We start from the raw sequence: 72,089 nt of genomic DNA, 5'->3' as shown, positions 1-72,089 counted from the left end.
GTTGGCCTTGGGCGTGCGTGCAGCCGAGAGGCAGCGCGATAACTACGCGCGCGGGGTCTGGCGACTGCAGGAGCAAATAGAGGAGCAGGAGACCGCCGCCAGGATTCTGGCGTCGGAGCTGCAGCGGTTGCTCAAGGAGCGTGATTGGCTGGTCTGGCAGTGCAGTCGGGCTCAGGAAGACCTGCAACGGACGCTAGACCAGCGCGAAGCCACGCGACGGCAGCTTCTTCTGGCTGGGAAACGGAGTCAGCAGGTCGTACCCAAGCCTCTAGCGCAACGGCTCTGGTTTGATAGGCAGCCTTTGAATGTAGGGGAGCGGAGCCAGGTGCTAGCCAAAATGAGGCAGCGTAGTTTGGGTGCTGATTCCCAGAGGGAGATGGTCTCGACAAAAGGTGTGCTTTACGTGCCAGGCCCCCCAGGCCTCCAGAAGCCTACTGGGGTGATCCACCCACCTGGCAAGTACCCTGCAGTTGGGTCCAAGAAGAAGAAAGCCCTGCAGTGTGACGAGGAGAGCCAAGGCCAAAAGAAGGGTCCTGTGAAGTCCCACTTCATAAACCCCTCAGGGCCCAGCTGGAGCAGAGATCGAACCTCAGAGAAGCAGCAACCTCAGGGACAGGTGCCCAGTCTACTAAAAGGTAAGAAAGTCTTTGAATCCCAGCAAGAGGAGAAACCCAGACCTCAGGGGTAGGTATTGGGACTGTCTGTGGTATAGAGTGTGAATAATTTTTCCAGACACTTTGCTTGAGATAAATGTGCTAGAATCTAGATATTAAGTGAGGTGGTAAGCCTTGGCACAAAACAAGCTCCTCACTGAGTTCAGGGATGTAGAAAAAGAATGGACACATACTCGAAAGAGAAAGCAATTTCTAGACGCTCCCTTCTGAAAATAAAAACCAAACTTTTATTTACATCATAGAAAATTTTAAAACGTAGCAAACAAAAATTGTCATTATCCTACCATTAAGCAATAACCATTTTAACATTAATATATCTATTTCCACATGTTGATCTCTTTCCCCCAATTCCATATTATACATGTATGTATATATGTGTATATAGTGTGTATGGTTTTAAAGAAAGATGAGATTCTATTGAATATGTTCATTAATCATTTTTTACTTTACTTTTATTATTGACTAGAGGCCCAGTGCATGATTGAATCATGCACGTGTAGGGTTCCCTACAGGCTTTCACTTTCGATCACGGGGACCTGGGTGCCTGTCCGCTGGTGCAACAGGCCTTTCAGAAGCCTCCAGTGCGGCGGAGGCTTCTGAAAGGCCTGGTGCCTGAGCGGACAGGCACCCAGCTCCCCCACTTTTGATGGTCCATGGTGGGATGTGAGCTCACTGCTCCAGAGGCCCCTTCTGTGCCACAGCACAGCACAGCCATGGCGCAGACGCTGAGCTCGAGCCGCTGCTGGCGACGGGAGCTCAGCGTCCCACCGGCCCAATCAGTCACCCCAGCCCCCCCGAGTCCCGCCCCCCCGTGCCTCCTGGCCAATCGTGGGCATAGCGAAGGTATGGTCAATTTGCATATTTGTCTATTATTAGGTAGGATACTATTATAGATGTCCCCATTTCCTCTCCTTTGCTCACCTCTACCCAGCCCCCAGCCCCCCTTTCCTCTGGCCACACTGTTGTCTGTGTCTATGGGTTATGCCTATATGTTCTTTGATTAATCATTTACCTTCTTTCATCCAGTCCCCACACCGCCTCTTTTCTGACAGCTGTCAGTCTGTTCCATGTATCCATGCCTCTGTTTCCATTTTTTTTAATTAGATTATTTTAAAAAATATTTTTATTGATTTTTAGAGAGAGAGGAAGGGAGAGGGAAAGAGAAACATCGATTAGGGAGTGGAACATCAATTGGATGCCTCCTGTACGTCCCCCACTGGGGATTGAGAGAGAAACTGGGGCATATGCCCTGACCAGGAATTGAACCAGCAACCCTTTTGTGCACAGGACAATGCCCAACCAACTGAGTCACACTGGCCAGGGATCTGTTTCTATTTTGTTTGTCAGCTTATTTTGTTCATTAGATTCCACATATAAGTGAGATCATATGGTATTTGTCTTTCTCTGACTAGCTTATTTCATTTAGCACAATCATCTCCAGGCCCATCCATGCTGTTGCAAAAGGTAAGATTTCCTTTTTTACAGCTGCATAGTATTCCATTGCATAAATGTACCACAGCTTTTTTATTCACTCATCTACTGATGGGTATTGAGGCTGTTTCCAGATCTTGGCTATTGTAAGTAATGCTGCTATGAACATAGGTGTGCATATATTCATTCGAATTGGTGTTTTGGGGATTCTTAGGTTTATATTCCCAGAAGTGGGATTGCTGGATCAAAAGGCAGTTCCATTTGTAATTTTTTGAGGAATATTTATTAATATTTTAAAGGAAAATTTCTCCAATTGCATTTAAGTTCACAGGTGTTGGATTCTAGATGGCTGCTACCAATTGGTTGACACCCTGTGGAGGCTGACATGATGAAACATTCTCTTTTTCTCCTTTCTGTATTCTCCGTAACCTCCTCTTTCCCATAATACCAGGTATTTGGCTGAGAATAGTGATGCTTTTAGAAAATAAGATACAGTATATTCCAGGAACAATGCTTTTCCTTGAAAATGTGATTATTACACTGTAAACTGCAACAGCATTCATATTTGTTTCTTGATTTGGTTTTTATAACATCCATAGGTGAGGGCCTGTTCTTTGTGTCTCTAAGCTCCAGGAAATTGTGTGAAGCTGAAGAAGCTCTGGCTCCCAGTGCGTGAACCCTCACGAAGTAACCCTTCTGCCTCTCAGCAAGCAGCCTTCACCTCAGTGACACCTCAGCTGGCTGGAGATAAAAAGAATGTGAAGGGATCAGGGAATAGGAGATATTCTGGCACACATCTTAGAACAAAGGAGAGCAGATAGATTTTGTTAGAACTTAATCCTTCTGTTGGTGAAAATGGATTAACAGCACAGTTCAAAGAGGATTGGGAGAGTAGTATTAAATTTTAGAGATTATAGCAATTTTATTGAGTTTTATTCATTAATTCATTGAACAAATAGTTGTCTAATATTTGTAAGAAACTACAATTATATGTTATGTGATATACACATTATTTCCCAGTTGGATGAGTTTGATTAGATGATAGGAGAGAGCCTAATTTGAGATACAGTATAGACCAGAGGTGTCTTCTTTGTCTAGCATGTACTGTGGCTTTTGGGTGAATCCAACTGAAATAATGTCAAGATCCATCTCTACGATTTTGGGGACAAAGTCAGAGACTTTCATAGAAGGACTTGAATGACTGAACCACTCATCACGTTAATCCCAATGGAGATGAATGGGCAGTGGCAAAGATCAGAAAAATGGCCTCACAAGAATGTAAGCGGGACTTTTCTAGTATTCTTCTGATTTCCTCCCTTGAGAGGGACAGCTGTCCTGGTTGCTTGAATGGCCACTGGGTGACTGTCTTAAAGAAGGGCAGTGCTTCAGGAGTGTTAGCTATACACTCAAGCCCTGAACCTCGGCCACTTTCATCGTAAGTCCCCTTCCAGTCAAGAGTGGATGAAGAGCAAAAGGAATTCTAAGGACAGACATTGCACTTCTCTTGGGAAGGCTAACTGGATTAAAAATAGACTGGACTGGGTGGGACAGGCACTCTTGAGAATGCTCCTTCCACTTGGTGTATTCTGGACAGGCTCTCCACTCCTGAGGCAGCTGCTGCAAGGGGGCAGCCAAGGTGGAGCCGGTGGGGGCAGGGAGGAGGAGTTAGATCTGCCTGTTTGAACAAAAGGTGTCTTAGAGTTTCCCCCTTGAGATCTGCCCAGTTCACCAAGCTCACCCTTTGTCGAGGTTTCTCTGATTCTAACTAGAAATAAAGCGTGTGTACTTTCCTGCTGTGTCTCCTGGGTAGTGTGCATCTCAGGGCAGGTTTGCTCCAAGGCTGCAGCTTAAATCTGCATCTTCCCTCCATCCCACTGAAGTGAAAGGTCAATCTCATTCATTAATGAAGGGCCACTCCTCTTCCTGAGAGTTACTCAAGAATGGGAGGGGGAGACTGTGGGGCCTTCAATCATTTACTTACAGTCTCTGTTCTCCTTGCTGTCCAAGTCCACATAGTCCCTCGAAGGTGGGCATCTCTGCTGCTCCTGGGCCCGTGGGGCATAAGAGGTGAAGTGGGGAGGGGGCTTCTGCCTAGGCTAGGAGACCTAATGATGTCCAGCCTTGATGTCCTACATTTCTGATGTCCAGCCTCCCTATGTGTACCATTTCCCTGAGGCTCTGTCCCTCTCGGTAGAAATTTTTCTCCTGCATTTCTGTTTTCCAAGGCACTGTCCCCTCCTTCCTGTGCACAAACCCATCAAGGTGCTCAGGATTCTGGAAAACAGCCAGGCTTAGATAGTCTGCTAACAAGAAATTTTCTCTGAGGCAAATGGGGGTGTATGGCTATCTGCTGGGTACAAGGGCAGCAATGGGGCAGAGCACAGAAGCGATCCTGCCCCAATAAAACTGATTATAATTGAAGGATTCTGAATCATAGAGGCAGTAGGGGAGAGGAAAGTGGGTGGAGATGGCAAAAGAGTCAGGCAGGCTTGGTCGCTGTGGAGTGTTGGTGCTCAAAAAGAAGATCTTGGAAGAAGATTATTGTGGACAAAGTTCCTAGAGATGTCAGCCTGGTGAAGCCAGCAGAGATAGAGATGCAGGAAACAGAGCAGCATGTGGTGGCTGGTAGGTTCCTCACTCCACCTCCACAGAGCCCCTTGCGATCAACACTTCCACTCCTGTTTATCTCAAATGTTAACTAGTGGTTCCAATCCTGACCTTTCTTATGGGGACCTCTGCAGGAGCATGTGCAAAAGTGTAGGGATGGGGAGAAGCATCTCTCAGGTGTCACAGGAAGCAACAACAGACCAGTGATAAGTGTGCCTCTGCATCCCTTTGAGAGTCAGAGAGCTATGCATGATGCATGGTAAAGGCAAGGTGACTGGACTAATGAGCAATGTAAAGTAATTTTTCTTTATAAAAACATGTTTCAAATGAAGGGAAAGCCCTCACATCCGGTAGGAATGGAGGCTTTGTCCTCTCTCAGAGCCAGCTGTCCTTTATGAGTAGAATGCAAGAGAGAACTAGGAGATTCAAAACCCACTCTCTTGGGAAATCATTTTCCTATGGCCCTTTCTGATTATCAAAGTAAACTGGATTTACCAAAACAGAAATATAAAAAACAAAATCATCTATGATCTCCAAACCTGGAGATGACTGCTGTTTATATTTTACTGTACTTACATTATATATATACACACATGTACATATATACGTATACACCAAGACAGGATGTAGTACATACTTTTTTTATAGCCTCCCAGACTGTAGTAGTGGCTCCAATGTGGACCCTTCCTACAGTGGAGTCTTTACCTAGCATGGGGGAAGGGTAGGAACAAGAAGAAGCACCTCTTGGGTGGCAGATTATATATACATATATATATATATATCCTATCTAATAATAGAGCAATATGCAAATTAACCATCACTCCATGACAAAATGGCGGCCCCCATAGCCACAAGATGGCAACGCCCAGTCACCTCAGCCCTGCTGCTGGAGTGTCTGGCCTGTCTGACCAACAAACAGAGGCCGGAGAGCAGGACATGGCGGCAGCAGGGAAGCCCCAGGCCCTGCAGACAGAGCCCGGAAAGCAGGGCATGGCGGCAGTGGGGAAGCCCCAGGCCCTGCAGACACAGCCTGGAGAGCAGGGCATGGCGGCTTCCTCAGCGTGGGAACAGGGAAGCCCCAGGCCCTGCAGACACAGCCCTAACAGCAGGGCATGGCAGCTTCCTCAGCGCAGCAGAGGGGAAGCCCTAGGCCCTGCAGACACAGCCTGGAGAGCAGGGCATGGCAGCTTCCTCAGCATGGGAACAGGGAAGCCCCAGGCCCTGCAGACACAGCCTGGAGAGCAGGGCATGGCGGCTTCCTCAGCATGGGAACAGGGAAGCCCCAGGCCCTGCAGACACAGCCCTAACAGCAGGGCATGGCAGCTTCCTCAGCGCAGCAGAGGGGAAGCCCCAGGCCCTGCAGACACAGCCCGGAGAGCAGGGCATGGCAGCTTCCTCAGTGTGGGAACAGGGAAGCCCCAGGCCCTGCAGACACAGCCCGGAGAGCAGGGCATGGCAGCTTCCTCAGTGTGGGAACAGGGAAGCCCCAGGCCCTGCAGACAGAGCCTGGAGAGCAGGGCATGGCAGCTTCCTCAGCGCAGCAGCGGGGAAGCCCCAGGCCCTGCAGACAGAGCCCGGACAGCAGGGCATGGCGGCTTCCTCAGCGTGGGAACAGAGAAGCCCCAGGCCCTGCAGACACAGCCCAGAGAGCAGGGCATGGCGGCTTCCTCAGCGTGGGAACAGGGAAGCCCCAGGCCCTGCAGACACAGCCTGGAGAGCAGGGCATGGAGGCTTCCTCAGCATGGGAACAGGGAAGCCCCAGGCCCTGCAGACACAGCCCGGAGAGCAGGGCATGGAGGCTTCCTCAGCATGGGAACAGGGAAGCCCCAGGCCCTGCAGACACAGCCCGGAGAGCAGGGCATGGCAGCTTCCTCAGTGTGGGAACAGGGAAGCCCCAGGCCCTGCAGACACAGCCCGGAGAGCAGGGCATGGCGGCTTCCTCAGCGTGGGAACAGGGAAGCCCCAGGCCCTGCAGACACAGCCCTAACAGCAGGGCCTGGGGGCTTCCTTAGAGCAGAGGCAGTGGGAACACCCCCAGGCCCAGCAGACAGAGCCTGGACAGCAGGGCCTGGGGGCTTCCTTAGTGTGGCAGTGGCAGCGAAGTTCCCAGACATGGCAGATAGAGCCCAGACAGCAGGGCTTGGGGGCTTCCTTAGCAAGGTAGCGGTGGGAACACCCCCAGACCCCGCAGACAGAGCCCGGACAACAGGGCATGGGGGCTTCCTTAGTATGTCCCTGTCGGCGAAGCCCCCAGGCCTGGCAGACAGAGCACACTGCAGGGCATTGGGCTTCCTTCGCATGGCACATGGCAGCAGCAGGCAGAGAGCAGACAGCACGGCATGGGGGCTTCATCTCCAAGGCTGCAGGGAAACCTCCAGCCCCTGCAGAGAGCAGAGAACCATGGGGAGTGGGCCTGAGCCATCAGTAGGACACCCTCTGAGAGCTCCTGGGTTGTAGAGGGTGCAGGTTGGGCTGAGGGACCCCTGTGCACAAATTTCATGCACCAGGCCTCTAATATATAGATAGATACACACACACACACACACACACACACACACACACACACACATACACATACTAGTATATATATGCCAAAACAGAATAATGGTACATTTTCTTTCCAACATTTTTAACAGTAAGACACAAACATAGTCTCATATTTGTATTATTTGAGAAAGTGATTTTAAATGGCTATGTAACATTCTGTCATGTAAATGTTTCAATTTGCTTAATTAGTTCTATTTTATTGGGCATTTAGATTGTTTTCCAATTTTTATTTTCACTCTCAACATTATGTTAGCGTACAGTTTTCTTTACTGTGGCCAAGAGTAAATATCATCATTAAAAGGACCTTATCTAGTTTGAAGGATATCTCATTTTAATTTATATTTCTTTGCTTACTAGGAAGATGGAACATTTTTTCAACTTACTTTTGTTGTTGTTGTTAATCCTCACCCAAGGATATTTTTTCTATTGATTTTTTTTTTTTACAGGGGATGGAAGGGATCATCCCTGGGCATGAGGAAGGAAGAAAGAGAGAGAGAGAGAGAGAGAGAGAGAGAGAGAGAGAGAGAGAGAGAGAGAGAGAGAGAGAAACACTTACCAGTTGCCTCCTGAATGTGCCCAACCAGGGCTGGGGATCAAACCCAAAACTCAGATATGTGCCCTTGACAGGGAATCAAACCTGCAACCCTTCGGTGCTCCAACTGATACTCTACCCATGTAGCAACACTGGCCAGGGCTCAACCTATTCATTTGTGTTTCTTCTGTCATGATTTAGCTATTCATGTCCTTATTCAAGTTTACTCATGGAATATTCATTGTATCTTGTTTTGTATTTGATTGTAAGGATGTTAACCTAATCCTTTGTCATACTTAAGATTGCAAGTATTTTCCCTTGTTTATAGTTTAAATTGGTATCTGGTGGCATTTTGATGGTTAGAAGTACTAAACTTTTATATATTGAGATCTTTTTTTTCTACTGTCATTTCATTATATTCTTAGGAAGACCTTTATTTTAAGACTAGTGGCCCAGTGCATGAAATTTGTGCACATTAAAAGGGAATTAATTAGAAGAAATATTTTAATATTGCTATTTGCCCTTTCTCTATAATAGAAGTGTCAGAGATGAAAGAAAATTAGTAAAATGTATATGAAAATCTCCCTCCTGTCAGAATCTGGGGCATACCATGGGACCCAGAGTCAAGTCCCTGCCCACCCGTGTGCACCTCGAAATTGCGTGAGACCCAGACCTGGCCGGCCTCACCCCCATCAAGCCCTGCAGGGTGGGGGGCGCAGCCTCAGGTCCCCCAGCCCAGTGCCAGGTGGGGAGCACAGCCTCAGGTCCCCGTCAAGCCCCACTGGGTGGGGGGCACAGCCTCAGGTCCCCCGTCAAGCCCCACCAGGCAGGGTGCGCAGCCTCAGGTCCCCTGGCCTGGTGCTGGGCGGGGGGCATGGCCTCAGGTCCCCAGGTCCTGGTGCCAGAGTGGGGGGCATGGCCTCAGGTCCCCAGGTCCTGGTGCCAGAGTGGGGGGCATGGCCTCAGGTCCCCAGGCCCCAGTGCCAGGGCAGGGGGCACAGCCTCAGGTCCCCCAGGCCCGGTGCAAGGATGCAAGGGCACGAAGGCCATATTAGCTCTTTATTATATAGGACTGGAGGCCTGGTGCATGAAATTCGTGCACTGGAGAGGTGTCCCTCAGCCCAGCCTGCACCCTCTCTAATATGGAACCCCTCACAATCCGGGACTGCTGGCTCCTAACCACTTGCCTGCCTGCCTGATTGCCCCTAACTGCTTCTGCCTGCCAGCCTGATCGCCCCCTAACCACTCCCCTGCTGGCCTGATTGATGCCTAACTGCTCCCCTGCTGGCCTGATCGCCCCCAACTGCCCTCCCTTGCAGGCCTGATTGCCCACAACTGCCCTCCCCTGCTGGCCATCTTGTGGTGGCCACATTGTGACGATGTGGGGTGCGGCCATCTTGTGGTGGCCATATTGTGACAAAATGGGGGTGGCCATCTTGTGACGATGTGGGGGCAGCCATCTTGAGATGACGCAAGGGTGCGAAGGCCACCGAGGCTTTTATTAGTATAGATAAGATATACAACCATCTACATTTGATTCTATGTCTTTTTTAGTTTAAAAAAATTCGAACTCTTTAATCATCCTTGAGTTTATTTTGGTATTTATTGTGAGGGTGGTGTTTAAATGTATTTTCCTAAAGAATAATTAACCTTGTATCTCGGTATTATTTTTCAATGTTCCATTCTTTCCCCATTGATGTGAAAAGAACATCTTTATCAAATGCCAAATACCTAGCAGTGTGTGTGTATGTGTGTGTGTGACTTTGTGTTGTCTGTTAAACTTGGTGTATTCTTATATTCATCTAACATTTAATTACGGCTTTATAACATTTTAATAAATGCAGTACAAGTTGTCATCACTCATTATTCATCTTTTTCTAAACTTTCCTGGTAGTCATCACCTGTTTATTCTCTCAGTTGAAGCTTTATAATTTAACTCTCTATCCCTTAGAGCCTCGGGTCTACTTCCTTCAATTGGATACTGTGAGACTTACCATAGAAGTTTATAATTCTTTCCTTTGTAAAACCTAGTTTGAGTGGATTTCTGTTCCTTGGGGTTTTATCTCAACCCTATTTTTGTTTCTTCACTTCCTCCTTTTGTGATCTTGTCTAAACATTTTACATCTACTGTCTTTAGGAAAAATATCCTGATCTATATCATTAAAAACAGCTCACAGTTATTACTTACTACCATGTACTTGTTAGCATTATGTTATTTAATTCTCCTTAAAACTCTACGGGATGAGAAGTAGTATCATCTCCATTTTACAGATGGAGAAACCTAAGCTTAGAGAGGTTAATAACTGTCCAAGTTCACACAGCTACGGTGTAGTAAAAGCCAGGATTCAAGTTCTATTCTGATATACTTGTCAAACTATACTATCTAGCACTTCAAAGAAGGATGAAGGAATAGTACATATTGTCTGCTTTAAAGTTGAAAATTATACCAACCACAGATACAGAATTCTGTTTTTGGAATTGAAACTAACACAAGAACCAGAATGTCATACTAAAGGGAGGCTGGAATCTTAGAGTGCTTAAAGACTTCACCTCCGACAGCTTGGCTCTGAATCCCAGCTGCATTAAATGGAATAAATGGTAGATGATATAATCCATAGACAGCAATCTCCACAGTGCCTGGCACACATCAACTCTAAGATGTACATTTTTTCACATTTTAACAGGGTTGAAACCAGTAGGCCTCTCATAACCACAGTTTAATTGGCAATATTTATGTTACAATTAATGGCATCTTAGATTTGATGAAATAAGGTATTTAGTGCTTAATAAATGTTTAGTTATTACACAAGATAACTGGTCATCCATTCAGCAAATATTTATTCAGTGTGAATTACGTGCCAGGCACTGTTCTAGGGACTTGGACAGAGTAGTAAACACAGAAAAATTCCTTCTCTCATGAAGTTTACCTTCTAGTGGGAAACATACATGGAACACAGATTAAGTAAAATATATAGTGTATCAGATGGTGATAGGTGATAAGAAATGAAATAGTAAGGGGAATGGACAGTCCTGGGAGCAAGGAGTGCTATTTTAAATAGGGTGGTGAGGGAATGCCTCACTGACTGGGTGACATTTGAAAAAAGTATTGAATGGAATAAGAGGGTAAGCATGATAGCTACAGGATCTTTCCAAGTAGAAGGCAGGCCAAGTACAAGGGCCTTGAAGTGAGAGCATCCTTAGGATTTGTGAGGAGTAGCAATAGGGCCAGTATGGCTGGAGTGGAGTGAGTACAGGAGAGCAGTAGATGAGGTGGGGAGGGTAGCACTGCAGAGTAGGGTTGGAAACTTTAAGTATGTGGGTAAGGATTCCTTGAAATCTTTTCCAAAAGGCTATAGATCTAAGTGTAGAAACTGCATATTGAGACTCAGAACCACCCAGCAAGGATAGCTGTCATGGCTATACTGCACTTAAAGCCACAGGATGACTTGGGGTAGGGGTGTATTAATTTAGGGAAAGTGAGGAGAGAAATAGTTCCATTTAGTCTCTTAAACATACTAATGCACCGTCAAAATGACTCATGGTGCAGGACAGTTTGAGGGCAGAATCATAATGGTACGTGATCAGAATAACTAGATGAGGCTACTCTGAGAAAAGTGACATTCAGGGCTTAAGCATTACTGATGAGGCACAGCACAAACTGGCCTTGGTTTGTTCTTTCAAAAGGCATGCTGCCGAAACATCCGTCTGCCCCTCCAGTGGGCTGAACAAAACTCAAGTTATTTTAAGAATACTGAAGAACATTTATGGGTGACTACATCATACAGGACAGAAGAGTACAAAAGTCCGATTTCTATAACCATTTAATATAAGGCATAAATTTTTAAAAAAATTGATTGTTTCTTAGAAACCAGGATGCAGAGTGGTTAAGAGCATGGTTTTTGAAGGCAGGCAGAGCTGGGCTCAAATGGCAGTGTTGTCATTTAGTCCCTGTGCAACTTTGGTTAAGTAACCCAACTCAAGCCTCAGTTACTTTATCTGTAAACTTGGAATGATACTGCCCAACCTCAGAGTTGCTGTGAGGATTAAGTGAAATAATATGTGTAAAGTGCACAGCACTGTAACTGCTCAGTAAAACTATAGCTGCTTTTTCCTACTAAAAATGCATTGCTTACCAAGATTTCTTCTGTTCATTATGCATAGGTCTTAAAACATATGGACTGAAATTGACACTGTCATTAAAATACAAATAGTAAAAGCAAAGAACCCTGGCCTGGTGGCTCAGTTGGTTGAAATGTCATCAGGTACACCAAAAGGTTGCGGGTTCGATGCCCGGTTGGAATGAATATAGGAGACAACCAATCAATGTTTCTCACATCTATGTTTCTCTCCTCTCTCTCCCTTCCTCTCTGATTAAAATCAATAAAACACATATCCTCAGGTAAGGATTAAAAAAAATACAGATAGTAAAAGTAAAGAGAAAGTAGAACATTTCTCTAGAGTTTTAAAGGTAGTTCTAACATTCAGAGTGTACGCATTGAACTTAAGACAAACCACCAAATTGACTTTTCAGATACATGGTAACCCTCACAGCAATATACAGGGTGGGGGCAAAAGTATGTAAGTACATAAAACACAAGAGTTTATTCTTGTATTATTATTTATTATTTTCCATACAAACAACTGTAATCCCACTTTTGACCCACCGAACCACTCTTCTTGCTATCAGTAATCTTAAAGTGGTTCTTTCAGAGGACCTGAGAGATGCATGGACTTGTGAAGTATATTTAGTTAATTAGCTGAGACAATAAAGACAAGTTCTATTGAGATCCTCCTCCCCAGTCCCACAAAGCAAGGTAAGGCCATTATTTTTTTTCTTAATTAAAAGCCAGTAGGTGTCTAACAATCAGAATACAAAACCCTATTACTCAGAAACTATAGAGAGAGCCAATGTTTAATTCTTTTTGCCACCAAAAGTGTCCCTTATTTAAAATGGAGTGTGTTGCCATTTAATCCCATTATATAACACTTGAGCATTAGACTATGTTGTAAGGAATTTGAAGACATTTTCAGAAAATGAACAGCTCTTCCTCTGCCTGGCCACATCACTGAGGTCTACCAGTATCTTACTCAGGATGGCATGAACTTCAACAATGCGTACAGTTCATCAATGCAGATAGATACCCGCTAAAAGTACATTTATATAGAAGCTGTTACATTTGTCAGACCCAGATTTGATTCAGAATGTTTTCTAGGAATATTCATGATCAGACAGGCCCTCATACTTGAGGTATCTGAACTAAAGGTTCTAATGCCTTCTTAATGATGGCACTTAGTTAATTTGCAGACCTATGAGATCATATGATTCCTATTGACAATTCAAGAGACTAGAATTTGAGGAACTTAGATCACACAAATCAATACAAGCTCTTACGGCCAAGTATATGAATAAAAATGAAGTTATCCACAGTGATATGGATTGTATGATCTTTATTATTTTATAATCCATTGATTATAAAAATCACACATATCAGATCAAACAGGAGTACCACAGTATGCTTTATTTTGCAGGTATTAATTAGTTCCTTAAAGTGATATATCCAAAACTTTAGTTAGCTGCAAGCATCAGTTCTTCCAAAGAAGCTTAGGTGAAAAACAATTCTTTTTATTCATGAGCTCAAAGTCCTACTGTCTGATGTACTATTGTACTGATATAAAAATGAACTCAATAAGCAAAGCTAATTAAACACTCATATCATAGATTTGGGGCTTCCTGTATTTTATTGGAGTTGAAGCAGTGTTTGCTTTAATCCTCTATTGATATTTTGTATTTTAAACTTAATTCTCAAACAAGATTAAACACACATTTGGTAATTATCTAAAATAAAGCCATGAAACTTAATGAAGAAATAGTGATATTAGTTCCCTACCCAAAAAGTAAAACACTTTTAAACAAACCTATAATTTTGAATGTATTTGAATTTCCAATTCCTATACTTACCAAGGTCACTTCTAGATAATTATCTCAAAAATGTTTTATTGAAATGAAGATACTGTTCTTTATGGTGCCATCATTTTGGCCAAATAACAAACAAGCAATTGTTTTTACAGAACATTTGAAAAGAGAACATTCTTTTTTGTTAATCCTCACCCGAGGATATTTTTCCATTGATTTTTAGGGAGAGTGGAAGAGAGAGGGAAAGACAGAGAGAAACCTCGATGTGAGAGAAACGCATTGATTGGTTGCCTCCTGTACCAGGGCCCGGGCCGGGGGGGGGGGGGGGGGGGGAGCCTGCAACCAAGGTGCATGCCCTTGACTGGAATCGAACCCGGGACCCTCTGGTCTGCAGGCTGACGCTCTATCCACTGAGCCAAACTGGCTAGGGCAAGAAAACATTCTTGATATACTTAGCAAATAGGGGAGAGCTTGACTCTGCAAGTCAGAACTAGAGTGTTCGAAGGGAGAAGTGATTGAGCAATCTGACGTTCTACTCCAGTTTGGAAATATGCTTTTGAGATGCACATATAGGTAAAATAGTAAAGAAAGATGTTGATGAATTTTCTTTTTAAAAAAATGTTATAGTTCCAGTTTTTGGCAGAGTTCTGGCATCAGTTAATGGCAACAATACAGTGGCGAGCATCTGCATTGCGCTGAGCGTAGATGGGGAGTTGATCCTTGGTTTTAATAACAAACTAACTTGAGGTTTAAGCTTAATTATTCCATGGAACATTTTTGAAGTGAAGGCAGATCTTTGGAAACCTTTGTTTTTAGTTATATAGAGAAAAAAAATAGCTTGATAAAATAAACATCTGCCTTATACTAGTCACAGGTGTGCAAAGCAGCTACTTGGGCTCTAGAGAAATACAACACAGTGCTTGTAAATCAAAGGGCAGTTCAACAGCCTTGCCAATCAAACAGATACTGGGATGAGTAGTCTCTAGAATCTTACCCCAAAAGCTAGAGGTCTCTTCCAGGATATAAATCTATATCAAGATAAAAAAATATACAGAATAATCCCAGTCCAGCTTTGGCTAGGCAGCCATCTAACTGATGACACGTCAGGGCGCACTAGCCTCTAGAGTTAGCACTTGCTGCTTTGAGAAGAAAGAAAGAAATACATTAAAAATACCCATTAGAACTTATTCACACAGGGAATTGGGAGAGTATAAGAGGCACACAAAGTACAGACGTTTGTTTTTATCGAAGGATGGATTAACTTTCTGAACAAGTTAAGGCTCTAAAGGAAAAAAAACATTCTAAATCATAACCCTAAAAAAAACCATAACCCACTCTATATCAACACCTTTAAAAAAAAAGCCGAAGATCTTACTTCATCCTTTGGCATAAATGTCAAGTCTGTATAATCAGTATAGTCTAAACTCCAAAGGAAAAGGAAAAAAAAAAGGCATCCTCATTAAAATATAGTAGCCACTAACAGTGAAGAAAAGAGCCAGGCTTTTGCTATTGAACACAGGTTTGTGAAGCCATTTCTTTCCTTCCTTTATTAACTAGCAGAAAAACACAGATTTAAATAATCCTGATCAGGTTGGGAAAGGAAGTCTTATTATGAACCAAATTTTATGTTTGCCTCCCACGAAAACGAATTTATTATTTTCTTGAATTTATTTCCTGAAGCAAGTTAAATTCTCTAACAGCTTTGATTCTGCAAATAATGTCAAAGTAGCAAAATACAAGTAACTGCAACATATAAAATTATAGTTCAGTAGACATGCTTTCATAATTAGATCCAGAGGCTTAAAATTATTTCTTACTAAAAAAACATATTCTAAGCCACAATTTTTCTTTCAATTATACTTTAACAAAGGAAGGAAAAATAGAAAAACAAATAAAATTGGTCTTAAAACTTTTTTTTTCTTAAATAAGTGCTACTCATGCCCAAGTTAGCTAGCAATTCACTGAGGTTAGTCTGCATATCTCAAACAATCAATTGCACAAAATTTAATTGGCTACACAGACTGATATCCAGTACGACTTTTCCTTCTTCCAATCATATAAGAGATAAAGACAACAATTATAAGGAAGCCCAAGGCCACACCCACTGCAACAGGAATAAGAAAGTTGAGGTCAGAGTCCGCAGAACATTCTTCAGCTGTTAGAAAAGGACAGAAAGCAAGAAACAGAAATTAGTAAGGAATGCAATTAAGCAGAAACAAGCAAATAAGAAGCATTTTGAAAGTGTATGTAGGTTAGTCTTTTAGAGCATTACCCTGATTCTCTTATTTTCCCTATATCCACCCAAAGATTTATAAGCAGCTGATCCCCTTATATCTCTCATCAGTTCATCTCAGATCACACCAAATGTTTCAGTACACAAAGGAGAAGTTAAGAAAAGAAGGGGGAAAGGTCCAAAACACAGAATTGTGTTTTCCTAACATGGGGAGACTTGATGTTTAATTGCGCAATGCACTGGGTTAAAGAACTATCATCTACACTTAAGACCACTGCCTGAGTACTTCCCCACTCCTTTTCTCCCTTGCCACAACTATCGTCCTATATAATAAAAGCCTAATACGCAAATTGTCCCCTCGACCGGGAGTTTGACCGCTCGCTATGACGTGCACTGACCACCAGGGGGCCGCACGGAACATGGCAGGCATCAGCGACACAGTGCTGGCAGTGGGCAGCAGTGGAGGCGCTGCTGGCCTGATGGGCTCCCGATGAGAGCCGGACCCTGGTAGGATGGTGGAGCAGGTGAGTGGGTGGCGCCAGGCCAAGGCAGGTGTGAGCCGGGGCCCCACCACCCCCAATCACCTCACAGATGGTGATCAGTGGTGGGGGGAAGGGGGGACCCAGCCCAGATCGATGGCCCTGCAGATGGCGAGATGCGGGGTGTCTGCTGAGCTTGCTCCCACTCCCCCTGCTACCCTCCCCTGGGATGCCAGGGCTTGTGCACTGGGGAAGCTCCATGCTCAGGTGCTAGGGCACCTGTAAGGAGCCTGCCCCCCACACCCACATGGCCTCTTCCGGGTGAGCCAGGCTGCAGCCACCGGGACTGCACAGGCCAGTTGGGCTCCCCATGGGTTGGCACAGGAAATGGTCTGCGAGGGCGGCCAGGAGAGAGCACGCTTGCCCGCCTGGCTTCTGTGAAGCACCACTGGGCAGCCCAGAGGCCTACGCTGTGCCCCAGCCCACAGCATCGGACCATGCTCACCGCATCTCCGGGTGGGGGTTCAGGCGCTGTGACTCAGGTGGAGGGGGGCACACGAGGGCCCGGGAACCCAGGTGCTGCCCAGGGCCCAGAGGTCAGCTGGGACCTGCCCTTCCATGACAGATGCTCGCACTTCGGTCGCTGGCCAGGCCTAGGGACCGAATTTCATGCACTGGGCCTCTAGTCCTATACAATAAAAACCTAATATGCTAAATGTCCGACCATTTGACCGTTCGACCGGTCGCTATGACACGCACTGACCACCAAAGGGCAGACACTCTGACCAGTAGGTTAGCTTGCTGCTGGGGTCCGACCAATCAGGACTGGGTGAGACGGGCCAGACATGGTCCTTCCCCAGCCCTGATTGTGCACCTGTGGGGTCCCTTGGCCTGGCTTGCACTCTCTTGCAATCTGGGACCTCTTGGGGGATGTCAGAGAGCCAGTTTTAGCCCAATCCCCACAGGCCAGGCTGAGTGACCCACTGGTGCATGAATCTGTGCACCAGGCCTCTAGTTGAAATATAAATAAGAACTCTGTATGAATAATAAAATTTAAATTGAAAAGGACTTAGGATTAAAAAAAATGCAGTATAAACTTTTTCACACAGGCAATAGGTAATTACAGGATTATATACAGTTATTTTTAGCTGAGCAGTGGCCTGGAAGAATAACAGAAGAATCCTATACATTTCAGTTCATTCCACTGGACCACCCAGAAGGCAGTGTGTGCCACATAGATTTTGAGCTCTGGATTCAGACAGAACTGAGTTTGAACCTTGACTCCATCAATTACTAAATAAAGGACCTTAGTCAAGTTTTTTAAACTTGGCCTCACTTTTCTCATCTGTAAAAGGGGGATAATAAAACCTATTATAAGGTATTTGAGGATTAAATATAATTGCATTTCTAAAGCATCTGATATACATCAGGTGATCAACAAATGTTCTTCCCCTTCTGTTTTCCTCCCATGTTTGAGATCCCGTCCAAGGAGGTTTAGGTTTTGAAGTAGCAAATAGAGATCAAAATAGGAGTGTTCCAATATATTATTATTATTGAAAAAGCAAATATTCACTGCTTTAAAAATACTTAAAAGAAGTTGAGATCCTGTGTTATTTATTGAAAGTAGTACAGAAGTTCAAAGTGCCCCATTCTGATCATATAATTTCAAGTTTAAACTAGTTTTACTGTTCAGTGACTACATTTTACTGGGACAATTTTTATCAAAATCCTAATAAAGGTTTTGTTGACCACTAGATATGTAACTTCATTGAAGTTACTTCCCTTTCTGTAAAATTATAGGGTTAGAGTAAATAATCTTTAAGGTCCTTTCCAGTATAAGTCTAATGCAATTAATAAAATGTGATATTTGGTATGATTTATGATTAAATAACTTGCATTTTCCTCTAAGTTTATCTTTTCCTCCTCTTGTACTTTTGTCATTCATAAAAAAAGAAAAATAGTTGCTAAGGTTCTGAATATATGAGTTTTAAGTAATTACGGTAGCCTTTGTTGAAAGGATTTCCTGTATGTTACGTAATGAAAGCCTTCAGAGACTGATAGCTGGGCACCAAAATACTGTAATCAGTGAGTTACAGAAATTCTGAACAAACCAATATACACATAGGATGAATAAAATAGTAATTTCAACGTGACAGTCTTCTCAAGTCTATTGATTAAGAGTCCTTCTTGTTTTTACATTCAATATCTGTGCTGCACTTGTAACAAGGAATATGCTTCAATAGGGGCGGATTATCTAGCCCCTATTGAAGCATTTTAATAATGCCAACAGTTTCTCTCTACCCTCCATCTATGTTCTGTGCCCCAGGGGCAATCATGAAGAAGCAAGAGCCTAGTTGCTATGCTTCACTGCATCCCTTCTAAGATTGCTGTTAGCTTACATTTCATAAGTACCAGTCTGATGACAACACTAAATAGATTTTAATGCTCTAGAGATCAACAAAATGAGGTACAGAAACACAACACAATCTGTCCCAATTAGTTCATAGAATATTTCTATCTTTCAATGCTAATCAGGCATCCAAAGACAAGAATAACAAGAAAAAAAAGGCAAGTGATTAAATATGCTTGAATCTTTTCAGTGTCTATTGAGGAAAAGGAAACATTAAAAAAAAAACTAATTCTCAGGCCAGGTTAAGTTCTGTTGTGACCTTTTGGTTCTATTATTTACCTAGAAGGTAAAAGTCACAAGCCTGAGAAACTGACTTCATCTGTAACTTGGACTCAAAGAAATCAACAAAAAGTCACATAACCTAAAAAATGCTGATGGCCCTGAGGACATTCAACTGAAAAGCAAGTTTGAGTATATCTGATGGACATTCATGCCACATCAATATTTAATGAACTGTATGCAAGGACACTGTGATGACTTTAAATCAGTATAGTTCTTATACACTGAAACAGAATACTAGTAGTGAAATAGTACTTATTAATTCTATTAACAGACAGCTACATATTTTATTCTTATAATGACCATGTTAACAAGTTTAAGGCATTTTAGGATCAAAATTTGGCCAAAGCTTAAGACAGATCTTAAAACATTGCACACCAATGTTCTTTTTAACAAGTTTACATTCAGGACCAGCAAAAACATTTTTTATTTCAAGCTGATCAAACATAACAGTTTTTTATTTATAAAGATTTATCTCAAAATGCTAGCACTGATTTAATAATTAATTTTAAGGAGCAAACTGTTTCAAAATTAAGAGGCAAGAAAATCTTATGTGCATGTATTTTTATATAATCAATCAGATTGCAGGTTCTAAAACTGCTCATATCCAGTGTGATGGTGCTTGAGACCAATTAAGTAAATCAGCAACATTAGAATAAGTACTCCTGCCAATGCTGCTCCCACTGCTATGGGCACAAGGAAGTTGTCTTCATCTGTACTGCAGTCTTGAGCTAGATGTGGAGAAAGGAAATTGAGACAGAAAGTGACAGAACTTCAAATCTGTAAATTTTAAGTTAAAATGACAGCACTTCTCAACACATATTTGTTTACACCAAAGTAACAAGTCATTGGCATTCATTACCAGCAAATAAGATGTCCCACAAAAGTGATTTTCCAAATAACAAAATCACACATTTTTAAGCACCCCCAAAATGCAGTCATTCTGGATGAAAGTTATATAAAACGATCACATACTTCCCAGATTTCTTAAACAGAAGATAATGGATAAACATAATTAGCCTTTCCTTGATGTTCATGCTGTGAGCCTTTAGAGGCAAGCTGTTATGATGTTGAAGCACAGTGGAACACTGCAGGTTGTGAAGTATTAATGAAATGAACCAAGTGAACAACTATACTATGCAGACCCAAGAACTCACTGCATAGCAATCTGGAGTCATTTAGTAGTGGGAAAAAATGCAAACTAGCCCTGGTGGTATAACTGTCTGTCTCAAGATGATCAGTCCAGTGTGAGAATCAGACAAAAAAAATCAGTGATTGTAATTTAAAAATGGGCTGTAATAGAGGCAGGCAACACACAAAGTGTCATGGAAGTGTTCCAAAGCACGCTCAACTCAGCCTTGTTACACAAGACATACTTTAAAAAGAAGTAACACTGGAGCTGTTTTTAAATAAGCTGATGGACAAAATAGATCCAGAGACATAGAAGTATGGAACAGGCTGATGAGTCTCAGATGGAAGGCAGGGGTGGGTGGGGAGAGATTACCCAAAGAACTTGTATGCATAACCCATGGACACAGACAATAGGGGAGTGAAGGTCTGGGGCAGGGGATGGGTAGAGGGGATCAATGGGGGGCGGGAAAGAGGGACATCTGTAATACTTTCAACAATAAAGATAAATTTTAAAAAGAAGAGTAGGAATTAACTCTGCAGGTAATGAGGAAAAGGCACTCCAGATACAGGGAACAGCACAGACAAAAATAAGGAAGGTATGAAAACATGGCACTTCAGGAGAAACGCAAAAAGGTTGGCATAGCTAGAACATCATATCAAGAGGTACTCTTGGCTGGAAAAGCAGCAGGAAAGGGGTACTAGGACCAGCTCACAAAGGCATTGTATGCTCTAGTCATTTGGGCTTTATCTGACAGCCAAAAAAAAGTGCAGCAGGATTTTAGTCAGGAAGTTATGGCAGATGGAAGATTGGTACTATTAAGTTAGAAAGCACCTCTATTGCTAGAGTTCAGATGTCCAATAATATGGTCCTAAACTGGGTTAACGAAGTGGAAATGCATAAGGGACAGGCTAGAGATCCGATTAGAAGACAGAACTGACCAAATGGATGTCAGAGATGTGATAGGAGGAGATAATTTGAATGGATTCCAATTCCACACAGCTTGAGTGACTATGTAGATGCCGTTGCTAGTTCATGATGATAGGGAATACAGGAGGAATATATGCATTTCAGTTTTGTTTGTAGTTATTTTTGTGTGGGGGTTGTTTAATTTTTTAAATTTTGTGTATGGGGGAGGGTAGAGAGGGATATATGCAAGATGGGGATGTTCAGTGTTAGATCTGCTGAGTTTAAAATACCTGTGTCTGAGTCAAGTGGTTGATGAACCTAAGTGGTAGTTAAACCACAAAGATATTTTTCAGTGACAGAAAGTAGTAAAAAGAGGACCAGAGGCAAAGCCCTTGGGAATACCACTATTTGAGGGATCAAGGAGCAGGAAAAAAAAGTAGAAAAGGCAGGTAGAAAATAGTGTCACAGAAGTCAATGAAGGAAACAGTTTCGGGTAGTGTGGGAGAATAGTGTGAAATATTCGAGAAGTCTGAGAAATTGCAATTGGATCTAGCAATATGGAAGGTGAGGGCTGTAAGTCAAATTGCTGCAGGTTTAAGAGTGAACAAGGAATGACTGGTAGAAGATCAAGAACTTGGGATGGGGAACACACAATACTCCTTTCAAGAAGTTTAGAATAATAGAAAGGACAGTGGGGAGGTAATTATAAGGGGGATACAAGGTCAAGAAAGATTATCTTCAAGGTGTTTATAGGATGAGGGAAAGGGCCATTAGTATCTGACAGGTTGGAGATGCTGAATAGTACAAGGTTTCCTAAGAGGTAGAAGAAATGGGATTCCAGAAGCATTGACCAGGAAAAGAAAACTTACTGAGACTGGAGAAGAGGAAGGAACAAGTGGTTCAGATAGAGATACGTTTGCAAAAAGGGAAGAAGGCTAGGATGTTGAATCACCACTTCTTACTATTTTTCCATTTCCTTGACTCTTAATGCCCTAGATCTCCTCCTAGCTGGCAATCTACCAAGGATGTACAAATCAGCTAATTAAACTTATTAGAATTTGTGTCAAAAATAAGAATGAACAGGCTGCAAGGCAATTCTGATTGTGCTTGTATTTAAGAAATGTGCCACGCTAGCCTCTGGGGCAATAACTGGGAACAAGATGCAGTCCTGGAGTTTATGGACTTTATTACATCAACTGTGGCTACCAGCTCAATGATCTTTTTTACCTGCTTCTTGGTCCTGTTAAAAATCCAGATAGCTGAGGTTGCTAGATGTGACTTGTAAATACATGGTGTTTGTTAAGAGCACCCAGTTAGCTCCTCCCCTTCAATTTCCCAAATTATCACCCAGCAAATAAACTATTAGGTAACATACACCTTATAGTATTATGCCTTGAATTTAATATAACTTGGGTTTTTAAAAAATTCATTAGTAGATTAATTTCTAATTCTGGCAATTGATTCATAGTCATCTTTCCCAAATTGGGTATTTGACCTACTACTGAAACAGTTTTCATAAATAGTGCTAATAAAGCTTTCATGTAAGACATATTCCCAAAGTAGATCAAAAAGGCAATTCCACTCTTACAAAGATCTTTCTAGATGTTGTTACTTATTTAAAATGCTCTCAATTAGCATGTGAAGTATTAATTTATAATAAATAATGATTTTGTGCATCCAACCTTTAAGGATTCTTTAAGTAATGGGAAGATATTTTGGTAAAACAGGAATTTTAATAGGATCACATCCTGAAGAAAAGAAAATCTCATTTTATAAGTCATTTTGTTCCAATTTTAATATATGTGCTGCCGAAGCGAGCACTCTATAAATCATTTTGAACTGATCTATTTGCCTAATGTACACTTGAGACGGTACTGAAAATATTTTGGGGAAAAGGAAAAGTGTATTTTTGGAAGAGTTTAATAGTCAGAGAAGCAGTGAAGATTTTTAAAGATAAACTATTCATGGGCATTGAAATTTCAACAAAGTTTCTTGTAGATTAAAAAAACCTGTTATCTTCAAATTTCTGTTCAGAAATCTTTCAAAAATAATATTCAGTGTGAGTTGGAAATCTAAGATACACATTTTTTGAGATATACATTTATTTTAAAATATAAAACAAAAACTCCTCTTAAAATCAATTGTGTCAAATTTCTCTTTGTAAAAGTCAGTGTTAGGAATTACATTCTCATGTGACATCTTTTTTTATTACCTATCTTTTAGACGTATAACCAAACTGAACTATATCACATGAATCTGAAAAGAGACCTCAAACTATTGAGTATCACCCAAATATGTCTATACTACTTTCAAAAACAAAATATGGCAATTTTGATGCAGAAAGTTAGCTACCAAGGTAATAGATAAGGAAGCGGGTGGGAGAGAGATGAGCCCAAGCCAATTTAACATTATCTACCTAAACAGAGATGAAATGCTATAATCTTAAAAAATATGTGTGTCTTATAAGAATTCCTCCTAAAAAAGAAACAAGAAGGTGAATTTTGCCGAAACCGGTTTGGCTCAGTGGATAGAGCGTCGGTCTGCGGACTGAAGGGTCCCAGGTTCGATTCCGGTCAAGGGCATGTACCTTGGTTGCGGGCACATCCCCAATAGGGGGTGTGCAAGAGGCAGCTAATCAATGTTTCTCTCTCATCGATGTTTCTAACTCTCTATCCCTCTCTCTTCCTCTCTGTAAAAAATCAATAAAATATATTTTTAAAAAATTTTAAAAGAAGGTGAATTTTACACTGTATGTAAAGTTATGTTCTTGATACATAATAAGGAGCTTCTTATCAGATTCCTTCTACTGGTAAATATACTCAAATCTTCACTGAAATGGAAAACTACCACTCAAAAGAAATAGAGAAATAAAGCCCTCAGCTTTAAGAGACCCCAGAAGTTAAACAGCTTGGCCAAAGTGACATGGAAGCTAATAGCAAAGGTGGGAGCTGTGATGATTAACTGGCAGTCACATGGCTTAACTGGGTAATCCAGAGGAAAGTTATGAGCCAGATTGCTAAATTTTTTTGTGTGTGATATACTAAGGTTCAAATATTTTAGAGTGAGAGATTGCACACAATCCTATTTTGGTTCAGATCAATAGTTGGGATTATATGGCTGCAATGCATAGCTGCTATGTATAGGTATGAAATATCAGCCTCGTTTTAGGAGTTGAGAAAAATGCACAAGATACTCTGATGCTTTTCACTATTAAATAAATATTCTTTTGTTGTTGTTGTTAATCCTCACTCGAGGATATTTTTTCCATTGATTTTTAGAGAGAGTGGAAGGAAGGGGGAAAGACAGAGAGAATAATCGATGTGAAAGAGACACATCAATTGGTTGCCTCCCGCACACACCCTGACCAGGGCTGGGGAATCAAGCCTGTAACCAAGGTACATGCCCTTGACCAGAATCGAGCCTGGAACCCTTCAGTCTGCAGGCCAACGCTCTATCCACTGTGCCAAACCAGCTATGGCTTAAATGAATATTCTTGATTGCTGGTTCCACAACAGGCTACACACCAGGTCTGGCTGAGGAGCTTACACACGCACGCACACCTTATCCCAGACCTGCTAAATTAAATATTAAATACTCTAGGAATGGTGCCTGGAACTTGAATTTTTATAACAAGTTTCCCAGGTGATTCTTATACTGTAGCCAGCCCAGCATCAGTACAGACCCATGTATTGGACCACTCTTCCAGATAGTAATAACACAACAGAACATTTTGGAAACAATTTAGTTCTATTTCTAAGCATTTGTAAAGTTTTTCCTTTTGGAGGAAATTGCCATTATGTGATATACAAAATCTTGACTTCAACCAATGGGAAATAATGTGAGCAAATTTCCTTAAGAAATAAAATAACCTTTATTGTTTGTTTTAGAAGCAATATGTTGAGCAAATGGACAAGCAAATATCTAGAGAAATACCATACATCAACTAGTGGCTTAAACATTTGAAAGAAAAACATGAGAAGTATTTACATGGACCAGTTTCTTTATATAAATGCTAACACATGAAAAACACTCAGAACCATCTAGAGTGTTAGACCATCAAGGTGTAAACCCAGTAAAGCAAATGAAACTACAAAAGGTACAAAGAGCATGTGGCTGTAGGAAATAAACCATATATAAACTGGCCCACGTAAGATACAAAAATATTCAATGAAGTCAGATTTTCTAGAAAACAGTGTTAATGAGAGATTTTCATATGAACCAGATATATAATTAAATGTAGAAACTTTTAGAAACATTAACAGCATTAAGCCAGTGCCACCCACTTACGCTTTAATCTCTTTTTTAAAAAAAGCTGCTTTGTTTTGACTCATTAGAAACATCTAAGACCTCTGTTCTTATAAGCATTATCCATTCTTTTAAGGTTAACAATCTTACACTAACATACTATTTAAATAAAAAATATTTTTAAAAATCAGATCTATATTTTGTCTTTTATAAGTGCCTTAAGCTGACAATGCAGCTCATTGTAGCTTTAAGAGAGGGGTTGAACAGGAATCTGATTCTAAGCCAGTAAGAATTTCAGGCTACTCTAAACAGAGAGCAAATTTAATTGGGAAAAAATATTCAGCACTCCAATATAACTCGAAAGATAGTTATAGATATATACATGCTAACAGGCAATTGCTTGTGTGTGTTTGTGCATGTGTTTTTAGTTATACTACCAAATTAATTCAACATCAATAATACTTCGGAACCCAGATATCTCATTTTCCAGTGAACAGGGGTATACAATCTCCTACCCCCCCCCCCAAAAAAAAACCTCAGGCACCTTTGGTATATGGCTGTATATTAACAATTTCTAAGTATTTGCTCAGCCATTCCAATAAAAAACACCTAGAAACAGCAAGAAAGACTTGATATGTTAACTATGAAGCTGAAATGTTTTGCTTTCTCATATAAACATTAGGTGGTTCATGGCAGATGGACAACTGGTGCATCTCCCCAGAGGATAAAACTGAACACAAAATACATGAATTAATAATGATTCTACCATAATGAACAATAATAATGTAAGTTTTGATTATCATATAACCATTTAAATAGGAAAGCCAAATTAGTAAATGTTGTAGCAATCACTGTAAACTGGAAACAAAGAACAACTCTTTAAAAACAACAACAACATTTTAATGGAGAGGACCGAGACTTTTGGGTTAGGTGCAAGTTACTTTATAGGTGTAAGTGTCCTTCTTTATCTAGGTTCTAGGACATTCTGGCATTTCTTCTTTAAGGAAAAGAAAAGATAAAAATGGAATAAAAGATATTACTACCATCAAGGATACTGGAAGTCTAAAGAGAAGTCTACATTAACTTTAGCTCTGCAGGTAGAGACCAATTTACAGGTAAAATGGCAAAGGCCCGAAATTGGCACTGCCTAGCAATTATCTCTAAAGCACCTAGAAAATTAAAATGCCCAGCGGGAATAGTCTTGTATCTTGCAATTTAAAAGATTGAAATATTCAGGGTTTTTTTTTTTTTTCAGAAGGGATTAAACAATAAACTTAACACCTATTCTAAAATTTCAAAAGCTTTGCATCTTTTGTCATTACAGCCACATTAAATACAAATGTATTCAAAAAGCATTAGGAAAGCAGTCATTGCTAAGAACATAATATTAGACTGTTAAATCTACTGGCATATCTATTAGGTCAAATGCAGCTAAGTTAACCTGCAAACAAAATCACAGAAAAAAATGCAAAAGGAGCAAGTACAAATCCACTGTAGAATGTACTGTCTCAATTCAATCACATGCAAGAAAACAAATCTCTTTTAAAACCTGTTTTTCCTAAACTGTATATTTCTAGTCAGAATGACTAAAGTAAAAACACTGAAACACTAATTGAAGCCAATAAAATAGAACCTATAATCCAGGTGATTTTGCACATGCCTTTGGCTGTAGAAACAACAGATTTAATGCCTTGGTTAGGAAAACCAAATTCACATGACCAATTTGTAGTTTATAGTTTGGGGGTGTTTATATTTATTTAAGTACAAAACCCCCCATACCACTGGTTCTAAGATCAGAACTAAAGTAAATATACCTTAAATTGAATAGTATTGCATGTTGGAACTTGTACTTGCTTTATTACTTTGGAACAGAGATCACATATGCATTAGTGTTACAGAGTCTGATATCCAGCATAACTTTTTCTTCTGCCAATTAGGTAAGCAATCACTATAACGATAATCAAGCCTGAAAGACCAGCACCAACTATAATTGGTATTAGAATGGTGTCATCATCCAGCGAACACTCCTGGGCTGTAGGTGAGAAAAAGTGTGTAACAAATAATGAGTATAATAAAAAAAAAGAATGTCCAAAAGTAAAAGATGTTGATTCAAAAGTCAGAAGTGCTCTTACAAGTTCAACTTTAAGTAATTAAGACAGGAATATTTTAAAGATAAAGCTACAGAATATTATAGATTGCTCTAGAATTAAAATCCTAAAACTCATTTGTTCTTTCATTCGTATGTTTGTACATATATTAATATATATGAATACATATATATTCGAATTTATGAGTAAATGCATACATGAGTACATGTTTCTTTATTTATATGCAAAATCCTTTCCAAAACAGGAGTATTACTTTATTTTAAATGAAGCAAGCTAATCTAGCCCATTTTACATGGCCAGATGAGCCTCTTGGTGGTAGAGTGAATATCTTTTGGGAGACTGGGACCAGATCAGGATGGTTTAATCATGGGATTAGGATGGCCAGACTAGCTCTGGAATCCTTTAGACAGAGAACGGCAAACTAGGCCATGGGCCCAATTTGGCCCAAGAGCTAAAAATGGCTTTTAAACATTTTTAAATAGTTTAAAAGAAACAAAAAAGAATATTTTGAGACATGAGAATTACATGAAATTCAAATTTCAGTATCCACAAATAAAGTTTTATTGGAATACAGGCACACTCATTTGGTTATTGCCTGTGGCTGTTCTCATGCTACAATAGCAGAGCTGCCTAGTTGTGAGAAAGACCATATGGCCTTCAAAACTTAAACATTTACTGTCTGGGCCTTTATAGAAAAGTATACAGATCCCTGACTTAGAGTACATGATTTTAGTGGCTGCAAAAGTCAAGAAACTGGGACCTTTTACTACTTTGAGTGTGTCTGTTACGCTTATCATACATTTATCAATCTGGTCAGGATTGGCAGTCCATAGAATATTTTTTCTATTCCTAGGGAGTAGTCTGATCCAGTAAAATCCAATCAACACTCTTTTACCTTACTACAAGTCTATTTCTTTCTCCTATATAGTCAAGTATTACCAGTGCATTGTATTTATAGGCACCCACAGTCAAAAGCATAGCCCAACAAATTGGTGATGTATTTATTATCAACACAGGAATTGGCAAAATCAGATTAAAGTTGTTCATATGGAAAAATACAAAATAATAATACAAGAATAAACTGTTTCGTGTACTCATAGTATAGACCTATTTTGCCTACCCTTATATTAAATGTTGTATACTCCTTTGGGTGACATTTTAAATTCTATGTACATAAAAAGCAAAGTTTCAAATTAGAGAATTTATAGAGCTCATCTCTATTACAGCTGACTAGATATACAGGCTTGAGCTGATATTATACTGCAAATAATTTTAAATTCTAACACAAATCTGGACCTAAAATTAAGGTAATAATGTAGAGGAGCTAGATAAAGACTCAAGAAGAAAATTATTAAAGGATCAAAATAATTGAAGTAAAAAAGAAAAACAAACAAAAGGGAAAATAAATGTTTTTAAAAATTTTAAAGTGTGATTAACCTCTCTTGTCACAAGAATGGTAGTAGGGTGAAGAACCCAATTTACTGTGACCTAACCAAGTCAGGCTAGGTATTCAGCACTACTGCAAAAGTAGCTGAATGGCTCAAAGCATATTGATTTTTAAACACAGCTTCTACATTTCTTTCTAAACCAGGGGTGGGGAACCTTTTTTCTGCCAAGGGCCAGATGGATATTTATAACATCCGTGGGCCATACAAAATTATCAACTTAAAAATGAGCCTACTATATTTGGTAAAACATTTATTTAATTCACCCTAATGCCTTGGCAGGGCCAGACCAAATGATTTAGTGGGCCTTATACGGCCCACGGGCTGAATGTTCCCCACTCCTGTTCTAAACCATGGAATTAATTGTTAAAAATGCTGTGAGTGACTGGATAGCTGTGCTCAGCAGAGCTGAAATCCACAAACCAACAATTTTAAGTAAATGGTTTAAAAGGTCAAGTCAATTAAGGAATTTTATGTACTTTTTCCTTCATGCAAATTTTAATCTTGTAATGCCAAATGCATCTTTCATACTCATATAAACACTGTAATGAGCCGCTTACAAAGGTTTCATTAAAAATCTGATAAACACTATCATAAGGACTGAGAAGATCTTCAAAAAGGCTCATTCACACTGGCACATGCTTTTTAAATTCTCCAGATCATTCTGGCTGGCCAAAGCATAGTTCCTGATATTTGAGGCTTTGCTACCACAATCTTTTGTCTCAACAAAATCTGACCAAACTGCTTTTATTCAAGTATGAAAATGTTTCCAGCTAGTAGATGGCCCCAAGGCAGATGCCAGATGCTCAAAGCTGCTGCCAAGTGCCATCCTTCTCACAAACTAAAACCTGGGGGAAGCGTCCCCACCTTAAGTAAAGCTCATGTGAAGCTTTTAGCTTTAAGAAGTTGGTTGCAAATGGTTTTCAGATCACACGAAAATCTACGTTGAGCAAAATGATGAGCCAAATATAGAGTGATACAACTTACTCAAGGCTTTGAGAACTCTACAATGGAGTCGAGAGGGGAGTTTATATTTCTCTAGTTCAATGCTTAAGTTTCCATGACTCAAAGGAAAAATCAACATAAGACTATCAATTATTAATAAAACTGGTTTGACTCTTACCTGTAGAATACTTTCCTTCTATCACATTGAAAGGCTGAACCCTTAGATAAAAGGTATTTATCTGAAATGCTCCAGACACTGAAACCGTCTGCTCTTTGTTGCACATATAAGAACTTCCCAGGGGGGCATCCCAGTAGCTAAGATTGTTATTTGCAATGCTGAAAACTTTAAAGAAAAAAAATGTTAGTAACTTCTTATGCTATTAACATAAAAAGTGAGACTGTCCTCAGGATTTTTCAGTGAAGTATAAGAGCTTGGGATACAAGGTCTACCTAAAAAAAGCAATTCTTCCCATCACTAGGTTCCCTATCTCCCCTTTTTTCTAAATTTAAGTATAGTTGGTATACAATATTATATTAGTTTCATGTGTACAATACAATGATTCAACGTTTTGTACCTTACAATATAATCAACTCACTAATTCTAGTCATTATCTGTCACTGTTCCCTGCTTTTTCTATAGATGTTTCTATAGTCTAAAAATCAGTTACATCCTTAACTATTACCCACCATGATTTGAAAATATGGTATACTGCAAAAGATAGACTACTATAGTGCTAAGTTACTGATTTTAAGTTGTAGTCAAAGTATGATTTTTCACACAAAATCTGTCCCACTGGATAAGGCACTATTTGGTAACAAGACAATTATGGTTTCTATTCCTTCAGTGTCACACACACTCTTTACCCCGAGGCCAATATTTTGCTTACCAGAGCCATTAACCAAATACATGCTGACATTCACTTCCTTCAGATAGAATCGGTTTTCATTTTTCTATTTAAAAAAATGAGTTTGCAGTTAATCAACACATTATAAGGACTGTTTCATATCAGAGAATTTACAGAGCTCATCTCTATTACAGCTGACTATATATACAGGCTGGAACTAATATTACACTGCAAATAATTTTACAGGTAGTTACTTTCTACAGAATAAAAGCAATCTAATACCATTACCCAAAAGATAAAACTATGAATTAGACCTTTATTCAACAGAAAGTATTCTACAGGTCTAATTGCTGTGCTCAGCAGAGCTGTAATCCCCTGGGGGTCTTGGAATGTTTCAGTGGGTATTGGAATTTAATATTAGAATAAATTGTAACTAAGTAGAGAATACAAAACAGGACAGAAACCCTTTCCCTCTGCATTTTGTTTCCAATTTTTGGACCAGAGATATAGTATATGGTTCTCAGACACTCCACAATTAATTTCCTCCATTTTATTCCTCCTGTCACTTGCTAAGCCCTCCCCACCTCTAGCTTGGATCATAATTGCCTCTAACTGAGCTCTCTGCCTTTCAGCCTCTCAAGCTCAAGCTTTCCTTCTCTGCTATTATTTTTCTGAAGCACTCATCTGATTAGTCAGTCATTCCAATTATGTCAGTGCTTAGTATGTACAAGGTAACATATTGAAGTGCTCCAGGGAGCTAGCAAAATGAACCAGATTTGAATCCTGTGCCCTCCAACCCCCGTTTGCAATCTGCCAGGGAAGATAAATACAGTAGTCCCCCATTATCCAGAATTGCTTTCTGCAGTTTCACTTTCCATGATTTTAGTTGTTCATGGTCAACCACAGTACACAAATCTTAATTGGAAAATTCCAGATATTTGTAGAGAGAGAAACCAAATTCACATAACTTGTATTACAGTATATTGTTCTAATTGTTCTATTTTATTATTTATTGTTACTCTCTTACTGTGGCAAATTTATAAATTAAATTTATCATCAGTATGCATGCATAGTAGAAAACACAGTATATACAGGGTGTGGTACTATCTGTGGTTTTAAACATCCCCTGGGGGTCTTGGAATGTTTCAGTGAGTCTTGGAATTTAATTTATATTCACTGGTCATATATGTACTATAACAGAGGAATGATTTGAATATTAGAAAAGGAAATATTTTTTTTGTAAACCTTTCTAAAACATAATTAGACTAGAGGCCTGGTGCATGAAATTCATGCATGGGGCTAGGGGGTGTCCCTCAGCCCAGCCTGCACCCTCTCCAATCTGGGACCCCTTGAGGGATCCCGATCGGGCCTAAACGGGAAGTTGGACATCCCTCTCACAATCTGGGACTGCTGGCTCCCAACCACTCGCCTGCCTGCCTGATTGTCCCTAACCACTTAAGCCTGCCAGCCTGATCACCCCTTAATCACTCCCCTGCCAGCCTGATTGACACCTAACTGCTCCCCTGCTGGCCCGATTGCCCATAACTGCCCTCCCCAGCTGGCCTGGTCACCCCTAATTGCCCTCCCCTGCCAGCCTGGGTGCCCCCAACTGCCCTCTCCTGCTGGCCTGGTAACCCCTAACTGCCCTCCCTTGCCATCCTAGTCACCCCTAACTGCCCTCCCCTGCCAGCCTGGTCGGCCCCAACTGCCTTCCCCTGATCCCCCCCAGCTGTCCTCCTCTGCTGGCCTGGTCACCCCCAACATCCCTCCCCTGCTGGCCTGGTCACCCCCAACTGCCCTCCCCTGCAGACCTGATCCTCCCCAACTGCCCTCCCCTACAGGCCTGGTCGCCTCCAACTGCCCTCCTCTGCTGGCCTGGTCACCCCTAACTGCCCTCCCCTACAGGCCATCTTGTGGCAGCCATCTTGTGTCCACATGGGGGCGACCATTTTGTGTGTTGGAGTGACGGTCAATTTGCATATTACTTTTTTATTAGATAGGATATAACCCTCAATTATTCAGCATATATTCCATAGAGAAAAAAGGTTTTAGGTTCAAGAAACCAAGTTCAGATATTAAACAATTAACAGACCTAAATTCATATATATACTGTATATAAATGAGCATATTACAAAAAGAAAGTGATTAAGTTATGAAAATAAAAAGGAGAAAAATTACTTCCAACTAAGGGAGGAGCAAAAGTAATGCAAGCTTAGGGATGGGCCATTTGAATTGGGTAGGATTCAATTAGAAAAGAAACAGAAAAGGGTATTCAAGAAGGCAACAACATGAGTAAAGGTAGAAAATAAGTGCAATCATGCCCTAGCTGGTGTGGCTCAGTGGATAGAGCGTCAGTCTGGGGACTGAAGGGTCCCGGGTTTGACTTTGGTCAACAGCACATGCTCAGGTTGTGGGCTCAGTCCCCAGTGAGGGGCATGCAGGAGGCAGCCGATCAGTGATTCTGTCTCATCATTGATGTTTCTATCTCTCCCTCTCCCTTCCTCTTTGAAATCAATAAAAATATATTTAAAAAAAATAAGTGTAAACACAAGTATACTAGCATCTGAGAACTTACTAAGTGCCAAGCACTGTTCTTAAAACTTTACATATGAAGCTTCATTGAATAATTACACCACCTCATTTTGAGATGGGATAATCAAAGTGAAGAGATGTTAAGTAACTTTCCCAGAGGCTATATGGTTAGTAGTCAGTGTGCTGGGATTTGAATCCAGGAAGTCTGGCTGCAGAGCCTATGTGCGGATTACTACCTATCTCCTACCTCACTGGATTGTGTACAGAAAACAAGGTGAGGAAAGCATGAGATTCATGAAGAGGGAATGAAGGAAACAAAGCTGGATTGCAGGTTACATTGCACAGTTTTGGGGAGGGAGGCTAGAACTATCTTGCCAGGAATTTAGATGTTATCTTACTGGCAAAACAGAACCACTGAAGGTTTCTGAGGAAGAGATGTACTTCAAGAAGATTAGCTGATGCAGAACATTGAGGGAGGGGAGGAAAAAGAGGGATTAATTAAGGAGACTGAATAGTCCAGGTATGAAGTAATGGAAACTGGAATCAGGGCAAAAGCAGTAGGGAATGAAAACAAGGGGACAGACTCAGAAATTTCAGAAGGAAGCATAAAGGAATACTTGACGACCTCCTTACATCTCTCCTCTGCTTAGGCTATGTCCTGGCTCAGCATTCAAGGCTCACCACAATTTGTCCCAACGACTCTTCCATATTTATCTTTTACTAAACATGCTACATGCCCTTGACTGGGTTACTTTATCCAGAGATAACCTGTACTTTTGTACTCACTCCCCTTGTGTACAAATATGACCCATCCTTGAAGGTCCAGCTCAAATGTCATCTATTCCATTAAGCTTTCCTGACTCACCAACAGCCAGAATTAACCACTCTAGCCTCTGTACTCCCATAGCACCTTGTCTTTTCGTCTGGTCTAACACTCATCTCACTTTGTATGTACCTTCTACAGTACTCTATTGCCCACAGAACCAAGTTCAAAAGTCTCAGCATGGCATTCAAGGCCTCCCACGAAACAATAATTATTTGTCCATTTCTATCTTTACCACTAAATTGTGGGCACCTTAAGAATATATGCCTTCTTTGTATCCCACCATAGCATCCTGCAAATAATACACTGGAATTCAATAAATTCTCCTTTGAAAGCGTCTATCATGAAGGTGAGATGGGCCCCACTGAACTTTAGTGACATTACAGGTGTTTCCTGAATTTTCAAGGTGCCTGTAGCATGGTTAAAATACAACTATTCTGGATTGCACTTTAAAATAGTCTGCTAGGCAAATTAAATATTGTAATTATTAAATATTTTCCCATGAGAGTCAGAAGAAACCATGGTCCTTTTACCATATATAGGACCTTACCATATATAGAAAGATCAAACTCAATCACTCAAAAGGGAATAAACCTAAAATATGAATTTCCTCATTCTTAGTGACTATAGTATAATCACCATGCAACTTTAAAAGATAATGTGTCACCTGGCTGGTGTGGCTCAGTGGCTGAGTGTAGACCCATGAACCAGGAGGTCATGGTTTGATTCCAGATCAGGGTACATGCCTGAGTTTCAGGCTCGATCCCCAGTGTGGGGCATGCAGGAGGCAGCCAATCAACAATTCTCTCTCATCATTGATGTTTCTATCTCTATCTCTCTCTCCCTCTCCCTTCCTCACTCTGAAATCAATAGAAATATATTTATAAAATTAAAAGAGGATGTGTCTAGGGAGGCCTGCTCTTACCACACTGAAAAGGACAAGTGTAACTAAATGGTTTCAATAGTAATTCACTGATCACATATGTAGTATAACAGAGGAATAATTTGAATGTTAGAAAAGGGAAGATTTTTGTAAACCTTTCTAAATTGTAATTGTCTAATATAATCCTAAATTTCTTGGCATTATATTCCATAGAGAAAAAAAGGTTTTAGATTCAATAAACCAAGTTCAGATATAAAACAAATAGTAACAGACTAATTTTTTCTATATCAGACGTCGAGGCTATTTTCCCATCCCTTAGATACACACACCCCCCTCCAAAAATTGTGGGGATAATAATTGCTTCGGAAAAGGTGAAAATAAAGGTTCCTGATGATTCATTTATGCTAGCAAGAAGTAGAGAATGTGTGTAACTTGGAACTTTCTGTTTAAGGTTCAGCCCTTGATACAAATATGAACAAAAACCTGAATGCTGCCATTATAAACTGTCTTGATTTAATGAATTAATGCATGTAAAGTACTTATACAGAGCCTTATAGATATCAATTACTCAATAAATGTAGCTGTTATTACTGGTACTATTACAAACAGTATAGCTTCCAAAATGCCTAAAATATTATAGTACACAAACATGAGAGTTTTCTAACCAATTATAAAGTAGTATGGATATTACTTTATCATATATATATATATATACATATATATATATACACATACACATACACACACACACACACACACACACACACACACACTAGCGGCCCAGTGCATGAATTTGTGCATGGGTGGGGTCCCTCAGTCTGCCTGGCGATCAGGGCCAATCAGGGCCATCTCGCCCAGTCCTGATCAGGCCGATCGGGCCACCGGCCAGGGGGAGGGACCACAGGAGGTTGGCCAGCCATGGGAGGTTGGCTGTGGGAGCACACTGACCACCAGGGGGCAGCTCCTGCATTGAGCATCTGCCCCCTGGTGGTCAGTGCAAATCATTGCTACCAGCCGGTCGTTTGGTCGTCTGTCCTAAGGGTACTTAGGCTTTTATATACATAGATAATTATAAGTATACATGTACATATATATATATATACACACACATACACATACATATGTATATATACTTTTTATATATGGCGAGATTAGACAGTTGTTTTTTTAAATATATTTTTATTGATTTCAGAGAGGAAGAGAGATAGAAACATTAATTATGAGAGAGAATCATTGATCAGCTACCTCCTGCATGCCCCCTATTGTGATCAAGCCCACAACCTGGGCATATGTCCTGACCAGGAATCGAACCAGTGACCTCCTGGTTCATAGGTCGATACTCAAACACTGAGCCACACTGGCTGGGCTAGACAATTTTTCTGATGTGGGTTAATTCATGCTCCTACCCTAAGATCTATATAAATGCAGAATAGCCACAATTGGTGAACAATGTAAGAGTCCAGCCACAGACCATTGAGGTGACCCTGAGGGATTAACAGGAATCAATGGACTACACTCTATAATTAAGTAGTGTTGAAATGGAAAATAGAGCTAAATATCTCCCCCACACACACACATACACACATACACACACACACACACACACACACACACACACACCTATTTATACTTTCAGATGTCTTTCTGAGAGAATAAGTCTAATTTTAGAAAAATCTATTACTCACCACAGCAAAGACAAAGTCAAGATAGTTAATGTTGCTGCCGTTCAGCCTAAGTAGAGCAGTTTGAGAATGGCAGCTGCCAGTGAAGTCAGTTGTATTGGGTTTGATGTTAATAACTGTAACAACCTTTAAGGGAAGAAGTGGGGAGGAAGGTACAGATAAGCCAGAAATGTATACAACAAAACCTTATAATCTAATAAGACCAATTTTAGTGGAGAATAAAAAAATCCTTTTGTCTGGATACTTAAGTTTATGATGTCTTACTTTAAAACAAAGCTGGCACAGGCCCTCAAGCTGTAACTCAGATGACTTAAAAAAAAAAAAGAAAGAAAAACAAGAGGGAAGCTTCCTTAGTAAGGAGCCAAATGAAAATACACATAATTTATGGAGCAAGAGCTGTCTGGCTTGTTTAAGTCATGGGTCTCTGGAAATGGGATTTGTTTGTTGGTACACCCTCTGTAGGCTCAGTGGAACACTGCAACTAGAAGTGCCATGCTGTATGTGGACATATCTGTATGATTCCAGTCATCAAATAGCAGGAGAAATAGATAGCTACACTGTTCCCATACATCAACCTATAGTGCATGTTTTCAATAAAAGTGTGAAGGAGTTATATTTAAACTGACTGAAATAATGATCAGCTCTGATATTGCCTGATCTACTGATGGCAAATGGAATGTAAACCCAGAGTCCTTTAAACTGCTAGGTTTCCCACTGCCTGATATAACACCTCGAGAGCGACATTAACTCTTCATGGTTATAATAACTCCAAACTCATCAAAACTCAGAGTCAACATCAAATCTCCATTTAAAATGCCGTCATTCCAGTAACACTACTCTTGAGCTGAATGTAGGATACACTATTTGAAAGGAGATGCAAATAGAATGTAGCCATAAAAATAAACAACCATACATTATCTTGAGTGATGTCTATAGACAACTATACCTTATCTTGAGTCATGTTCAGCTGCAGCCCCATGGTAGCCAGAAGACAAGTACCATTAGTATTATTAACTGAATAGGATCCAATCTCTGGTTTTTCCTTTTGAGCAGGTGTTGTAGTAGGAGATGGTAAAGTTGTGGGAGCAATGGGCACGACAGTGGTTGAAGTTTTATCTTTATCACACAGAAACTCTAAAACAAACAAAGGAAAAAATAAACTAAAGTAGACTTTTTCTTAACTCATAAGGCCTAGGAAGAGCAAACTATTTATCATACTAGAAGTCCAAAAGAAGGGGAGGGAAAAGCTTGATTGATATTTTAAAATAAATGAGTCAGGTTTCTCAAACTGCTGCTTCATATGCAGACAATCTCTGAGAGTTATGACACCGCAGACAGGCTCGACACACAAATGCTTTATCTACTCAAACATGGCCGGCTGCACATCCATCATTTCAGACCCTTAAGTCCCTTTATTCCCCAAAACTTCACTGCCTCTTATGTGAAAATCAGAGATTTAAGTTTGAAAACATTTTGCTCCAATGTAGGCCTGCCCCCTTCTCTCCCATATACAACCACTATAAAGAAGGATAGTGTTTACCAGAAGAAAGTTTACAAATTATTGAAGGATTTAAATACAAATGAACTTTTTCTTTTTGTTACCCCTATAGCAAATCATAGGCATTTCAACCTCTTTTTAGGAAGTGTTGGTAGTTTCCCAGAAGTGATGAATAAGAAAGTGTTACATTTCCATAAAGTTATATGAAAAATATAAAACCAATTTATAAAATTCAAGATTAGAACTCAGACATATAATTTCTATGCTTTGGACTTGCATCATCAAAATCGAAAGAGCTGAGGATCAAATACTATTTGAGGATTTGATCAAACAAAGACTAGATTGTAGTGGCTGAAAACACTATGAATAAAGCATTTTAATATACCATTCCAGCCCGGCCGGCATGGCTCAATGGTTGAACATCAACCTATGAAATAGGAAGTCATGGTTCGATTCCTAGTCAGGGGACATGCCCGGGTTGCAGGCTCGATCCCCAGTGGGGGGGGGGGGGGGTGCAGGAGGCAGCCGATTACTGAGTCTCTCTCATCATTGATGTTTCTATCTCTCTCTCCCTCTCTGAAATCAAGAAAAAAATATTTTAAAAATACCATTCCACAAGAGGTACATTATAAATTTAAAATAAACAAATTCCATAAGAATTGTTATTATTTATAAAAATTTTACAGTCCAGTGTAAACTATGAATAAATCTTAGTATATGCTTGCTTGCAGGTAACAACTTCAACAAAGCTACCTGGTATACTCATCTTAATTTAGGACCCAAGTACAGAAACATATACTTTAAGTAGTCACCTTTTGTGCTCACTGTGCCATTTTGGACAAAAGCTTGTACATGAACATCCCAATAGTGCTGGACAACATCTTTCTTTCCTAAAGTCAATATACTATTGCATCTAAAGATCTCATCCAATGGAATTCTGACTGCCACAGGTTCATGAACAGTAACATTTTCTGTTAAAAAAAAAAAAGAAGATTAACAATAGCTGTTTTCAGAAAGATAGGAAAAAAAGTGATAATATAAATATACATTACACTTTCTTCTCTTCTGCCTGCCCCACCCCATCTCCAAAGTGACCAAGAACATGACATCTTCAGGGAACAACACATTGGCTATGGCTTAAACACAGGGTGTAAGAGAAAGGGGGGTTAGGAAGGGAAGACAAGCTACAGGTGGTCACACTCTGAAGTATCTCATCTGATTTAAGGACATGTTAGTGGGGCTTTATTTTTTAGCAATGGGAGGTCAGTTCCAGTTTTTAAAGCTGGAAATAACTAACACATAACACATGTATAATTTATTTTGAAGGAAATAGCAAAAGTATAGAGGATAGGCAGGGGAGAAAAATGTTAGGGAAAGTAATTTAAGAGGGAAACCACTTAGAAGGCTGATGACATGGTCAAGGAAAAAGCAAGGAGGGGTACGCGAAAAACTACAGGACACTAAAAAAAGAGATAGAGGAAGAATTAAACAGATGGAAGAACATACTGTGTTCATGGATTGGTAGAATCAACATCATCAAAATGTCCATACTACCCAAAGCAATCTATAGATTCAATGCACTCCCCATTAAAATACCAATGGCATATTTCACAGACCTAGAACGAACTTTCCAAAAATTCATCTGGAATTAAAAAAAAAGACCCCGAATACCTGCAGCAATCTTGAGAAAGAAGAACAATGTAGGTGGGATCTCAATACCAGATATCAAGCTGTATTACAAAGCCACTGTTCTCAAAACAGCCTGGTACTGGCACAAGAAGAGACATATAGATCAATGGAATAGAATAGAGAACTCAGAAATTGACCCAAACCACTATGCTCAATTAATATTCGACAAAGGAGGCATGAACATACAATGGAGTCAAGACAGTCTCTTCAATAAATGGTGTTGGGAAAATTGGACAGATACATGCAAAAAAAATGAAACTAGACCATCAAATTACACCACACACAAAAATAAACTCAAAATGGATAAAGGACTTAAACATAAGATGGGAAACCATAAAATACTAGAGGAATCCACAGGCAGCGAAATCTCAGACATATGCCGAAGCAATTTCTTCACTGATACTGCTCCTAGGGCAATGGAAACTAAAGAGAAAATAAACAAATGGGACTACATCAAAATAAAAAGCTTTTTCAAAGCAAAAGAAACCATCAACAAAACAACAAGAAAGCCCACTGCATGGGAGAACATATTTGCCAATGTTATCACCGATAAGGGTTTAATCTCCAACATTTACAGGGAACTCATACAACTTAACAAAAGGAAGATAAACAACCCAATCAAAAACTGGGCAAATGACCTAAATAGATACTTTTCGAAAGAAGACAGAAGGAAGGCCAAGAGGCATATGAAAACATGCTCAAAGTTACTAATTATCCGAGAGATGCAAATCAAAATGAAATGAGGTACCATCTCACACCTGTCAGAATGGCTATCATAAACAAATCAACAAACGACAAGTGCTGGTGAGGATGCGGAGAAAAAGGAACCCTCGTGCACTGCTGGTGGGAATGCAGACTGGTGCAGCCACTGTGTAGAACAGTATGGAGTATCCTCAAAAAACTAAAAATGGAACTCCCATTTGACCCAGTGATCCCACTTCTAGGAATATATCCCAAGAAACTAGAAACACCAATCAGAAAGGATATATGCACCCGTAGGTTCAGAGTGGCACAATTTACCATAGCTAAGATTTGGAAACAGCTTAAGTGCCCATCAGTAGATGAGTGGATTGAAAAAATGTGGTACATCTACACAATGGAATACTATGCTGTGGTAAAAAAGAAGGAATTCTTACCATTTGCAACAGCATGGATGGAACTGGAGAGTATTATGCTAAATGAAATAAGCCAGTCAGATAAAGATAAATATCACATGATCTCACTCATTTATGGAATATAATGAACAACATAAACTGATGAAAAAAAAAACAGATCCAGAGTCAGAGTAGCATCGATCAGACCATCAAACCTCAGAGGGAAGGTAGGGGAGGGTGGAGGTAAGGAGGAGAGATCAACCAAAGGACTTGTATGCATGCATATAAGCCTAACCAATGGACACAGACAACAGGGAGGTGAGGGCATGAGTGGGGGGGGGTTGGGGGGTAATGGGGGGAGATAAGGACACATATGTAATACCTTAATCAATGAAATTTTTTTAAAGCAACGAGGGGGATGCCTAAACTAAGATGGTGAGAGGAAGAGAGCAAAGAGGCAAGGCTGAAAACATATATCTCAGGTACAATCAACAGGACAGTGACTAAAATGGAAGAGAGATGCACTGATCAGGGATTTTATAGTAAATCCTTATTTTTGTGCTACTATCGCAAAATAAGTTATAGTAACTATATGAATTTTTGGAACCTCTTCTTGGATAGAATTCAAAGACTATTTCATTTCATGAAATCTTCAGAATGTGAAAGCAGTAAGTTATAGCCATTCTGTACATAGTATTTATTATACTTCCTATAGTAAAACTTCAAAAGACTGTGATCACACTTATCCACCCAAAAGGCTTAGTTTCTTTTGGAGAAGCAGTAAGGGAGGAAGGTACTATTCAAGGTCCATAATATAGGCTGCTTTCTGTGTCTCTCCATCATATAGCTAGGCAGCCAGTTAATGCTGCCTTGGCGCCCTCTAATGGCCAAAAAATTTTTTTTTACCAATAAACTAGAACATTTTTCTCCAAAATTTTTACCCTTAAAGTAAGTGAACAGCTACATGAACTCGCTGTATTTAGACCTCAAAAAACAAATGAATACAAGCCTAACCAATGGACACAGACAACAGGGGGTAAGGGCATGAGTGGGGGGATGGGGGGAAATGGGGAGATAAGGACACATATGTAATGCCTTAATCAATAAAGAAATTTTTAAAAACACACAAATGAGTGAAAAAATAAGTTGTAGAAATATTGAATTATACTATAAAACTATCATTTTAAAACTATGTATTGTTTATGAACATATATATTGACATGTGTATTAGTCAAGAATGAACAAATAGACAGGAAGGCTATACTCCAAATTCATGAGAGTGGTTACCTCTCAGGAGGCAGAGAGGAAAATGGCTCTAGAGCAGTAGTTCTCAACCTTTCTAATGCCGCGACCCTTTAATACAGTTCCTCATGTTGTGGTGACCCCCAGCTATAAAATTATTTTTGTTGCTACTTCATAACTGTGATTTTGCTACTGTTAATGAATCGTAATGTAAATATCTGTGTTTTCCGATGGTCTTAGGCGACCCTGCTAGCGGTTCTCAACCTGTGGGTCACAGGTTGAGAACTGCTGCTGTAGAGAGTGGGTACAAAGGAAACCTCAAGTGTATTTGTAAGATTTTATTTCTTTAGCCCAGCCAGCGTGGCTCAGTGGATGAGCGTCAACCTATGAACCAGGCAGTCACAATTCAATTCCTGGTCAGGGCACATGCCTGTATTGTGGGCTCAATCCCCAGTGTGGGGTGTGCAGGAGGCAGCCGATCAATGATTCTCTCTCATCATTGATGTTTCTATCTCTCTTTCCCTCTCCCTTCTTCTCTGAAATCAATGGGAAGGTCAATGGGGAAAAAAAAGAAGATATATGTACTACTATATGTAATACTTTAAACAATAAAAAAAGGAAAAAAAGAAAAATATGTATTTAAAAATAAAATTAAAAGATAAGATAAATGTGAAAAACAATGGCATTTACTAATTCTGGATAATGGGTACATGTGGGCTTGTTATATTATTCTTGGTACTTTTCTATATTTTAATCAAGAAAAAAATTTTTTAAAGAGAACAGCAATTTCTAAGTCACTTCAATTGTCAAAAGTCTAAAAAGAAAACACAAAATTATTTCAAAAACCATCAACAGTCCATTTAAGGAAGCCCTTTTAAATTCCAAATAGTTTCAAATATTACAGATACTAGTAATAAAAAAAAATCTGCATTCTCCTTATTTAAAATAAAAGCTGGGTGAAATAGGTGTTAACTTTGAGAGTCCAAAGTTTTCCCATCAAATCTGTCAGATTAAACCCCGCCTCCTTTTCTTGCCACCCATTTGGTCCAGGCACTCATCACATCATACCTTAATTACTATAATAGCCTTTGAAGCTGGCTTCTCTGCATACAGTCTCCTCACTTCCAAATTAATCCTGCAGAACATTCTTTATAAACTAGTAGTCCCTGCTTTTGTTATATCACTCTCCTGGTAAAAACCTAAAATAGTTCCCCAGTGCCTACCTCATCAAGCTAAATGCCTTTCCTTGGCTTCCAAGGCTCCCTATAATTTAGACCCACTGCCACCTAGCCAACTTGATTTTCTTGCTGCTACACACACAGCCTCTATTTTAATCAGGCAGCTCTCCAATTACTGCTGCACACACTATGCTTCCCCCTGCTGGAAATACTCTGCTCAAAATTCCCTGCTTACTCAAATTCTACACTAACAGAGTTTCAGCTCAGGTCCTACTTTTCACTTCAACACACACTGACCTCTCCTTTCTCTGTGCTCTTTCTTAATCAGGGCCCCTTATGAGAACACTTTAAATCTGGCCTCTTAACTGCAGGCATGCACAGATGGGCTCAGGGAGTATGTACAATATGCAAAAGTCACTCTATATTTTGAGAGAGGGGGTCTAGAGCTTCTCTCACATTATCAGAAAAGGTTTATGAGCCCTCCAGCCTCCCAAGCACAAACAACTTCACACAGATCTCAATGCTTTCTAATTTTCCCATATAACTTGAAAAAATAATTTCACTTTGTCTCTCCAATTAGTGTTTAAGCTCCTTGAAAGTGAGGGGCAAATCTTATACTAGCTCTGAAATACAATGTAGGGCACAAAACTAAATATATACAATATCTCATAACAAATTTGCTTTAATTATCCCCTCAAACTAAGAGATTAGTAAAAAAGAAAACTAGGATTTGATTTCCAAATCTCAGTATGCGATAACTCCCATTTTATATGAGCACATTCACTTCTGGGTCCTTAAAATATGATCTTTTGATATCCATATATCCAACTGAGTCATTTATCTCCAGGTCTAGGCAACTGAGGTCTCTGTATCTATTTCTGGGGTCAGAATGAAATAATACTGGTGAGAAATGCTAAGCACTACAAACATCATGTTAACTCAACCTCAACAGAGGGGGAAGAAAGGAGAGAATTATATCCCTAACACAATGGAAACCTCCATTATCCATGCCTTCAAAACATTTTAATACACATTTTAGTTCTAGTAGTTACAATGGTGACCTAATTGCCAATGCTTTCTCCAAGTTCATTTTGACCTGATATTGTCTCAAAATAGCAGCAAATGTTGACTCCAGTCATTTTACCTTTAACTAATCATCATTTATTTTTGGCAAAATCCTATTGAAATGTTAAAAAGATTTGCAGATAAATCATTTCTGCTGCTCTTAGATTACTGAACTTGTACACATTTAAAATAGTTATTAATAAAGGATTTGTTCATTGATTCAACATTTACTGCGTGCCCATTGAATGAAATAAATAGTAATAGTTAAGTGTGTAGCTCAATAGACTTTGGTTCAAAAAACAGATCACCCACTTACTAGCCTGTGTGATGTTTGGGAAAGTAATTTAATATCATCAAGCCTCATTCCTTTTACCTGTAAAGTTGGGAAAATAGCTACTTCTCAGGCTTATTGGGAAGGATTAAGGTATTATCTGGGTCTATTTGCTATGATAAAGCATAGCAAATATCAATTTTGTGTTGAACATGGGTGTACATGGGTGTGGAAGGATACAAAAGCATAGTTTCCAGTCTAGTTAGGAAGACATACATGCATAAGCATAATTTTTAAATTATTCACATTTTTTATTATTAATGAACAGCAAGAGAACATAACAAATCCAATTATTAAGGTTACCTTTCTTTTTAGCATCAGGAAATGTTGTGCTATCATTAGTGTTATAGGAAAATGAGATACTTTCAATTAAATAAGTAGACACCTCCTTTGTAAAATACGCAGTCCAGGAAAAAACAGATCCAAATTGCACCTCAATTTTGGGACCAATCTGATCATCACCACAGATGCTTCCATTATATGTTGCATTGCCAAGGTCTGAAATGGTTACAGTTTTCTAAAAGAAAAAGAAGTTTGATTTATGGATGATTAGATAAAGAAAATGTGGTACATACATACAATGGAATACTACTCAACCATAAAAAGATGAAATATTGCCATTTGCAACAATATGGATAGGTTTTGAGAGTATTATGCTAAGATGAAAAAGGACAAAAACCATAAGCTTTCACTCATATATGAAATATAAAATAAAAAGCAATAAACTAACAAAACAAACAAAAACAAGCTCATGGATACAGACTACAAGGGAAAGAGAGGTAGGGAGAGCAAAATAGGTAAAGGGGGTCAAATATAAGGTAATGGAAAGTAGATTGAGTGTTGAGCATACAATGCAATATACAGATGATGTATTATAATTTTGTACACCTGACAATTACATGTTATTTACCAATAAACCACAATAAATTTAATCTATACTAATAAAAGCCTAGGTGGTCCTCGCACCCTCACATGACGCCCTCACATCATCACAAAGTGGCCACCACAAGATGGCCAGCAGGGGAGGGCAGTTGGGGGTGATCGGGCCTGCAGGGGGGGGCAGTTAGGGGCGACCAGGCTGGCAGAGGAGAGCAGTTGGGGGCAACCGAGCCTGCAGGGGAGGGTAGTTGCAGGCAATAGGGCCGGCAGGGGAGGGCAGTTAGGCGTTGATCAGGCCTGCAAGGGAGGGCAGTTGGGGCAATCAGGCTGGCAGGCAGGCGAGCAGTTAGGAGCCAGCAGTCCCAGATTGTGAGAGGGATGTCCGACTGCTGAGGGGTCCCAGATTGGAGAGGGTGCAGGCCGGGCTGAGGGACACCCCCCACCCAGTGCATGAATTTTTTGCACTGGGCCTCTAGTAGTTATATAAACAAACAAACAAGATGAAGTTGAAATAAAAAAGAAGTTTGTAAGGAACAAACAGATAGTAGTGAGCATCAAGCATTTTCACAGGATGTGTCACTTCAGTCTACATTACACATCCCCCATGGCTAGGTTGCCCTTTGCCTGATTTGCTGTATAAACCAGTCTCAGATTCCTCAGCTACACACCAGTCTTCTGGACAAATGACTATGTCTGAAAGGAAAAGGAAAAGTAGCCTGAATTTCTGTTCTTAAGTTGATTTTTTAAAAATCAGGTTGTAAGCAGGCAAGACCTTAACTAAAAGAAAATAAAAAGGCAAAGGGATTGAGAAGTACTGCCAAAAAGCGAGATTTTTAATAGCAAGCTATTTTAAAAGGGACAAGCTTTGATGTTAATACATGTTAAAAACATTACAGAAGTAGTTAGAACACCATAGAGTCTTCAGATCATTTGCCCTTAAGCAACTCCAAAAACACTTCAAAGAACCAATTAAAATATTCCTTCCAACACTGACCAGAATATATTCAAGGATACAAGTTTTTTAAAAAACCCACAGAATTTAAGTCAGTTAACATATGAAATCTTATTTGTATAAATGAATGTAAAGGATAAAAAGAATAGAATTATATTCCTGCTATAAAACTCAAAGAAAAAGAAAAATACTTACATTAGTTTTGCTTGTAGTCTCATAGCCTATTGTGAAATTCATCCGCCATTTTGCATAAAGGCAAGTAGCATTTTTTGAATCCGTCAAATTAAGTTCTAATGCATAAGACGAGACAGCTCCTAAAAAGATTTAAAAAGAATAAAATTTTTAAATTGTACTACAAAAACATATATAAGAAGAAGCTCTATCCACCACTGAAGTTCAACCAGCTCTAAAATGAAATAAAGTATTTTTAATAGATATGGTATCTTGGTCATTGTTTTTCTTTTTATCTTTAGTGGAATGCTATTGATAAAGTTAGCATTTCTTCTTCCCGAAATAATGATTGCTTGACCTAGGATGTATAGATAATGTCACAGGTTGGTGACATTAATCTGTGCCTTGCTGGCTTTGTTTTAGCCAATTATAGTTAGCCTGTTCAGATTTTTGCCCTTTAGGATAAATGAAGTAAGGGAGAGGTTAGAAAGGGTATTAAACTCCTGCTTCTCTCAAACCAACTCAGGGAACTCTCTCTGCAAAAATAATGATAGATCTGATATTCAATGGTCTTGTTGCCTTAAAGTCTGTCAGAAACTACATGAACTATGACACCCGGATGTCTAGGCAAACTACTTTCTCTGATGTGAAGAGGTGGGATAACTCTTTCGATGCATGTCTACCATAGGAGCAAAGGAGCAGAGTTGAAAAGGTGATCTGATCCATAAGCAAAAAGTTATTTTTTATAAATGCAATAATGGTCCATCACTTTTTGTTTCACTTACAAATCCTATTCATTAGAAAGGCTGATAGATCCTTTGACACGGACTCAAAATCACTTCCTGCATTGTCAACCTGCTACCTCTTTAGGTAGAGAAACTATGCGGGAGACAGACAAACCCTTGAGTCTTTTCTGCTCATTTGAGTAAATCTACACTAAGCTAAATATATGGAGGATATTACCTATTACCCTGGAGAGACCGAGGACTCAAGGTACTATATGCCAGCAAACACACCAGCAGCTTCAATGATGGGTAACTATCTAAGGATTTTCTTCACTATTTCACACATCACCCAAGGGATGAGCTGTTTCCTCTTAAGATAGCTGCAGATCCTTTAATGATATCTGAGCAATCTAGCATAATCTACAAGTAGGAACTTGTAACAGACTATAGAGAATAAAGTCCTAAAAGGAATACTAAGAAGGCGTGCCTCGGCAACAGCTTACAAGCTGTACACAAAAGCCTCTCGTCAGGCTCCAGAGTCCAGGCTGCCTTGCCAAGCCTGAATATTGTGCTAAAGCTTGTGGTTACTGATAGTGCCTAAATGTACTGGCTAAGGCTCAAAAAGACCTGGTGAGGCCTAAGTAGGTTTTACAGCCATTCTTTTCTAAGTACAATATGGAATGGAGCTGTCATCACTGATCCAAGGCTACCCGGTAGTGGTGCTGAGAATTCCAGCTCGTAGTTTTTCTAATCAACTGGAGGCCTGCTTTTTATATGCAGCCTCTCTCAGTCTTGTTTAAAGGCCCTAGCTTGAACATATTCTCCTTGTATTTAAAGCATTCAAAACTATTAGAAATAACCAAGAGAAGCCTCATATGGATTAATTATATACACTTTAAAGATATTAGAGTAATAGAAAGAAAACAGCATCAAATAATAATAGTATCAATATGGGCCGAGGTGAAGCTTTACGAAGCAGAAGGTACAATTTGTAGTCCAAATTTTCCACTACATTATATTTACCACTACATTAAATGTGAGATCTGAGAAGCACTCTGAGCTCTGACACATTTGTTCTAGTCCCTTCACACCCTCTATTCCTGTGAGAGCTACTAGTATTCCTTCCGCAGAGCTTATTTCACTGTCTGGCCTCTATCTCCAACTGCACAGGGACTACTTTTACTAGTACTGAAAGACCTATTACCTCAAACTCAACAATTCCAAAATGAAAATTCATTCTTCTGTTTCCTCCAAACTAGCCCCCTTCTCACCCTCTCTAGCTCTGAATGAAAGGCGGTACCACATCAGGCTCAAAAGTAGAATTACCTTCTCCTTCATTTTCTTTGTTAAGTCCTATTGATTTTTTCCCCCTTCAAATGCTCTCTTAAATCCAGTCTTTGTCTTTTATTTCTACTCGAAATCCACCACCCATTCCCTAAATTACTAGACACCTCCTAGCTGCTGCTCCTAGAAGTGTTGCCAGATTAATGGTCCTTGAATACCTCTTCCTCTCAGGACACATTCTTGTTCACAAACTTTTATTGGCTCTGAAATTCCCATATTAAATTTGAATTCCTCTGCCTGGCTTTCAAATTAATCCTTAATCTTTCCCACCCTACTCCTTCACAACTTTTTTCTAGCCATTTTCCCAGAACACACCCTTTGACCTGGTTAAACTTGTTCCACTGGACCCAAATGCTATGTTGTATTCAATCTCTACCCCTAGACACTGTACCTAACATTTGAAATTTACTTTCTTCTACTGACCTAAATGTTCACTTCAAGAAAGATTTCACTTTGAAACACCCCTTCCACTGCTACCTCCTCCTCTCCCTTCCCCTCCCCTCCTCCCCGTCTCCCTCCTCCTTCTTCTCCTTCCTCTCCTCCTCCTCCTCCTCCTCCTCCTTCTTTTACAACTTCCTACGTTAAAAGCTAAAAATGTCAGATATTTGCTTTCCCAAGCCTCCCTTGCAGCAAGAATGGGATCTTGTGCTAGGCTCCACCTAACAAAGGCATCCACACCAGAATTTGTATAGGAGCCAGGAATGGAACTGTCTCCCTCAGGTAGAAGTAGCTACAGCAGAATTAAGCTCCAGGGAACAAGGCAGGCAGAGCTGGTAGTGGCAGTGGCCAGGGGTACAAGCTTCAGTTCAATGCTTGGCAGTGGAAATGAAGTTCAAGAACATGATTTGGGATACTGAATCAGACTTTGGGATATGTAGCCAAGACCTCCAGTAATTCTGCATTACTTAATATGCATATTTTATAAAGGAAAATTGTATTGATGTGCAACACACATATGGAAAAGTATGCAGCATAACATATGGAAGGGAAAAGTACGCATGACCAGCTGGTGTGGCTCAGTGGTTGAGCATTGACCCTTGAACCAGGAGGTCACTGTTTGATTCCTGGTCAGGGCATATGCCTGGGTTATGGGCTCAATCCCAGTGTGGGGCATGCAGGAGACAGCCTAACAATGATACTCTCTCATCATTGACCCCCCAGAATTTCTAACTCTCTCTCCCTCTCCCTTTCTCTATGAAATATATAGTATATATCCTATATAATAAAAGCCTAATATGCTAAGTGTTCGGTCGTCCAGTCAGCTGTTCAACCAATGAAAGCATGATATGCTAATGATATGCTAAGGCTGCTCAACCACTTGCTATGATGTGCACTGACCACCAGGAGGCAGACGCTTCCACCAGTAGGTTAGCTGGCTGCTGGGGTCCAGCAGATTGGGACTGAGCAAGATGGGCCAGACACACGCTGGAGCCCTCCCGGGTCCCTCCCCAGGTCTGATCGTGCACTGGTGGGGTTTCTCGGCCTGGCCTGTGCCCTCTCACATTTGGCCCGATGGCAGAATGACCGGTCGCTATGAGGCGCACTGACCACCAGGGGGAAGACACTCAACACAGGAGCTGTCCCCTGGTGGTCAGTGCACTCCCACAGAGGGAGCGCTGCTCAGCCAGAAGCCAGGCTCATGGCTGACGAGCTTAGTGCTAAGGATGCTTATGGGGGAGCAGGCCTAAGCCATCAGTCGGACATCCCCCGAGTGCTCCCAGACTGCAAGAGGGTGCAGGCCGGGCTGAGGGACCCCCCCCCCTGAGTGCACGAATTTCATGCACTGAGCCTCTAGTATATAAATAAAAGTATGTATAACATTAAGTATACAGCTCAAAGATTTTTCACAAACTGAACCCACCTGTGTCAAGAAACAGAATATTCCAGTACTCTCACAGTTCTCTCTGTTCCTCCTTCCAGTTACCATTTCCTTCCCAAGGGTAATCATTATCCACTATCCTGACTTCTAACAGGAGAAATTAGTTTTGCCTGTTTTTCAACTTGATATAAATAGAATCATTCTATGCTCTTTCATGTCTGGCTTCTTCCACTCAATATGTTTGTGAGGTTCATTCCAGTTGTGTGTAACTACAGTTTGTCCATTCTCACTCTGTATGTATAGTTTTCTATCATTGGGTGACTACTCTACTACTCATCTATGCTACTGTTGATGGGCATTTGCATAATTTCGTTTGGTTCTATTACAAATGAACACATCAGTAAACCCATGTGTATGTGCATCTATTGGGTATGGGGGTCAAAGGGTATGCATATACCCAGATATCTTTTTAATAAATTCCTTTTCTGCTTAAAATCAATTGGATTTTATTTATGTTGCTTACAATTAAAGAACCTAGACTGATATGCTATCCATTTTTCCAGCAGCCATTTTCTCCACAAAGATTTCCTTGATTATAAACGCCCTGGAGGAGCAGTCACGGTGCACATCCCCAAATTTCAATATATCACATACTATCCTGAATTATTCAGTTATTTTATGTCTGCAAATTCTGTCTTCCTTATTGTCATAAGCTCCAAAAACTGTTTTCAACTATCACTTCCCAACAAACTGATGTGCTATGGTAAATTATAGCATGCAACAAGTAATTTGTTAACTAATAAAAAAATACCAAAGTCTATGACTGAACGATATATATGAATTCAAGATTTCTTTTGATAATGTCTCTACAATTCCTTTGAATTCCAATATAGTCCTTTAATCAAATGATCATATCTATGCCACAGCCCCTAGGAGTGTATCTTTTATATGAATGTCATCCATCATGGGTGTCATGGTGGTGGGGACTATGTCTATTACCTTTATTCTATCTCCTATCATTCCTAGTAATGCTGAATATATATTAGATTCTCAATAAAAACTGATTGATTATATCAAGGTACAAATACACTGCAATAAGGACCTGAAATATAGCTTAATCTAATTATAGGAAGGCCAATCTTTTAGCTCTTCCAAATCATGAACCCAACCTGTCAGTTTTCTAGATGCTCCTTCAAACCCCATGTCAGTTTCCTCAACAAATTTTGACATAAATTCCGGGCTAGGAATAATGCTTTTCTCATAAGGTATGTTTATAGTTGAAATATTTATACTTTGGTAAAAAATCTCCAGCATTTTCCATCCTGATTTCGGTGTTTGATTTTAGACCAACCAAACCATTTTTGTTTAAAGGCTTTATGCCATTAAAAAACCACAGCTGACTATATCCTCGAGTATGTCATTATAGAGCTGAGAGTTCATTCTCCAAAGAAAAGAAAAGGCAGTCCTCAAAATCAATTTTCTCAAATTCAAATATCCTCTCTAATTTGTTCTTAAAGAGATCTGTATAGGTTCTTTTAGAAAGCAGAAGTTATTTCTCAAAGCATAAGATACTGCAAAAAAAAAAATGGCTACGTTTTTACAAGTCTATTTGACCCAATGTAGCTGAAAAATATGCATTTGTAAAGAAGATGGGGTGGGTGGGAACATAATACTGGTAGTAAAACAAACAATGATCTAAGAGGCAATATTATGAGGTGCTTAAGAGCCCCATCCCTGGACTTGAAGAACTAGAATTCAAATCAGGCCATCCAATTTACTAGCTGTGAGACACTGGGTAAGTTAACCTTGCGAAGAATTGTAGTGTGCATATTTCTCTAATAGGTTCTTCAAAAGCATATAAAACCCTCAGAGCTAAGAGAACTTTGCCAAGCAAGTTAGAGGTTCCAGCTTACAAGCTTCCCTTCTAGTAAACACAGCACCTAAAGGAACCCTTCCCAACTTTTAGGTTTATGTTTATTTTCATCATATTAAAGTTATAGATTCTTGTCCTCACACTCACCAATTCAAAATGATGTTGAGCAGAGTCTTAACAAAAGAACAGGACATAGGCATATACTACTTCTTTACTCTTTCTTTTCTATTCATAGATTTAAGGCAGATTAACTGTTCCTTATTTACAACTCCTCACTTATAATTTCTAATATAGGTACAATCATCACATTCAGTTGCTGATACTCTTGATTTCTGGTAAATCTCTTAAAAATAAAAGTAATAATATGATTGCAAGCTACAAAATAATTTAATGTTTTTAAGGTCACAGAGTGGGTAAGGAAATAAGATTCAACATTATCCAACTAGTGGAAAGTGCTTATTGCTGAGTGGTATCTGGCAGACCTCCAGAACTCTCTTGCAACATATAGCAGGATACCAACAAGTACTCATAAAGTATACTTTTTTTTTTATATTTTATTGATTTTTTACGGAGAGGAAGAGAGAGGGATAGAGAGCTAGAAACATCGATGACAGAGAAACATCGATCAGCTGCCTCCCGCACACCCCCCACTGGGGATGTGCCCGCAACCACGGTACATGCCCTTGACCGGAATCGAACCCGGGACCCCTGAGTCCGCAGGCCAACGCTCTATCCACTGAGCCAAACCGGCTTTGGCTAAAGTATACTTTTGGATAGGAGATCTCTGATCACTGTAATACAAAATTATGACCAGAATGCTTTTGTTACTACATGAGGGAAAGTAGCCTTCCTGCACCAATGGATCACTTAAGTCAGACATAGTACTGTGAAACAAACCTTGATCATAAATTCCACCCAAGGATACAGAGGAAGAAAGCTGCACCCATATGAAATATTTGAATATCTACAATCCTATCAGATGTGATAACCAATGATAGCCTGTCCTTTCAAGTCACACTAATATAGCTAGAATAATTTTTAGCAGAACCTTGAAATCAAAGTTATCAGTTTAACCAAATGTGGTTAGGCTACAGAAAAATCTCAATGCTTACATTCTCTTTTAGCTCACCCACAAAAGGAGAGAAGTTGGTTCTTTGTTAAAACCATAAGCTCCTTCTCACCAGACTTCCTTGCTCTTCATGTTAACCTTCACTACTATGTAGGTATATATGAAGGGGTACAGGTAAGATACTAGCATTGTTATATGGGATTATACTTTAGTATATAGGTTTATAATTATCTGTAGTGCTTAGCATTAATCTCGATGATCTCAATTCAAAGACACACAAAAACAACTTCTTTCAAAACGTAATTTAAGGTTCAAGAGGAATAAGAAGACCAAGTTGGTCTAGTTCACCATCATATCCCCAGTGCCCATCAATGAGTACCCTCAACAAAAATTTACGGAGAGTTAAATGTGTACCAAGCCCTGTGCTAGGTAGACACAGGGAAATAACTGTACATAAGATAGTCTCCACTCTCTGAAATGAACACCACTGGTACTGTTAGGGGAAAAAGAGTGGAAAATAGGCTAGCGTAATGAACTAAGAATTTGGGAAAGTCAAGATTTACTCCTGTTCCTCCAGATGCTCACCTGGCTGATCTTCCAACACTCAGGTCTCTGCTCAAATGTCAACAATGAAAGGCCTTCTGACTCCATTACCCACCCCTATCATCTGCTCATTCCTTTTCCACATTACCTGCTGCATTTTCTTCACACTGCCTGGCACTCTCTGAAATTCTATTATTTACATGTTGGATTGTCTTCTGCCACTAAAATGTAAGCTTCCCAAGAGCTGGGACCTCATCTGTCTTTCCCTTTGCACTATCTATACCTTTCACCTAGTATAGCGGCTGGTACAAAATAGGCATTCAAGAAACATTTGTGGAAAGGAGGGGCTCCAACCAGTGAAACACACACTCAGGGTATTTCTATGAGGTTTTTCCCTCCCAGAAAAGCTTCAACCCTATAAAAACCAGAAGTCACTAGCTATAAGAATCAAAACCCACAAAATTCTGAAATCTCTGATGTCACATGACGGGAACACAGTTAGGCAATGATGCTAGGAAAGGATTTTCATTTAGTACTCTCTTTATAATGTTGCTATATAGCTCTTCTCCAGAAAGTGCTCTAGTCAGTTACAATTCAAATAAATATCAGCATATTTAACTCTGTGGAAAAGGCCAATAGACTCGAAGAATTCTTTTCTGCACTTCCTCTAAAGCAGCTGTTTTTAAAAAGTAAAGTTACTGGTGAAGCTGGGATAGAGTTATAAAGTCACAAAGTGGCACAGCTAAAACACTAATGCTAATGAGGCTATAAATTCAGAACAGATCATCCTTCACCACCCTCCTAGTACCCAGGAACAGCATAGGATCCATAACAGATACTTTACAAATATTTATTGAGTTTTCAAAAACTTATTCTTGGTAGCTATTTTGATATATAAAAGCAACATGCAAAATGCACCAAGCAACTGAAGACCTGCTAAAATTTCAAGAGACAAAACCACATGGAAGGAGTTAGTGCCACACTGAACCAACAGCTGTCAGGAAAAAGCAGCTGTATAGAATACATGGTTTCTACTTCATCCTGGTACCTTTTATTATTTTTTTTTTACCCTTTTTTAAATTTTATTTTATTGTTTAAAGTACCTTTTAAAAATCTGATCTGGGTACATTATTAACTTTTACTCCTTCAAATCCTGTTTTGAACTTGCAAGTGGAGGTAATCAATCTAGGAAATCTTCCCAGAGGGTGAATCTAGTTAGTCCCAATCAATAAATGGCAAACTAGCAGATGAGCTGATAGGTTCTTTTATGTTTCTTTTGCATGTTTATTTTCTGCAATGAGCAAGCATTGCTTTTGTAAAGTCAAAACAAAAGAGCATTCATTAAAAAAAAAAATGACATGAAAACCAATAAGTAAGACAACTATTTATTAGTTTCACTTTCTCTAAACAATAACAGTGTTATATTTGTGCAGATTCAATTGGCAGCGAATTACTGGTTAGCAGATGCTGTGGTTAGATGCGTTCTAGTCACTGATAAGGTGCTTTTCTGGTAAATAATCCTTTCTTAGGATCGCTCAGTTCTCAGTAGCATGAAAGCTTCAAACTGTGCTTGAGCAAAGACTCAACGACCCCCTTTCAGAAAGGCTACAGAAGAGTTTCCTGCACTTTGTGGACAGCTGGACTAGATCAGAGACTCACAAATGTTTCAGTGTCAAGACCCCCTTTACTGTCTTATCCACCGAGGATCTCAAAGAGCTTTTATGTGAGTTATATCTATAGGCATTTGCCATAGAATATAAAACTGAGAAGTAAAACAACATATCAGAGCCATCAGGGTGATGTCATCACTCATTATGTGGCTTCTGGAAAACTCCACTGAACACTGGTGAGAGGATGAGAGTGAAAATTACAAATAATATCTTAGCATTTTTCTGTAAATAGTTTTGATCTGACAGACTCCCAGCAAAGATCCTTGAGAATCACTACATCAGATAATCAAGAATCCTTTCAATGCTATGGATGTGGAGCAAGATTTCTCAGCTTTGGTACTACTGACATTTTGAGGTAGATAATTCTTTGTTTGGGGAGGGGGAGCTGTCTTGTGCATTGTAGGTTATTTAGAAGCATGCCTGGCCTCTAACCATTAGATGCTAAAAGCACTTCCCAGCTGTGACAACCAAAAATGTCTCCAGATATTGCCAATATCCCCTGATTGAGAATCCACTGTTCTAGGGGGCTGATTTTATTCTCCTGAAGTGTGAATTATAAGATGTGTACTCCTCACTCTCTTCTCAGGCCTCTAGTACATCGATTTCCTCTCCGCTCCCATCTGATCTGTCCCTTCAGTTTTTTGTTTCTTTTTTAATTAGGTCACAAACAGCAAGAGTCAGTGGGTAGCAACAAACAGGATGAAGCAGGTCAGGAAGAGACATTTTAGTCAAAGTTCACCTTTCAGGCATTAAACTGACTGCTTATGGGGGGGGAGGGGACACAATCAGCCAACATTTACCCAGCCATTCTGAGATGATGATATGTCTTTTTCACTCTCATCCTCTCACAGTGTTCAGTGGAGTTTTCCAGAAGCCACATAATGAGTGATAACAACCCAGTCCTTAGCAAGTTACCTACCCTCCTCCACCTTTTCCTCCTCCGAAAACCAAGTAATAGACCAGTTGTATGATACGGAAGAAGAAAACGAGCTTCTGAAAGCAAAGAAGCATACACTCTCAAAACCTTGGATCTGGAAGGTCCTTCCAATGGAAACATTTGAGGATTTAGGGGCTTGGAAAAGTAGCAAAACTAGTAGAAACTGACACCTTCAACACCTCCAAGTCAGATATTCACTCCTTATCGAAGTTCCCACTCATCCCTTTACTCTCCAAAGGTTGAGCCCGAGTTTTCTTGCCTGGAAATTGCCCAGCCACCTTAGGTCCCTTCCCCCTCAGAAATCCAACTACCAAAGTCAAATCCAGAATCATTCCTCATCTCTTTAGTCACCCTTCCACCAAAGCCCCCAACCCTCTCACTGTCCCTCAGAGTCCCTCAGAGTCAACTGTCATATCTGCCCCACTTCCCTCAAGTTCTTCACGCAGGCAGTCTTTTCCTTCCCCGATTTTCTCTCTCGCCCCTTACTTTTCCACCATCTTCAAAACTCTTCCCTGATCCTAGGAAGCCAGGGCTTTCCTAATAGTCTCTGCCACCCTAGAATCAGCACGTATCGACTTCCTAAGCTCATTCCTTCGTATTTTCCCCAAATGACTCTTCCTACCCCCATCCGCTTCACTCCTCGCTCTTTCCTACCTACTCTCTTGGCATCCAGCCCACCCTGATTACTTGCCCTTTCGTACTCTCACTGGCCCTTCTTCCTCCGCCATCCCTCCCGTCGGGTCCTGTCTAGGTCATTGCTTGTCACCTGAGGCAAGCGCCACCGCCCAGTGTCAGCTGTTCAGCCTCTCAACCCCCACCCCTGAGACCAGTTCGGCAAGTTGTGGCCTTTGAACTGGGCGCCCCGGGCCCAGGCGGGGCGGGTACTAAGCGGGAGGGCCCAACAACTCACCCAGAATGAGGCAGAGCAGAACGAACCCCGAGCCCGGCACCGGAGAAAGGCGGAAGCACACCATGATCCGGAAGAGCAGGCAGCAGCGAGAGCAGCAACACCACGGAAAAGGCTCGGGGAAGCGGAGGAAGACAGTTGCTGACCACCGACCACAGCGCGGTAAAAGCCGGGACTGGGAGCTTCGGCGCTGGTCATAAGACTAGGGGCGGGGCTTTTTCTTGCCTTCAGCCAATCTCTGCGCTTCAAAGCCGCGAAAAGGGTAGTGATGTAGGGCGGGTGGGCGGAACGACCACGCCCTGGCTTTTTGGTTCACGGTCATTCTTCCGTTCTTAAGAGATGTGCGCGGACGGCTTTATCTGAGGCGAAAGAGAAAGGATGAACTTTCGGGTGGTGTAGATGGTAGAGATTATTTCAGTTCCTATTCCTTGAACAAGAGAATAATTTTGCTGGAGTAAAAACGGTTGCTAGGCATCACAACATAATACATGCAAGAATCATATACGATGATTCTCCAAACACTGTTGTTACCTATGCAGTTCATGCTATTAAATGGGCAAGTGAGCTAGTGGGTAGTATGAAGTCACTGACCGCCAGAACAGGACCTGGTCTTGAAGTTCACTAAGTTACAACACCCTGTTTTTCAGAAAGGGAAATTCAACTCAGAAAGAGGAAGACTCTTCTTTAAATAGAGAGAGAAAGTGAGATAGAAATAAAATAGAAAGGGGGGAAAAACAAAGATCATCCATATACCTACTACCCAGAGACAGTGTTTATCTATCTATATCCATCCATCATCCTTCCAGTTGCTTTTCCCATGCATATATACATGTAAATATCCTTTAATGAATTCATACTAAACATACTATTTGGTATATTTAACAGTTGAACAGATGAAACCTACAATATTCAACAAATGAAAGCATTCAAAAGCTATAAAAATTTCCAATTGAAATAAAGTACTGCTTCTCAAATGTAAGTTTCCAAAAGAATCATCTGGGTATTTTTAATAACATACAGATTTCTGCACTTTATTCCCTCAGAGATTCTGAAATAGTAGGTCCTGTCTTTTTTTTTGTTTGTTTTTGTGTTTTGTTTATTTATTTATTTATATATATATTTTACCAAGAGCTGTTTCTCAATCCTGTTGGAATCACTTGTGGGGCTTTAAAACCAGAGGTGCCCCCTTGGTCCTGTCGCTTGAGATTCAAATTCGGTTGGTATAGAGTGGGGCCTGGGCATTGTATTTTTCTCAAAACTCCCCAAGGCAATATTAATGGGTCAGAGATTATCTCTAAGTGGCTCCAGCTTTATAATTCCAGGAATCTGTAAGAGTAAATGCTCTTTTATTTAAAATACTAGAGGCCCGGTGCATGAATTTGTGCACAGGTGGGGTCCGGCCAGCTGGCTGGACTGGATTGGGGCGATCGGGCAGGGTCAGCCAGGGGGACAGGATGTGGGAAGTTGGCCGGCCACCCAGCCCCTGATGGGGGGGGCGATTGGGGGCGGGGCCGGCTGGGGGAGGGGCCTCAGGCAGTTGGCCACCCAGCCCTGCCTCCTGATCAAACTCCCGGTCGAGGGGACAATTTGCATATTAGCCTTTTATTATATAGGATAAGGAAGCAAAGTGCCTCAATGAGTCAAAGATCTGGTTTAATAAATTGTTGCCCTTAACCTCTTGCAGATGTCATCAAATTAAAAAATGGAACACAGTAAGATAGATCAGCCTTTTATACTAAATCCACCATTGCAACCTTTTCCTCTGACAAAACAAATGCTGATTCCTTGACTGGGACAGGCATGTTCATGAGACAGAACAATGTTTTGGAAGTCATAGGTAAGTGATGGGTATTTTGTAAAAAAAGAAAATAGGCTAAAAATACTGAAAGCTTTGTTTGGTCTGAGCTTCTATACTTAGAGTTGTTTAATGTTCCCCCCCATCTCAAACCTTGTGAAAACTACTTACTTTTTTAAAAATATATATATATGTTTTTAGTGATTTCAGCGAGGACGGGAGAGGGGAGAGAAACATCAATGATGAGTGAGAATCATTGATCGGCTGCCTCCTGCATGCCCCCTCCTGGGGATTGAGCCCACAATACAGGTATGAGCCCTGACAGGGAACTGAACCATGACCTCCTGGTTATGGGTCGATGTTCAACCAACTGAGTCACACAGGCCAGCACTGAAAACTACCTACTTTTGTATGCACTGTCTTTCATTACCCCAGCCCAGTTGAAGGAGCTTTCCCCAGGCTCTTCTGCGGTACAGTCAAGCCTTTAGGACTAGGGTCGATGTTTCAGGAACTCTAGAAGATCCCTTCCAATCTGAGCTTCATATGTGTTGACTAGATTGTTGATAGTGCTGCATCAAGAGTGCTTTCATGTGCACTTCATCTCCTACCATACCTCACACCTCCCCAGTGGGCGAAATTCCTCAGCAAACACACACATGCACACACACATGCCCAGTTAGATTAAGAGTCTTTGGAACCCTTTGAGAGCTCATGATTCTTTGGCCAGGGAGCAGGGATCACTAGCAAACACTTCCTAAATGTCAAGACACTGAATGGTGTAGGAAATAATGAACTTATCACATTTGGTAAATGATAGACAATGAAATGCATAGGTCAGAGGAACAGAAAGTCTGTCCATCCAGCATTAGCAGAGCCAAACACTAAATACTGAAAATTACAGTGGAGAAATCTTAGTTATTTTATTATAAACTAGAGTCCCGATGCATGAAATTCATCCAAGAGTAGGCCTTCACAGCCCTGGCCGCCCTCACAACCCCAGCCACCCTTGCAGCCCCGGCTGCCTCAGTCCTCACAGCCCTGGCTTCGTCCGGAAGGTCGTCTGGATGGTCGTTCCACTGTTCAGCCCCTCGGTCGATTTGCATATTACCCTTTTATTATTATAGATGACAACACCCAGGAGAATGGGAAGCTGATGTTCAATACCCCCAACTGCCTGATGGCATGTAGGTTACAGGTAATAAAGGGCAAAAATCACAAGACACTTGTGTGTTAGGGGTTTGGGGTTGTACTGGGTGCTGATTGGTCAGAGGTGAGATAAAGGTGATAAATCATTTCTTCTGGTCTTGAGGATAGTTCTGAGGTCTGTTCCTGTGTCCTTCTGTCTGTTTTATTTGGAAAATAGCCAGGGTATCATTCCACCTGAGGGCCTGGAGCTGAAACATAACTTAGGTCAAGATGTTATCTTTAGCCTGCCAGAGGTCCAAACCTTGACACCATTAGTCAGGACTGAGTTCTATCTTTTGCTGCCTCCTGGGTTAATGATTTGGGGGCAGGAGGGAGGATAGATTTCTGAGGGGTATATATACATATACAGAGAGAGACATATGATTTCTAGAGCTATGATTTCAAGCTAAACTTAATCAATGTCATAAGGACCCTCAGTTTCATAGACAATGAAATGTGTGAGTCAGAGGAAGGAAATTAATAAAGATATAGAGATTTATCATTTTACAATTATAAATATGAATTAACTCAATGAATGAGTGGCCCTAAGTTGTTGGTGTCATCTACTTGCCATCTTAAGACTTTTTTATCTTCATTCTCTCTCTGCCATATTTCCTTTCTTGACTCATTCTTGTTTAGTTTCTTCTATACTCCTTTTACCTTTCTCCTTCTTTTTTTTTATTATTGATTTCAGAGATGAGGGGAGACAGAAAAAGAAAGAGGAACATCAGTGATAAGAGAGAGTCATTGATCAGCTGCCTCCTGCACACCCCACACTGGGGATATAGCCCACAACCCGGGCATGTGCTCTGACCGGGAATTGAACTGTGACTTCCTGGTTCATAGGTCAACATTCATCTACTGAGCCATGTCGGCCTGGTTCTCCTTCTAACATGTTCCCTTTTTCTAGATAATGCCTTCAAACTGTGGCAGTACGGTTATCACTCAACCCCAATGTAGAGGTCACAGTGAGCTCAAGGGGCTGCCAACCCTTGACCAAGAGCTCGCTGGGTGAATGGGGACATGTCATTTTGAATTATTAGTTTTCCCCAGGAGGATTCTTCTCAAATCCCCCTTCCCCACAACACCACCACCAAAGATCTAGTCTAACCTGCTAAAATGAAATGGTTCTCAACTTTGAGCATGCACCAAAATTACCAAGGGGCTTTTTAAAATACAGATTACTAGGCTCCGCTATGGAGTTTGAGCAAATCTGGGGTGGGCATGAGAATCTGCATTTCTAGCAATTTCTCAGATGATCCTGATGCTGCTGTTCTGGAAACCACACTGAGTAACCAGGCCCCAAACTCATATCCGTGCTTAACTGTCCTCTAGGGATGGGATTAAGAGGTGGGAGAGAAGGGACTTTTATTAATTTCTGCTGTATTTAAATTTTTACAGCAATTGGACTGTGTTTGTAATAATGATTTTTAAATTAATGGATACAAATAATTAAAAATTGAAATAATTTTCGCTAGCTGACGTGGTTCAGTGGTTGAACATCGACTTATAAACCAGGAGGCCACGATTTGGTTCCTGGTCAGGGCACATGCCTGGGTTGTGGGCTCACGGGGGTCCCCCCCCCATTTCCCCACACCACACCCCATGCAGGAGGTAGCTGATGTTTCAATCTTTCTTTCCCTCTCCCTTCCTCTCTGAAATCAGTAAAAAATTTAAAAATTTAAAAAGATTGAAATAATTTTAAAAGATATAAAATCTAAAGGAAATACCCTTTCCCCTCCCTTGGACCACAGTCCCACTCCTCAAAGTTATAACTGTTGCCTGACCTGCGTGGCTCAGTGGTTGAGTGTCATGGTTTGATTCCCAGTCAGGGCACATGTCTGGGCTGTGGGTGTGGGGCGTGCAGGAGACAGCTGATTAATGATTCTCTCTCATCACTGATGTTTCTATCCCTCTCTCCCTCTCCCTTCCTCTCTGAAATCAATAAAAAATATATTTAAAAAATAAATAAATAATAAAAAGAAAAAGAAAATTTGAAAAGCAATAACTAGCCGAAACCAGTTTGGCTCAGTGGATAGAGCGTCGGTCTGCGGACTGAGGGTCCCAGGTTCGATTCCAGTCAAGGGCATGTACCTTGGTTGCGGGCACATCCCCAGTAGGGGGTGTGCAGGAGGCGGCTGGTCGATGTTTCTCTCTCATCGATGTTTCTAGCTCTCTATCCCTCTCCCTTCCTCTCTGTAAAAAATCAATAAAATATTTTTTAAAAAAGCAATAACTAGGTGAGGTCATCACGTGGGCGGGCGGGGTCAGATGATTTGAACGAGAGGAAGACAGAACCGAAGCCGGGCTCGGCAGTGGACGTGGTTCCTCCGCGAGCCAAAGATGGCAGTTAACGTATATTCAACATCAGTCACCAGTGATAAGGTAAGTCGACATGACATGCTGGCCTGGATCAATGAGTCCCTGCAGTTGACTCTGACAAAGGTGGAACAGTTGTGCTCAGGGGCTGCCTATTGTCAGTTTATGGACATGCTGTTCCCTGGCTCCATTGCCTTGAAGAAAGTGAAATTTCAGGCTAAGCTAGAACATGAATACACCCAGAACTTCAAAATACTACAAGCAGGTTTTAAGAGGATGGGTGTTGACAAAATAATTCCTGTGGACAGATTAGTAAAAGGAAAATTCCAGGACAATTTTGAATTCGTGCAGTGGTTCAAGAAGTTTTTTGATGCAAACTATGATGGAAAAGACTATGACCCTGTAGCTGCCAGACAAGGTGAAGAAACTGCAGTGGCTCCCTCCCTTGTTGCTCCAGCTATGAACAAACCGAAGAAACCTCTCAGCTCTAGCAGTGCAGCTCCACAGAGGCCCATTGCTACACACACAACTACTGCAACCCCTTAGGCTGGCCCAGGTGTGCTGCGAAAGAATCCTGGTGTGGGCAATGGGGACCACGAAGTAACTGAACTGATGCAGCAGGTCAGCATATTGAAACTTACCCTCAAAGAATTGAAGAAAGAAAGAGATTTCTACTTTGGAAAGCTAAGGACCTTTAAATTGATTTGCCAAGAGAACTAGGGAGAAAGCAACCCTGTATTGCAGAGGATTGTGGGCATTCTCTATGCCGAAGATGAAGGCTTTGTGATACCTGATGAAGGGGGCCCATAGGAAGAACAAGAAGAATATTAACAGCTTAGGCCAGCACAGCAACATCCGAATTCTTCACTCCAAATCATGTGGTTAACTGTAAAATACTCCCTTTTATTATTTTTAGAGGACTCACTGTTTTCTTTTCATAAGCAAAAAGTACCTCTTCTTAAAGTGCACTTTGCAGAAGTTTCGCTCTTTTTTCAATAAGTTTGAGTTAGGAGGTTTTACCTTGTAGCAGAGCAGTATTAACATCTAGTTGGGTCACTTAGGGAACAGAGAGGCTGACCATGGGATCACCATATGGATGATGGTAACACTGATTGCTGGAGAAGGTGTTTTTATGTGATACGCTGAGGTGGATACCTCAGTAGCGAAATGTAAAGACTGATTTTAATTTTTTTAAATATATTTTATTGATTTTTTACAGAGAGAAGAGAGAGGGATAGAGAGTCAGAAACATCGATGAGAGAGAAACATCGATCAGCTGCCTCTTGCACACCCCCTACTGGGGATGTGCCCGCAACCAAGGTACATGCCCTTGACTGGAGTCGAACCTGGGACCCTTGAGTCCGCAGGTCGACGCTCTATCCACTGAGCCAAACCGGTTTTGGCCTGATTTTAATTTTAAGCTAATGTGAAATCATGGCAGAGAACGTTTTAATAAATGGATGCCTTGAGAGTATTTAAATTATGTTTGCATATTTTAAAATATAAATTTTAACCTGACAGGAGAGTTTGTGTGTTGCCCTTGTGTCTGGGAAGGAAGGGCCAGACCTTGGGACCTTTAGAACTTGCTGTTCACAGGTCTTGCAGGGCTGCTTGAATCTTCATAGGCTTAACCTTGGCCCAGAAGGAAAATTTAAAAAGTTGCTCTCTAAAGCCATTTGGTGTCCTTGACCAATTGCATCTCTGCTAAGAAACAAGAGGCATTGTTGGCTGAATGAATAGAGGGTATGTTTCAGCCCTAAGATATTTGAGTTGAATAGCTTGATATTCATTGAGCATTTCTCTGATGATTTTTCCAGTTACCCCTGAAATTTCTATGTATTGTGTTTTTGGGAAATGAGGTGTGTTTAGTTTTAAAATCTAACAACTGGGAGCATTATCTCAATTCATTGAGGTTCTGCTTCCCGGCATATGTCGACAGTTTGGCTCAAATAAACTCACTAAAATTCTTTAAAAAATAAATAAATAAAATCTAACAACTACTTTTGGGGACTTGTCCACATCTCTGGGATTTGAATGGGGGTTTGTGTCCCATTTTGCTGTCTTTTAAGTTTACACTTAACATGTTTTTCTGCATCCCTTGCCCACTGGGGACTCCTCTTTGGCTCCTTAAAGTTTGCTGCTTAGAGTGAAAGTTCAGCAGGCAGGTGATCATGCTGCAAGTTCTTTTTGGACTTCTGACAAAGGGAGTGATCAGTGAAGGCCATCGCTACCTTGAGATCTGCAAGGCTGGGTGTTTTTGGTACCTGCTGTCCACAGCCCTCCACTGTTATCAGAATACTTTGCCAGTGCACTAATCTCTTTGGAGATAAAATTTGTTAGGGTGCTACTAAATGTTAAGTTTCTTTTGCAGAAAATACAGTACCATGTCTGAATTAATTATTAATATTTAAACTATTTCATTCCTTAACACTCCTCATTTGCTTTGCCTACAGCCTATTCAGTTCCTTTTTTTGGCAGAATTCTGCAAAATGTGTGTTACCCACTTTTGAGCTTGTTCAGCCCCTGATGTGATTGTATTGATTTGTTGATGGTGGTAATTTGTCCTAAAATGTGTGTGAAAGCAGGTATTTTATAATAAACTAGAGGCCTGATGCACGAAAATTTGTGCAAGAGTAGACCTTCCTTCCCCCGGCTACCAGCACTGGCTTCCCTCCAGCACCTGGGACCCACGCTTCTCTCCTCTGGCTGCTGGCAGGTACCCAGGACCCGGGTTGCTTCCCTTCGGCCCCAGCTTTGTCAGGAAGAATATCCGGAAGATGTCTGGTCTAATTAGCATATTACCCTTTTATTATTATAGATTGTTGTATAAATTGTGAAATTCAGAGAGAAACCCTGATTCAGAGATTAACAATGCCAAAAATGCAAGTAACTAGCCATTATTCAAAAAACAGTGGTGCTATTTCTCTTTTGTGGCCTTTAAACTTTTGTTGCCCTAAAATTCCATTTTATTGGGAACCCATTTTCCACCTGGTCTTTCTTGACAGGGTTTTTTTCTTTTCTACTTTAAGCAGTTTCTAAATAAAATTCTGTATTTCAAGAAAAAAAAGCAATAACTGTTAACAGTCTCTTTTTTACATGCTTAGGTAAAAAATATGCATATATCTGCATACACACACACACACACACACACACACACACACACACACACACACACACTGAGTGGCCAGATTAGTATGATCTCTGAATGCATAATAATCTGGCCACTCAGTATATATTAGAGGCCCGGTGCATGAATTCGTGCATGGGTGGGGTCTGGCCAGCCTGGCCAAGGGGAGGGGACATGGGAGGTTGGCCGGCCTGCCTGCCGGTCGAACTCCTGGTCGATGGGACAATTTGCATATTAGCCTTTTATTATATAGGATTATAATAATCCAGAGATCATAATAATCTGGCCACTCAGTATATATATGTGTGTGTGTCTGTGTGTGTGTCTGTGTATGTATACTCTTTTTTTTTAATTAGACAAATGTGAGCCTGCTCTTCATATTGTTTAGTGACCTGCTTTTCTCACTTATTTACATATCTTGAAAATATTCCTTAAAAGTCATATGGCTTTACCTCATTCTTTTGGGTGGCTTTAATTATGTAGCTCTATCACAATTTATAAAAATACCACAAATATTCTTAAACCCCTGCTTCCTCAAATCCCTAGATTTGTCCGCAGCATAACCATGTGGTTAACATAGGGATTGCATGACAGCACACCACCATTAATATAGGGGACTTTTAATAAACCATTTGGATTTATGGCACTGATTTGAAAACCGGATACTTCCCATAAAATAAGCTTTGCTGGTGTGACCAGATCAAAGCAGGGGTCCTGTAGTTGGGATGCTGAAGTGGATTTTTGGAACCCATTCAGCCATTAGCTTGTCATGCAACCTTAGGACACTCACTTCCTGCTCTTTGTGCATCTGATCTCCCTCTCAGCACACACATGAAAACTATCCCGCCCTAGCTGGTTTGGCTCAGTGGAAAGAGTCCCAGGTTCGATTCCAGTCAAGGGCACGTGCCCAGGTTGTGGGCTCAATCCCCAGTAGGGGCCATGCAGGAAGCAGCCAATCAATGATTCTCTCTCATCACATATGTTTCTAACTCTCTCTCCCTCTCCCCTCCTTGCTGAAATCAATAAAAATATATTTTTAAAAAGACTCTCCATTGATCCCCCACCCACACTTGGAGGAGACAGAGACATAGTCAGCTGATGGCAAGCAGTTGCTTCTTCTAAGAGGAAGGAGTTAAAACACTAGTTGATCTCTGTGTGTATCACTTTAATCTTGTAGAGAGGGGCAGTACAATGTAGTAGTCACAAGCCAGGGCTCTGCCATTGGGCTATTTGGATTTGATTCCTGCCTCTACCACTTAATAATTGTGTGACCTCTGGGCCTTAGTTTTTTCATCCATGAATAAAGATGATAATAATTGTGCCTATCTTAAAGGATTATTGTAAGGATTAAATGAGGTGCCTGGAAAACACTAAAATGTAGTAAGAACTCAACAAATATTATCATTACTGTTATTATTAGTAATAATTGCAGTGTTCTCTTCTCTCCCTGTCAGTGTGTCACAAAGCTAAGGAAGTTCTCATTGGTGCTCACTGATTAAGAGAGGGCCATTGTGATTATTCAGCCATTAAAAAAAAGAATGAAATCTTATTTGTGGCAACATGGGTGAACCTAGAAGGTATTATGCTAAGTGAAATAAGTCAGTCCGAAAAAGAAATGCCATATGATCTCACTTATATGTGGAATCTAAAGAACAATATAAATGAACAAACAAAACAGAAACAGATTCAGAGATACAAAGAACAGACTGATGGCTGCCAGAGGAGAGGGGTTGGGGGACTGGGTGAAAAATGTGAAAGGATTGAGAAATACAGATTGTTTGTTACAAAATAGTCATGGGGATGTTAAATCAGTATAGAAAATATAGTCAATAATAGTGTGGAGGTGGGGTCAGAGTGGAGGGGGTCAATAGGGTAAAAGGGGGACATCTATAATACTGTCCACAATAAATATAAATTTAAAAATAATATTATAATTACTATATATGGTGCTAGGTGGGTATTGAAAATGTCAGGAGGATCACTTTGTGAAGTGTATGATTGTCTAACCACTATGCTGTACATCTGAAAGTAATACAAAATAATATTGAATGTAAACTGTAATTGAAAAAAATTAAAAATTTTTAAAAATAGATAGCTATTGCTATCCTTTATATTTTAACATTCTTTCTATATAAATGTAATATATGTCCAATGAAGAACATTTGAAAAACACTGCTAAGCACAATGAAAATAATTGAAATAACCTGTAGTTCTACTTCTGCCTAAAGCATTCTTTCTCCTTCCACCTCCTCCAACACCAGGCTGGCTTTTGCTTCTCCTTCAGGTGACATGACTTTTTCCAAAGAATCCTTCTTTAACAAGCCAAGGATGAAACTTGGGAGTTTTCACTTAATCCCTGGACTTCCCTCATCATGGCATTTATCATACTGTAATTGTATGTTCGCTGGGCCAGAACCCATAGCAGCCTATGAGCTTCTTTAAGATAGAGAACATGGCCACTAGTCTATTCTCATAGTAAGTGCTCAGTAAATGTTTATTGAATTAATAAATAAATGGCAGGTATAAAAATAGGTTCTAGCTTTCGGAGACTATATTACATAAGTACTGAGCTGGTGGGATGGCCTTCCCAGCAATTTTTCCCATCTGTCTCACAACAGAGAAAGTGGCAGGATATATGCCTTCTTTCCGCTAGACTTGCCAGCTGACCGTTGACACACTTCTGACTTCTGCTTCTACCACTTTCTCCTTGTCTATAATATATGTCTCTCTTTGACTCTCTCTTTCTGTGTCACCTCTCTCTCTCTCTCTCTCTCTACACACACACACACACACACACACACACACACACACACACACACACACGCGCGTATGCCAGCCTTACTTATCTCTCCATTGTAATCTGCACCTTCTCCTTCAACTCAATAGATTATGAAAGGAGAGTGATCCCAGGTCATTGTGACCCATGAAACTGAAGTGATGTGTTGCTTAGGAAATAATCATATTGTTCTCTTCCTTTGCATTAGTGGTTTAGAGGAGAGAGTTCAGATTCAGAAATCATTACCTACTCTTTATGACACTATTGATTATGACAATGACCTGACTCTACAGGTGTAACTGAGAAGGCTGCAGCATGCTCTTTGGCTTAAGATGGCAGCCATTTGCTGCAGACTCTCTTTTTTTTAATATATTTTATTGATTTTTTACAGAGAGGAAGGGAGAGGGATAGAGAGCCAGAAACATCGATGAGAGAGAAACATTGATCAGCTGCCTACTGCACGCCTTTCAGTCCGCAGGCCAACGCTCTATCCACTGACCCAAACCAGTTAGGGCCAGACTCTTCATCCTACCTAATAATAGACAAATATGCAAATTGACCGTACCTTCGCTATGCCCATGATTGGCCAGGAGGCGCGGGGGGGGGGGCGGACTCGGGGTGGCTGGGGTAGCTGATTGGGCCAGTGGGACGCTGAGCTGCGTCGCCAGCAGCGGCACGAGCTCAGCTTCTGCGCCATGGCTGTGCTGCGGCACAGAAGGGGCCTCTGGGGCAGCGAGCTGACTTCCCGCCATGCAGACCATCAAAAGCGGGGGAGCTGAATGCCTGAGCGGACAGGCACTCAGCTCCCCCGCAATCGAAAGCAAAAGTGTGGGAGCTGGGTGCCTGTCCGCTCAGGCAGCAGGCCTTTCAGAAGCCTCCACCGTGCCAGAGGCTTCTGAAAGGCCTGGTGCACCAGCGATCAAAAGGAAAGCATGGGAGCTGGATGCCTTTCCGCTCAGGCACCAGGCCTTTCAGAAGCCTCCGGCGCCTGGTGCACCAGTGGACAGGCACCCAGCTCCCCGTGATTGAAAGGGAAAGTGTGTAGGGGACCCTACACGTGCATGATTCAATCATGCACTGGGCCTCTAGTATGGAATAAAAGACATTTTAAAACCAGAAGAGTCCTTGTCTGCTTCAACCCCTTCATTTTGCTCAGGGAGGTCAATTTACTTGCCCAAGTAGGCAGCAGAGCTGACAATACAACTCTTACCTCTATATTTCTTGTCTGGAGCTCTATTCTCAGTTGGCTGAAACACTGTGCTCTAAAAGGCCCCCTTCATTGCCCAGCTGGCGTGGCTTAGTGGTTGAGCATCGACTATGAACCAGGAGGTCATGGTTTGATTCCCAGTCAGGGCACATGCCTGGGTTGTGGGCTCGATCCCCAGTGTGGCAGGAGGCAGCCAACCAATGATTCTCTCTCATCACTGGTGTTTCTATCTCCCTCTCTGAAATCAATAAAAATATTTTTAAGTAAAAATAAATAAAAGGCCCCCTTCATTAAAGTTTCATGTTAGCGAGAAAGGCCAGGAAACACTGAAGGCCCTGGTCAGTTCCAATATAGAACTTATTAGATGGAGACCTTAGTACTCACATGAATGGAAATGTGTAAGTTTCCTAGCAACTTCATTCTTACAAATGTTATTTATTCTGTTTTCTACCTGACTGTTCAGGAAAGTACTTGCTGGCTTTACAATGGGCTTTCAGGAAGATAGTCCATCCCACCAACCCTTTCATTAGGGATTTACTAGAAGTTAAGAAAAGTAAGTATACTTTACTTGATTCCATCTCTTTCTTTCCATCCATATTTCCCCATATTTTCTCCCCAGACACAGTGATTTCTGAAAGCCAAGGTGGCTTACAGGGGTAGACACATCCACCTAAAGACCTATAAACCAGTATAGAGACACCAACCACCTAGATGAAACCTAAGTGATGGGTGTCATAGGGCCCTGCTGAGGCTTCCCCATATACTGCCAAATCTAGCATAGTACTTGTACCTAACAGCCGCTCACTCTTCTCAGCATAAAAATCAGAAGAGCAGCCTGCCTGGTGTGGCTCAGTAGTTGACCATGGACCTTTGAACCAGGAGGTGATGGTTTAGTTCCCAGTCAGGGCACATGCCCAGGTTGTGGGCTCAATCCCCAGTTGGGGGTATGTAGGAGGCAGCCAATCAATGATTCTGTCTCATCACTGATGTTTCTATCTCTCTCTCCATCTCCCTTCCTCTGTGAAATCAATAAAAACATATATTAAAACAAAACAAAAGAGCAGGTTTCTGATCCCAGTTTGGTTGCCAATCACTCTGTAGCCTGTTCAGGTCACATAATCTCTTTGTCCATTTAATCACACTTTTCTCTACTGCAAGCATGTCAAAATCATGGCCCACAGGCTGTATGTGGCCCACAATGAATATTTTTGCAGCCCAGCCAATATAACGGTATGTAAGAAATGTTTTAATAAAAATTTCATAACTTAATTTTTACAATATCCTGTTATACATAACTAGAGGCCTAGGGCACAAAATTCATGCACTCGTGGGGGTCCCTCAAACCAGGCTGTGCCCTCTCGCAGTTTGGGAGCCCTTGGGGGATGTCCAACTGATGGCTTAGGCCCGCAGGGAGCAGGGCTAAGCCATCAGTCAGACATCCTTAGCACCACTGCCACTGCACTTGCCAGCCGTGAGCCCAGCTTCTGGCTAGCACACTGACAACCAGGGGGCAGCTCTTGAGTTAAGCGTCTGCCCCCTGGTCGTCAGTATGCGTCATAGTGACCAGTTATTCCACTGTTCAGTCGATTTGCATATTACCCTTTTACTATATAGGATTATTAATCAGGAACTACAGCGTTTGCTAATGATTGATTACTATAATCATATTGCATTCATTTTCCTTACACACCTTATGCGCAGGCACACCATTTCTCTTCACTAATACTAACAGCGAATATTTTAGCAGCTGGTTGCCACGTCATTAGTCTTGGACTGACTTGTTTGGTGTGCGCAACAGGAAATATTTCGCTTTCGGAGAACAAGAAAAATAGACTTATTTGCATTATGCTTATTAATTTGTGCAGTTATTTAGTGTCTGTAAGTTAATGTTCAAGAAAAATATTAATTTTTATTAAAATGTTCTATTATTTTATGTTAACAATTTCTCATTTATTTTAGCCCTTTGTATTCAGCATGTCTCTATTGAAATAAACCTACATTTCTATGAAAATTGAATCTTTTCTTTTTTTTGTGGCCCACAT

At 40.7% G+C, this 72,089-nt stretch overlaps 1 protein-coding gene and 1 pseudogene across 1 annotated transcript; one reads left to right on the top strand and one right to left on the bottom strand.

Annotated features, from left to right (window-relative positions):
* Positions 1–18,841: 18,841 nt before the first annotated feature.
* LAMP2 (lysosomal associated membrane protein 2) lies at positions 18,842–57,839 on the bottom strand. Its single transcript, XM_008156116.3, is given in 10 exon segments — positions 18,842–19,837; positions 30,066–30,230; positions 30,775–30,838; positions 36,656–36,778; positions 37,599–37,786; positions 38,963–39,121; positions 45,053–45,266; positions 46,776–46,894; positions 57,642–57,758; positions 57,761–57,839. Coding segments are annotated over 10 exon segments (1,365 nt in total). The 5' UTR covers positions 57,837–57,839; the 3' UTR covers positions 18,842–19,697.
* A 5,122-nt stretch (positions 57,840–62,961) lies between these two features.
* On the top strand, positions 62,962–63,768 carry LOC103299286 (microtubule-associated protein RP/EB family member 1-like; annotated as a pseudogene).
* The last annotated feature ends 8,321 nt before the right edge of the window (positions 63,769–72,089 follow it).

This window comes from Eptesicus fuscus, chromosome 1 (genome assembly GCF_027574615.1).
Source record: "Eptesicus fuscus isolate TK198812 chromosome 1, DD_ASM_mEF_20220401, whole genome shotgun sequence".
In the NCBI taxonomy this organism is placed as follows: Eukaryota; Metazoa; Chordata; class Mammalia; order Chiroptera; family Vespertilionidae; genus Eptesicus; species Eptesicus fuscus.
Note: the sequence above shows the minus strand (reverse complement) of the source record. Positions and strands in the feature narration are given on the sequence as shown.